Below are 72,089 nucleotides of genomic sequence, written 5' to 3' on the forward strand. Positions count from 1 at the left end.
CTTAAATAAAATAGTAAACATACTGGACAACTTGTCTTTTATTCGTAAGTAAGCAAACAAAGGCTCCTAATTTAGCTGCTGACTTATGCAGTCACATATTGTGTCATTTATCATTCTGGCTTGTACAGCCCTTTGAGACACTTGTGATTTAGGGCTATATAAATAAACATTGATTGATTGATTGATTGATATTATTTTGTCAAAATTATAGAAGACAAGTAGTAGAAAATGAAATATTAATCTACTTGTTCATTTATTGTTAATATCTGCTTCCTTTCTCTTTTAACATGTTCTATCGACACTTCTGATGTAATAATCACTTGTTTGGATGCTTTGCATTATTTTTGGATGATACCACAAATTCGGGTATCAATCCCGTACCAAGTCGTTACGGGATCATACATTGATCATATTCAAAGTGATCATGTGTCCAGGGAAGTATTTCCTAAGTTAATAAACATACAATATTTTGTGATGCTAAAACATATCGATGTAACCATAGTAGTATCGACTAGATACGCTCCTGTACTTGGTATCATTACAGTGGATGTCAGGTGTAGATCCACCAATGGCGTTTGTTTACATTCTGACGCCGGTGAGCTATTGAATCCTCCTACGGTGTGTAGTGAAGCATGTTTATCTATTCCTCGTACTGCAGGGATGATACTTGTAAGAAACATACTTTATTTGTCGCCATGGAGGCCAGGATTAGTGAGTTAGAAGTAGCTAAAACACTGCCAACTGCGGCTGGTCTTAAAGCACCTCTTCCTGAGGGCGTTTCAGTGCTTTAGCTTCAACTTTATCGTTAGTTTTTAAGCCAAAATGCGGCAACAATGACACAACGTGACGACAGGGTGGGCGGGTGACCGGTAATTTTTAGAGGCGGTATAGTACCGAATATGATTAATTAGTATTGCGGTATTATACTAATACCGGTATACCGTACAACTCTAGTCTCTACACAGTTGGGTTGTACTGATACCAATATTTTGCAAAATGTATTTCAATACTTTTCTTTATTTTAACAAAAAATCTTACGGTATATTTAACATATGCTTCTTTTTGCAATCGAAAAACAACTTTGGCCTGAAATAAAATAGTGAACATACTAGACAACTTGTCGTTTAGGCCATGTCCACACGAACACAGAGAGTTTCAAAAACGCATATTTGGGGTTAAAACCATCTTCATCCACACACGTGTAGTTTCAAAACCATCTACACAAACCCATACACCTGCTGTCATGACCCTTTTAAAAGTCTCTGGAATAGGCAAATGTTTTATGCTAATATATTGTGACGTTTTACCCTCTTTAACATTTATATTTGAACGTATTCAACATAATAGATGCCATATTTCACATTAAACAGGCAGTGGCACATAATGGCACAAATTGATCAACTCCAGCATAGCTACGTGAGCTACACCGCTAACACATTTTAACAGTTAAAAGACAGGTGGCAGAGTCTAAGACTTTATTTTAAGATGGGGGTCAGCAACCGGCGGTTTTAGAGCCACATGCGGCTCTTTTAGCGCCACCCTAGTGGTTCCCTAGACCTCTTTCAGAGATGTGTGAAAATGGAAAAAGATAGAGAAAAAAAAAAAGTTTTTAGTTTTAGAATATTTTCTCTAGGAGGACAATCATGACACAAAGCTTCCTAATTGTTAGAAATCTCACTGTTTATGTTATACATGCTTCACTGATGAGAGTATTTGGCAAGCACTGTTGTGTTGTTTTTTCAGCGATCCTTGAACTCATCGTAGTTTGTTTATATGTACAACTTTCTCCGACGCTGCCACAGAAAGACATGTTTTCTTTGTCTCATTTTGTCCATCAAACGTTTTATGCTGTGCGGGTTTATTTTATTGATTTGCTGGAGTGCTTATCAGGCATATTTGGTCAATCCATTACTGCAAGCTTATCAATGCTAACATGCTATTTAGTCTAACTGCATGTACATATTGCATTATGTCCCGTTTGTAGGTATATTTGAGCTCCTTTAATTTCCTTCACTTACGTCATATGTGTATTTAATTTATATTTGCATGTCTCATGACACATTATCTGTATGTAATATTGGCTGCATTTCTTATAGTTGTTTGTGTGCCATGTTGTTCCAGACCACAGCAGACGTTACCCAGCTTACAAATATTGTAATAAATCCATTAGAAGAAGACAGCCTTCCGTTTCCTTAAACTTGGACACACACATCTATACTTTTGGCCACTCTGAGCCAGTAATTTCCAGGAGTTATCTCACCCTCTGAGAAGCCTCCATTTTACTAATGATTTTCAATGGTGCAAAAATGTGTAGAATAAAAATTTAAATACCAAATTTCTGTCAACGAAGATTTGCGTCAGGCTGTGATAGTAGGCCAATATAGCTAATATAGACACTTACATCATGTGTTGCCATCATTATAACACTTATAAGACTTTTAATTCCTGTAGCGAAGCTTGCTTTTTCACAAAGTTGGCCTTATCTATCTAGCTGCGTCAGAGTCGCTATCATGTCCATGAGAAAGGAAATTTTTTAGGGGGGATTTTTCTTCCATAAAGTCATGAAAACACAACATCAAAACTAAACGAGTGAAGCAAGTGAGAGCGATTAAGAGGTTTTTTTATTCCACGTTTGGTGGTCATAAAAAGGCTTTAGGGAAACATATTACTGTAACAAAATTATTCGAAATTATATTTTGCATAATAGGGAACTTTAACTTTCATGCAGCTGACACAGGATCAATTTTCCAGTCTACTTTTCACCCTAAAGCCTGGATTATGCTCCTGCGTCGAGGTGCCAGCATACGCTTCAGGGGCTCGCTCCTCTTTTTCAAAACCATCCTGCGTAGCTGGACTTGCACCCCCGAGAAAAATCAAACCTCACGTCGCAACGACGCATTATGTATGCCCTAAAGGCTGCGATTTGTCGGCTATTTGACATTAATGTCTCTGTGTATACACAATCAGTGATGGGCGGTAAACAGCTACAAGTAGCGACACTACCTGGCTTAACTACCTTTCCCAGTAGCCTGGCGGTAACGTCGCTACTTTTTGAACCAGTAGCGATCTGTGTAGCTTAGTTATTTTTTAGACCCATGCAGTGAAGTAGCGTCCATAAGAGCTACAATGAGAGAACATGTAATACAAATCGATCCATCCATTACTGCTCTTCCCTCCGAGGATTCCAGGGGGGAAGGGTCTAGCTCAGAGCTGGGCAAATATTTTGACTCGGGGGGACCACATTGAGAGAAAAATAATTGTCTGGGGGGCCAATGTGTATGTGTGTATAAATTATATTTACACATTTAGCTGTAAAAATCTGTTGTACATTATGTGTGTTTGCGTCACTTTTTTTCAGGAACACAAATACCAAAAGTCACAATGTCCGATAGAATTCTAAAAACAGACCACCTCAAAAAAACTGAATGGAATTTTAGAGTTTTTTACTGAACTGAACTGAATACAACATATAAATATTGCTCCTCTTTTACGTGGGATTTACAATATTAACTATGAACAATAAAACACTGAATATTAACAACATATGAAGATTGCTCCTCTTTGTGTCAACAAGGTGAAATTGCGTCTGAAAACCTTTGACAAGTTGACCTCATGTCCGTCCCGGCCCATTTGAACGTTTAAAAGTGTAAAATACGATCCTCTGTGACGACAGACTATTTTATTTTGAAAATAAACCGGATAATTTATTTTATGTTTGTGCATGACTTCCTGTCCAACACCAGCAGATTTAAGCAACATTGCAGCCAGATGTATTTTTTATTTTGTTTTATTTTTATCGAAGAACAAACATATACACAATATACATAAACTTCAAGGCACTTTCAACATATTCTACAATTTTACACATTCATCAGGTTGAGCAAATTATGACTTTTGGTGTATTTCTGGTCTTGTCACCTTCTCCCGGGCAGAAGGGCGACACAGCAGTGCGGCTGGAACAAAAGAGACGTCGGATACGCTTGCCTGAACAAAAAGTTGCTTTATTACAAGCGAGTGTCATTATACAGGACTGCAGTACCTGGAGAAGGTCAAGTCAATTAATTATTTATCTGTCTGGGTGTGTTAATTCAGGAGAGTACAACCTGAACATGTAAAGAGATGTTCATGTGTAAGTGACAGGAAAACAACCTCAAAACGTTGTAACTTAAATGTTGACGTAAAGATAGACCAGGAGTCTCTCCTCCAGGATAGAGCTATCACTTTTGCATTCCGAAGTCTGAATTTATTGCCTCTTCTCGTGAGAGAGTTAACCCAGTTCACATGCATGTCCAACTAAGGCTCCTTAATTTATTTTGGACTCAACCATTGTCTACATAAACTTGGTGGTTTGCTTTCTCCAAGTTGAATATAAACATTCACCATATGTTGAACACACTGAGTCACTTAATTCACTTCATTTCAACAAAACATGTCAAGGAAAGAAAATAAAAGCAAAAAAAAATAGAGTATTAAAAATAATAATAAACAGTAATCATAACAATAAGATAAAATAAAAAATTCAAAAGGACAAAAAAAAGGGCTAATTTAAATCACTTTAACTTTTTTCAATAATGATATAGATAAGGGCTTTTGTACTTATAACCTTTTCCAAGATTTAATTGATCATTTGAAACAGTTGAGCCGATTACAAAATGTAGGTTTTACTTTCAGAAATCAACATTTCTTTATAACAAATTTTACTTGCAAAATAATAATGTTGACCAACATTTCTATGAATTGCAGCGAGATGTACTTGTCCGAGGGGGGGTGGAAAAAAACATATGTAGACACTCAATAATGATTGGTTTGTTTACGTTTGATGAGTCAGGATTGGCTAAAATTAGGGGGAAAAATATGACGGCAGGCCAATCAGAGGCACGATGGGGCGGGTCAAGGCGCTTTAAAACCAGAAAGCAAAATCATAGTAGAGAAAATAGTACAAGTTAGAAGGCGTGGACAGAAGGACGTTACTCTCAAAGGGCAACGAAGGAGCAACCACAACATTTTAGTGGAATTTCTAGAAGAGACAGCTTTATGTAATATAATTTAGTATGGGAAGGTATATGTATGTATGTATGTATGTGAGGGAGGAAGAAGGGAGGAAAGTCTGGTTCACACTCCAATACATTAGGTAGCAGTTATGCACCTTTAACCCCATAAAAAGAAATAATAACTTTGAACTACTTTATATTAGAAATAGCAACAGCGGAGGATGAATGTCTCATAACAAGAAGATAGAGAAAAAGAAGAAGCTTATCGTCTACGGCATCGCCACGGACTACAAAGGCGGACGCGCGCAAATTTTCAGGACTTATGCAGATCCCAAATACAGATCAGCAGGTACCAGAAGGTAAGAAAAGTTGCTTTTGCATAATATTGCGAAACAAAACGCCAGATAATATGTCTTACCTTATACACACACCATAATAATACTCGTTTGTTGAAGCACAGTACAATCCATCAAGCGGTGCGGCTTCATAGCTTACCAAAGTCATACTAAAACATGTTGATAGATAATTGTGCGCCGTGTGTAATGTTCTATATTTTCAATGGAACATATAAAATGTTGGTGTTGTTAGTTGAGTCATATTGCAGTCTACACGTATCTCTTATGTGTGACTGCCATCATATTGCAGTCTACACGTATATCTTATGTGTGACTGCCATCATATTGCAGTCTACACGTATCTCTTATGTGTGACTGCCATCATATCACAGTCTACACATATCTCTATGTGTGACTACCATCATATTGCAGTCTACACGTATCTCTTATGTGTGACTGCCATCATATTGCAGTCTACACGTATCTCTTATGTGTGAATGCCATCATATTGCAGTCTACACATATCTCTTATTTGTGACTGCCATCATTTTGCAGTCTACACGTATCTCTTATGTGTGACTGCCATCATTTTGCAGTCTACAAGTATATCTTATGTGTGACTGCCATCATATTGCAGTCTGCACGTATATCTTATGTGTGACTGCCATCATATCACAGTCTACACATATCTCTATGTGTGACTGCCATCATATTGCAGTCTACACGTATCTATTATGTGTGACTACCATCATTTTGCAGTCTACACGTATCTCTTATGTGTGACTGCCATCATATTGTAGTCTACACATATCTCTTATTTTTGACTGCCATCATATTGCAGTCTACACGTATCTCTTATGTGTGACTGCCATCATATTGCAGTCTACACATATCTCTTATGTGTCACTGCCATCATATTGCAGTCTACACGTATCTCTTATTTATGACTGCCATCATATTGCAGTCTGCATGCATCTCTTATGTGTGACTGCCATCATATTGCAGTCTACAAGTATATCTTATGTGTGACTGCCATCATATTGCAGTCTACACATATCTCTTATGTGTGACTGCCATCATATTGCAGTCTACACGTATCTCTTATTTGTGACTGCCATCATATTCCAGTCTATACGTATCTCTTATGTGTGACTTCCATCATATTGCAGTCTACACGTATATCTTATTTGTGACTGCCATCATATTGCAGTCTACACGTATTTCTTATGTGTGACAGCCATCATATTGCAGTCTACACATATCTCTTATGTGTGACTGCCATCTACTGGTAACACTTATCTTTCATATATATATATATTTCACCATGTACCAAACAAAATGGCTTCGATGTCGGTAAGCGCAACAAAAATGATTCCGTACATTAGACGCACCGGGTTATAAGGCGCATTGTCAAGTTTTGAGAAAATGAAAGGATTTTAAGTGCGCCTTATAGTCCGAAAAATACGGCATGTATGTCGGTGTTTGTTAACATTATCATTATCGTTTAACAGCCTTTTATTAAATGTGTTTCCAGTGTTCTCGCCCTCATTTTGTACAAGGTGCCGCAACTTTACAAGCTAAAAGAAATGTTGAAATGTTAAAAAGCCAGACAGAGGGCATGTTTCCAGTGTGTGTTTGTATAACCGAGCATTTTTTCTCTGCCATTTGTTTGTTGGAAAGTTGTACATTAAGTTGAGATATATATATATATATATATATATATATATATATATATATATATATATATATATATATATATATATATATATATATATATATATATATATATATATAAATCAATCAATCAATCAATCAATCAATGTTTATTTATATAGCCCTAAATCACAAGTGTCTCAAAAGGCTGTACAAGCCACGACGACATGCGCACATACGGGCAAGGGAAACTCACCCCAGTGGGACGTCAATGTGAATGACTATGAGAAACCTTGGAGAGGACCGCATATGTGGGTAACCCCCCCCCTCTAGGGGAGACCGAAAGCAATGGATGTCGAGTGGGTCTGACATAATATTGTGAAAGTCCAGTCCACAGCGGATCCAACACATCAGCGAAAGTCCAGTCCATAGTGGGGCCAGCAGGAAACCATCCCGAGCGGAGACGGGTCAGCAGCGTAGAGATGTCCCCAACCGATGCACAGGCTAGCGGTCCACCCCGGGTCCCGACTCTGGACAACCAGCACTTCATCCGTGGCCACCGGACCTGTGCAACTCCCCCTCCATAAGGGAGAGGGGAGCATAGGAGAAAAGAAAAGAAATGAAACGGCAGATCAACTGGTCTAAAAAGAGGGTCTATTTAAAGGCTAGAGTATACAAATGAGTTTTAAGATGGGACTTAAATGCTTCTACTGAGGTAGCATCTCTAACTTTTACCGGGAGGGCATTCCATAGTATTGGAGCCCGAATAGAAAACGCTCTATAGCCCGCATACTTTTTTTGGGCTCTGGGAATCACTAATAAGCCGGAGTTCTTTGAACGCAGATTTCTTGTCGGGACATATGGTACAATGCAATCGGCAAGATAGGCAGGAGCTTGACCGTGTAGTATTTTATACGTAAGTAGTAAAACCTTAAAGTCGCATCTTAAGTGCACAGGAAGCCAGTGTAAGTGAGCCAGTATAGGCGTAATATGATCAAACTTTCTTGTTTTTGTCAAAAGTCTAGCAGCCGCATTTTGTACCAACTGTAATCTTTTAATGCTAGACATAGGGAGGCCCGAAAATAATACGTTACAGTATATATATATATATATATGTAGTGTTTAAGTATCAAGCTACACATTGCCATGTAGTTTGTAGTGTAGCTTGCTACAATTCTGCAGGGATAGCTTGCCCTGTAGCTTAGCTACATTTAAAGGAGAGTAACTAGTAGCTTAGCTTACTAAATTCTCCAAGTAGCTCGCCCATCATTGGACACAATTACACTTCCCTATTCCTTGTTGCACACATGCAGGAGTTGCATGAATTCCAGGAAGTCGTGTCTTGCCAGAACACCGGCTGGAATTTGAGACCAAGCTGCAACAAACGAACCGTCGTTCCACAAAGCAAAGACGCTTCCAAGATACTAATCCTCACCACCTTGGCTGAAAAAAAAACTGAGATTCTTCAATCTACCATTATCATTGAAGGACTACAGGAAAAGGAATGTCAAAGCATGCTACAAACACACACCGAGTAGGATGACACAAGAAGCTTCAATGTAAAGTAAGGGTGATTAATATACATGTCAATAGTATTGATACCTTGTGAAGTATCATTGTATGAACAATAGTAAATGGATTAGATTAATATTAAATTTTTTATTAATGTTACAAAATCTTTTTTTTTTTATTATTTGTATTTGTTACTGTTTACAAACGCAAGCATTATGTCTCTGGATACATGACGGCTTTGAAGGCAAAACCCAAATGATTGAACTGCCGATAGCAGTTTTTGCTTTTGTTTAGATATTGTGCACGAGCCAATTTACATAAAAAAAAAAAAAGTATATATATATATATATATATATATATATATATATATATATATATATATATATATATATATATATATATATATATATATATATATAAATTGTATGTCGCATTCAATACCAGAGTTGCACATCAAGCGTTCAACCCAGACAAAGAGCATATTACAGCATTGGAGGGTACAACAGACTGACTACGCAGAAGCATAATTCAGGTTAAGGTCAACTTGGATAAGGTCCAACCTTTTCTGTGACCCTTTCTGTGCCAATGGTAAGCAGTATTGAAAATGAATGCAATGACTTTCATTTGACTTGTGTCAATTAAGGTGCCCTATATGTATGTATTTATTTATATTATATTATATATATATATATATATATATATATATATATATATATATATATATATATATATATATATATATATATATATATATATATATATATATATGCATGTATACGTATATATATATATATATATATATATATATATATATATATATATATATATATATATATATATATATATATATATATGCATGTATACGTATATATATATATATATATATATATATATATATATATATATATATATATATATATATATATATATATATATATATATATACATACATACATACATACATACATACATACATACATATATATATATATATATATATATATATATATATATATATATATATACATAGTACCTTTTTTAAAATGTATTAGTACCGCAGTACTTTTTTAGTATATATATATAAATAATACCTTTTTTAAAATGTATTAGTACCGCAGTACTTTTTTAGTACTGGTATACCATTACCCCCTAGTCCCATGTGTGATGTCTGACGGAGTGTTTTCTTGCATATTTGTACGTGCTATCATAAAGTAACCAAGCATTAGCATTAGCAAATATGCTAACACTTTTAGTAATATTAACTTACAATAGCATTCCTTTTTGTATTGTTACAATTTTGTAAAAATCGACCCACATTGAACCAAATCGTCAGCGTGGAGTTATTAAGTCTGTTTCAATTTACTTTATTTAACCAGGTAAAGACTCATTGAGATTAAAGTCTCCTTTTCAAGAGTGACCTGACACAGAGGGTGGCACAAACAAAGATCCAATAATAATTACAACAAGACAATAACTTAAATTCTCCCAAAGTTGATGTTTAGCTGATTGGAGAGCTAGCCTTCACAGCTACTGGGCCCCTGGCAATGACTTCTGTTTTGTTTGATCAGCTGTTTTACTGCCCTGTCACAGACACCGTTTGGAAACAATTAAGGTATGTAAATAAATATTTATCAATCAATCAATCAATGTTTATTTATATAGCCCTAAATCACAAGTGTCTCAAAGGGCTGCACAAGCCACGACGACATCCTCGGTTCAGATCCTACATAAGGGCAAGGAAAATCTCACAACCCAGTGGGATGTCAATTTGAATGACAATGAGAAACCTTGGAGAGGACCGCAGATGTGAGTGACCCCCCCTCTAGGGGAGACCGGATGCAATGGACGTCGAGTGGGTCGTGCATGATATTGTGAAAGTCCAGTCCATAGTGGCGCCAGCAGGAGACCATCCCAAGCGGAGACGGGTCAGCAGCGCAGAGATGTCCCCAACCGATGCACAGGCGAGCGGTCCACCCCGAGTCCCGACTCTGGACAGCCAACACTTCATCCATGGCTACCAGACCTGTGCCCCCCCTCCACAAGAGAGAGGGGGGCAGAGGAGAAAATAAAAGAAACGGCAGATCAACTGGTCTAAAAAGGGGGTCTATTTAAAGGCTAGAGTATACAAATGAGTTTTAAGATGGGACTTAGTTATAAAATATAAAATATTTTGTACCGGTATATATCTTTGGTTTATAGTCTGATGCGATTAATGTATGTACAGAAGTTACATGCTCATTGGCCTTGTGGTTAGAGTGTCCGCCCTGAGATCGGTAGGTCGTGAGTTCAAACCCCGGCCGAATCATACCAAAGACTATAAAAATAGGACCAGTTACCTCCCTGCTTGACACTCAGCATCAAGGGTTGGAATTGGGGGTTAAATCATCAAAATGATTCCCGGGCGCGGCCACCGCTGCTGCTCGCTGCTTCCCTCACCTCCCAGGGGGTGAGGGTGATGGGTCAAATGCAGAGGATAATCTCACCACACCTAGTGTGTGTGTGACAATCATTGGTACTTCAACTTTTAACTTTATAAGGCACTTGTGTCCGTGCATGATGCTTTTTCAGCCACGGGAACACTACTACCGGCAAAAAAAGTGAAGTAACCCAGGTGAGACCACCAAGACATACTGTACGACTTGAGGCTGTAATAAGTATACTCTCATTAACACTTATATCCTGACCTAGCTCTACAGCTGCCCAGCTTGAGTCCAGGATCATCTCCAGGGAACTTTGCCTCATATAGAATACCCTTGAGCCGATTTGCCACCCTCTAAAATCTCCTGGATGCCTTTGCTGGCTCATTAGGCAGCTCCACTTACTTTTTACTGGCTTGCATTTCACGGCAGTGTGAAAGTTTCAGGTGGGATATTTTTCTCACCTTCTCAGACCAGTCCTGACTGAGCGGCCCACCCCAGATCCAAATTAGGTCAATATCACCCGTACTGCTATATTTAAATGACTGACTGTATAAGCAATCAGGGTTTGGGTATGACTACAGAAGCTTGCTAAATCTTAATTTTTCATTTAATCAAGGTATTTCGGACATTTTTTTGCTTCCATTTTTTTTAGAAAGGCCCATCTTTGCAATATGTATGATGTATACACACATGTGCCTACCCAAACAACGTATGATAGACAATAATTGTCATGATCCGTGGTCCGGATCATGTTTTGTGTTTTCTGTTTGTTTTGGACTCCTTTGGTTCCTGTTTGTGCACCTCCTGAGTTTAGTCACCATGCCATGGTTACTTATGATTTTCACCTGCCTCTGTTGTTCGGTTCACGTCTGATTCCAAGTTTATGCTAAGTGTTCGCTTCATGCCTTGTATACGTAAGTTTTGTTTATTTCATGCCACAGTTTTATTAGTTCTCTATGTCCATAGTCTATGCTAAGTGTTAGCTTTTGCTCCAAGTGCAATCAGCGCGTTGTTTTTCCGTTTTTGTAGTACTTTGAATTTTGAGAAGATTAATAAATATGTTCCTATCTGCACGCCTTGTCCGGAATAGTCCGTTTGCATCCTGGGGGAAGAAACCTCGCAGTAAGCTGCAAAAACCCAGCCGTGACAATAATGAACTATTTTATTTCTAGATTATGCTGAGGGCACTTCAGACACCTCTGGTTTAGAGCTATGTTTGAGGTAAAGTGGAATGATATAAAGTGCAACAGTAACCGATGGCAAATGATTATTTTCACTGTTGGTTAAGCTACTTGGGAAATGTAGTGAGCAAACGATGCGTTCCGTTTGTCCTGGGAAATCATACATTTTAACTTCAAAGATGGCTGCTCTGAGTGTATTTGTTGGTACCTGTTCCTAATTACCGTATTTTTCAGACCATAGGGCGCACCGGATTATAAGGCGCACTGCCGGTGAGCGGGTCTAGTCAGGATTATTTTCATACAAAAGGCGCACCGGATTAATGGGCACATTTTTCTAAATTTAAAACACTTCCTTGTGGTCTACATAACATGTAATGGTGGGTCTTTGGTCAAAATGTTGCATAGATTATGTTTTACAGATCATCTTCAAGCCGCTTGCTGACAGTCACTTCAGGGTGCGCCGTTTTGTACGTGGTCTTGTTTACGTGGCTCACCTTCGGCAGCGTCTTTTCTCCGCCATCTTTGTTGTAGCGGTGTAGCGTGCAAGGACGGATGCGGAAGAAGTGTCAAAAGATGGAGCTAACTGTTTTAATGACATTCAGACTTTACTTAAATCAATAACGGAGCAGCATCTCCTCATATGTGGCTCACTAGTACAACAACAACGCCGGAAATGTGTCCCGTGGAAAAACGTCTGACCGGAACTCTCTAATAACGGAAGTTCCTTGGGTGAATAATGTAAACTCACTACACCGGTACGTTTTAGCGCTTTCATGGTGAGTTTACTGACAGATATAAGTGAGAACTTTATGCTACTTTATATTAGAAATGGCAACAGCGGAGGATGAATGTCCCATAACAAGAAGATAGAGAAAAAGAAGAAGCTTATTGACTACCGTATCGGCACGGACTACAAAGGCAGAAGCACGGACATTTTCTGGACTTATGCAGATCCCAAATACAGATCAGCAGGTACCAGAAGGTAAGAAAAGTTTATTTTGCATAATATTGCGAAACAAAGTAAAAACGTCTTTCGAAAATAAGATATTTGAAAGCAAACAACCATCCTATTTTAGAGGGGGAAAACAGTTATTTTTGTTTTCTCTGCAATGTGACCTTGTCTTGCTGAAATTGTTTATAAAAAAATGTGTTCAGGTCTTTTAATTATAATGAATAGTATTTCTCCTAATGAAGTAAAATGAGTAGAACGATCTTATTGGATCTTGAACAGGCTGTTTTCTCTCAACCTTCAACACAGCGCGAATATTCTCAAGGTTACTGCAGGTCTAATTTCCAACTGCTTCAATGTTGGTGAGGAGATGAGGAACAGCGGCCAACTGTGAGCTTGTTGGACCTGCAGACATGCGAACGGCGGAGGAGGTATCAATCCCTGGAACGAGGCCGATGACCGATTTTGAATCAGGGCCGCTTCAAAGAATGTGAATGCGGCAGCACTAACCGGGATGCTGCGGGTCAGGGACACTGGCTGAGGGATTTAGTCATTCCAGGGCTTATGTGAAGCACCATGGAGAGGAGCTATAAAAGCACAATGTCACTTTGTGACCTGCAAAGTTGGAGAGATACAAACCCGGAGCAACGTGAACTGAGTGAGTGTTTTGACACACTCAAACCCGCGCAGGGTTAGTGAACTGTGCACACCAGCACACTCGGACTTACGACAGGAGGCTGCCGGAGCCGTGTATTTTCTTGCCGACACAAACACATGTAAACCAATGCCCATGTCATGACATCGGGCATCTCTACTGTGTAATTAAAACAGTATAAAGTATATTGGACTGTAAGGCGCACTTAAAATCTTTTTTTCCTTCTCAAAACTCGACAGTGCGCCTTATAAGCCGGTGCGTCTAATGTACGAAATAATTCTGGTTTTGCTTAACAAACTCGAAGCAATTTTATTTCGTACATGGTGTAATGATAAGAGTGACCAGTAGATGGCAGTCACACATAAGAAAAACATGTAGACTGCAATATGACTCAAGTAAACAACACCAACATTTAATATGTTCCATTGAAAATATAGAACATTACACACAGTGCTCAAAATTCTATCAAAATGTTTTAGTTTGACTTTAGTAAGCTATGAAGCCACACTGCTTGATGGATTGTCAGTGCACTAAACATACAAGTATTATTATAGTGTGTGTATAAGGTAAGACATATTATCGCTTTGTTTCGCAATATTAGGCAAAAGCAACTTTTCTTACCTTCTGCTACCTGCTGATCTGTTTTAATGATCTGCATAAATCCTGAAAAATTGCGCGCGTCCGCCTTTGTAGTCTGTGGCGACACCGTAGTTGACAAGCTTCTTCCATTTCTCTATCTTCCTGTTATGTGACATTCACCCTCCGCTGTTGCCATTTCTAATATAAAGTAGTGTAAAGTTCTTACTTATATCTGTCATTAAACTCGCTATCAAAGCGCTAAAGGAACTTTAGTTATTAGAGTTCCGGTCTGACATTTTTTCACGGGACACATTTCCGACCTTGTTGTTGTTTCCGGATGAGGAGATGCTGCTCCGTTATTGATTGAAGTAAAGTCTGAATGTCATTAAAACAGTTAGCTACATCTTTTGACACTTATTCCACCCCCGTCCTTGCACGCTACACCGCTACAACAAAGATGACGGGAAGAAGACGCTGTCGAAGGTGAGCCACGTAAATAAGACCGCCCACAAAACGACGCATCCGAAAGCGACTGTCAGAAAGCGATTAAAGATGATCTGTAAAACATAATCTATGCAACATTTTGACCAAAGAACCACCATTACATGTTATGTAGACCACAAAGAACTGTTTTCAATTTAGAAAAAAATATATATATATCACTCCTTAAATGCGCCCTATAATCCGGTGTGCCTTATATATGAAAAAAGATCGAAAATAGACCATTCATTGGCAGTGCACCTTACAACCCAGCCCTATGGTCCGGAAAATACGGTAAAACACAGATTGTTAAGAAAAAAACACAAATTGTAGCAATTTTTTTCAACATTTAGTCATTTCACTTGCATTATAGCAGGGGTGCCAAACTCGTTTTCATTCAGGGCTACATTGCAGTTATGGTTGCCCTCAGAAGGCCGCTTTTCAAATCAAATCAAATCAACTTTATTTATAAAGCACATTTAAAATTTACCACAGGGGTAGCCAAAGTGCTGTACAATGGGCAGGTTAAACGATAACACAAGAGTAACGAGCAAGCACACCACAACACAAACAGAACACGATAAGAAAAATAAAACATAAAAACAGGTTCACAGCAGGTGCATTGTGGGACGCCATAGCAGGATGGAGATCAAAGAGTGTTAAAGGCCATGGAATAAAAGTATGTTTTTAAGAGCGATTTAAAAACAGGAAGAGAGGAGGCCTGTCTAACACTCAAAGGTAAGTCATTCCAGAGCTTGGGAGCAGCAGCGGCGAAAGCTCTGTCACCTCTAAGCTTCAGTCTTGTGTCAGGGACCGTCAATAGCAGCTGATCGGCTGATCTTAAGGATCGGGGGGGGGGGGGGGGGAAGTAAGGCTGAAGGAGGTCGGAGAGATTTGTTGGAGCAAAGTTGTTTAGACATTTAAAAACAAATAGTAGGAGTTTAAAATTGATTCAGTAATGCACAGGGAGCCAGTGAAGGGACACTAGTATAGGGGTGATGTGCTCACGCACGTACTACACGCTTATAACAATGAGTAATGTATATATATATATATATATATATATATATATATATATATATATATATATATATATATATATATATATATATATATATATATATATATATATATATATATTTATATTTTTTACATAAGCTGCCAAAAAAACTTTAAAAACTGGCCGCTCAGTTACCAGAGTTATACAGTAAAAGCAGTGGGTGTTTTACAGCATATAAAAAAAAGTAATAAATGGAATGGAATGGAGAGACAATACCACTGTTTTTACCGGTAAAATTCAAGCAACAGAGCTGCCAGTTAGTTGTTGTTTTTTTACTGTAAAATCTTGTTGTTTTAATTTTTTTTTGTGTTTGTTTTTTAATGTTTAACTGTCTTACTGTGAATGGGAAAAAAAAGTACCAAAGTTGATTTTACGGTAAACAACTCAGTCAACGGAATTTAACCGTAAAATCAATTGTCAATTTTACAGTCTACAATTTGATTGATAATCTATTTTGAAATCATAAGTCAAACAGATATTTAAGTACAGTATTTATCTTTATTTTAACAAAAAAATATTTTTTTAATACATGATAATATAATATTTTGATTTTGATAATATTGAATTTTATAAGATATGCAATTGAATGCAGTACATTATCTTTTTTGTGTCAAAAGGGAAAGAACAAATATATTTAGTAAGCGTTAATATGCGTTAATATTAACGCATATTAATATGCGTTAATATTAACGCATATTATTTCCAGGCTTTCGCGGGCCAAATAAAGTCATGTGGAAGGCCAGGTCTTGAGTTTGACACCTGTGCATTATAATATCGTTTTTAAATCATTAGTACAGCTGTACTTTATTAATACTGGTACACCGTGCAACCCTTTTAAAGTATACGAATGTGCTGGTGAAAAAACGGCAACATGATTTATCATACAGTGGAACCTTGAGATTTACAAACGTATTTAGTTCTTAAACATTAATCGTAAACCGAAAACTTTGCCTAGGGAAGCAGAGTTCCACATAAGAATTAACATAATGAATAATTGGTTCTGGCCTCGACAAAAGTCCCTATTTTAGTAAAAAACTGCACTTTGAAGACACACTATATATATATATATATATATATATATATATATATATATATATATATATATATATATATATATATATATATATATATATATATATATATGTAAATATGTATATATATATGTATATATGTGTATATATATGTATATATGTATATATATATATGTATGTATGTGTATATATATGTATATATGTATCTATATATATATATATATATATATATATATATATATATATATATATATATATATATATATATATATATATATATATATATATATATATATATATATATATATATATATATCGGGTGCGCTGCCAAGTGGATGGCGGTGAAAGTGGAGGCTCCGGACGGACCAATTCGGGGCAGCAGAGGCTGACTTTCGGGACGTGGAACGTCTCTACGCTGGTGGGGAAGGAGCCTGAGCTGGTGCGAGAGGTGGAGCGCTACCGGTTGGATCTGGTGGGGCTTACCTCTACGCATAGCAAGGGCTCTGAAACCACACTCCTGGACAAGGGATGGACCTTGTTCACTTCTGGAGTTGCTCAGGGTGTGAGGGCACAGGCGGGTGTGGGGATACTCACGAGTCCCCGGCTGAGTGCCTGTACGTTGGAGTTCACCCCAGTGGACAAGAGGGTCGCCTCCCTTCGCCTTAGGGTTGGAGGGGGGAAAACTCTGACTGTTGTTTGTGCATACGCACCAAACAGGAGTTCAGAGTATTCAGCCTTCTTGGATACCTTGCATGGGGTCCTGTATGGGGCGCCGGCAGGGGATTCCATAGTCTTGCTGGGGGACTTCAACGCGCACGTGGGCAATGACAGTGATACTTGGACTGGCGTGATTGGGAGGAACGGTCTCCCTGATCTGAACCTGAGTGGTGGATTGTTATTGGACTTCTGTGCTAGTCACGGACTTGCGATAACAAACACCATGTTCAAGCATAAGGATGCTCATAGGTGTACCTGGTAGCAGAGCACCCTAGGCCAAAGATCAATGATCGATTTTGTAATCGTATCAGCTGATCTGAGGCCGTATGTTTTGGACACTCGGGTGAAGAGAGGGGCTGAACTGTCAACTGATCACCATCTGGTGGTGAGTTGGGTTAGATGGCGGGGGAAACCTCTGGACAGACCTGGCAAACCCAAGCGTGTAGTGCGGGTGAACTGGGAACGTTTGGAGGACTCCTCTGTCCGGAAGGACTTCAACTCCCACCTCCGGCGGGACTTCTCTGCCATCCCTGTGGAGGTTGGGGACATTGAACAGGAATGGGCAATGTTCAAAGCCTCTATTGCTAAAGCTGCAGATGCGAGCTGTGGCCAGAAGGTCTTAGGTGCCTCAAGGGGCGGTAACCCTCGAACACCCTGGTGGACAGTGGTGGTCAGGGAAGCCGTCCGACTGAAGAAGGAGTCCTACCGGGGTATGTTATCCCAGGGGACTCCGGAGGCAGTTGCAAGGTACCGACGGGCCCGAAGGGCAGCGGCTGTGGCTGTGGACGAGGCTAAGCAGAGGGTGTGGGAGCAGTTCGGGGAATCCATGGAGAAGGACTATCGGGCGGCACCAAAGCTGTTCTGGAAGACCATACGGCACCTCAGGAGGGGGAAGCAGGGAACCATCCAAGCTGTGTACGGCAAGGATGGGACTTTGCTGACTTCAAGTGAGGAAGTCGTGGGGCGTTGGAAAGAGCACTTTGAGGAACTCCTGAACCCAAATACATCAGACACACCCTCCCTGATAGGAGCAGGGCCTGAGGATGATGGGGGATCGACGTCGATCTCTCGGAGTGAAGTCACTGAGGTAGTTAGACAACTCCACAGTGGCAAAGCTCCGGGGGTTGACGAGATCCGTCCAGAAATGCTGAAGGCTCTGGGTGTTGATGGGCTGTCTTGGTTGATACGCCTTTTCAACATTGCGTGGAAGTCTGGGACAGTGCCGAGGGAGTGGCAGACTGGGGTGGTGGTTCCCCTTTTCAAAAAGGGGGACCAGAGGGTGTGTGCTAATTACAGGGGTATCACACTACTCAGCCTCCCTGGGAAAGTTTACGCCAAGGTACTGGAAAGGAGGGTCCGGCCGATAGTCGAACCTCAGATTCAAGAGGAGCAATGTGGATTCCGTCCTGGTCGTGGAACAACTGACCAACTCTTTACGCTTGCGGGAATCCTGGAGAGGGCCTGGGAGTATGCCTATCCAGTCTACATGAGTTTTGTGGATTTGGAGAAGGCGTATGACCGCGTCCCTCGGGAGATCTTGTGGGAGGTGCTGAGGGAGTACGGAGTGAGGGGAACCCTGTTGAGGGCCATCCAATCTCTGTACAACCAAAGCGAGAGTTGTGTCCGGGTGCTTGGATGTAAGTCGGATCCGTTTCCAGTGGGGGTTGGTCTCCGCCAGGGCTGCGCTCTGTCACCTATCCTGTTTGTGATTTTCATGGACAGGATTTCTAGGCGGAGTCGTGGCCATGGCGGAGAGGGTATGCGTCTCGGGGGGCTAAAGGTTGCGTCACTGCTGTTTGCAGATGACGTGGTCCTGATGGCACCTTCGGTTCGTGACATTCAGCTCTCACTGGATCGGTTCGCAGCCGAGTGTTCAGCGGCTGGAATGAGGATCAGCATCTCCAAATCTGAGGCCATGGTTCTCAGCAGGAAACCGATGATTTGTACAGTCCGGGTAGGGGACAGGACTCTGTCCCAGGTGGAGGAGTTTAAGTATCTCGGGGTCTTGTTCACGAGTGAGGGAAAGATGGAGAAGGAAATCAGCCGGAGAATCGGAGCAGCTGGGGCAGTATTGCAGTCTCTCTGCCGCACTGTTGTGACGAAACGGGAGCTGAGCCAGAAGGCAAAGCTCTCGGTCTACCGAGCTATCTACATTCCTACTCTCACCTATGGTCATGAAGTGTGGGTAATGACCGAAAGAATAAGATTGCGGATACAAGCGGCCGAAATGAGTTTCCTCAGAAGGGTGGCTGGCATCTCCCTTAGAGATAGGGTGAGAAGTGCAGTCACCCGAGAGAGACTCGGAGTAGAGCCGCTGCTCCTTCGCTTGGAAAGGAGCCAGCTTAGGTGGTTCGGGCATCTCGTGCGGATGCCTCACGAGCGTCTCCCTAGGGAGGTCCTCGTTGCACGTCCCACTGGGAGGAGGCCCCGCGGCAGGCCAAGGACCAGATGGGGGGATTACATCTCCTCTCTGGCCTGGGAACGCTTCGGGATTCCCCAGGAGGAAGTCGCAAATGTTGCTCTGGAGAGGGAAGTCTGGGGGTCTTTGCTGGAGCTGCTGTCCCCGCGACCCGATTCCGGATAAGCGGTTGAAGATGGATGGATGGATGGATATATATATATATATATATATATATATATATATATATATATATATATATATATATATATATATATATATATATATATATATATATATATATATATATATATATATATATATATATGTATGTATGTGTATATATATGTATATATATATATATATATATATATATATATATATATATATATATATATATATATATATATATATATATATATGTATATATATATATATATATATATATATATATATATATATATATATATATATGTATGTGTAAATGTATATATATATATATATATATATAAATATTATATTTATATACATGTATATGTATATATATATATATATATATATATATATATATATATATATATATATATATTATTTATTTATATATAATATATATATATATATATATATATATATATATATATATATATATATATATATATACATATATATATATATATATATATTATATATATATATATACATACACACATATATATATATATGTATATATACACACGAATATATATATATATAATTATAGTTCCAGCATGTTGCCCCTTTACCAGTCTACAAAAACAATGATGACACACTGCTTATTTATTCACTTGTCATTATCTTTTTATGTATTGTTTCCAAAGTGATTCCAAATAGAAGACTTCTACGGTGGAAAAGCGCTGTCAAGCTCTGACTTGTCCTTGGCACTATCGCTGGCCAGGACTCCCATTAGCCAAATACAATGGTGCATTGTATTCGTTTACAGAGTAGACGTGTGACTCAGCTTCTGTCCCTCACTCAATGCGTTCCACCTGGGAATTTGTTACGCCTCTGTGCCATACCAAAACATTTACAATAAAATGGAATGTGTACCGAATTCAGTACTTTTTTTTTTTAACTGATTCACTTAAAAATAAAAAGTTTTGTATTTTGATTCCTTAGTTGCACGTGACACCATGTCTGCCTGCAGTGTTGCTCAAGCAATTGGCTGAGAAACAAGTGGTCAAGCACTCAGAGCTGACTCAGCCAGACTTTTTCCAGGTAAAATTTTCCATGCCAATAAAGCAAGAAGGCGTTTAAAAGTAAAGTAAGGTTCCACTTTTAAAAATGCACAAACTACCCATGCTATTAATTGTAGTTCTACAGTTTTAAATGGCAAATTCAACACCAAATTTAGAAATGAAAACTACAACTAAAGTTGTTTTTGTGGACAGCACAACTCAGTGTTATATGTTGATTAAAAAAAAAAAAAATGTGGTAGTAAACACAAAATGTATTTTCCGGACCATAGGGTGCACCGGATTATAAGGCGCACGGCTGATGGATGGTCTATTCTTGAAATTGTTCATATATAAGGCGCACCAGATTATAGGGCGCAATAAAGGAGTCATATTTTTTTTTTTTTTTTTCTAAATGGAACACACTTCCTTGTGGTCTACATAACATGCGCCGTTTTGTGGGCAGTCTTATTTACGTGGCCCACCTTCGGCAGCGTCTTCTCCCCGTCATCTTTGTTGTAGCAGTGTAGCCTGCACGGACAGGTGTGGAAGAAGTGTCAAAAGATGGAGCTAACTGCTTTAATGACATTCAGACTTTACTTAAATCAATAACGGAGCATCATCACCTCATCCGGAAACAACAACAATGTGTAGCGTGAAAAACCGTCCGACCGGAACTCTGTAATAACTAAAGTTCCTTGGGTAAATAATGTAAACTCACTACACCGGTATATTTTAGTGGCGAGTTTACTGACAGATATAAGTAAGAACGTTACACTACTTTATATTATAAATGGCAACGCGGAGGGTGAATGTCCCATAACGAGAAGATAGAGAAAGAGATGAAGCTTATCGACTACGGTGTCGGCACAGACTACAAGGCGGAAGCGCACAATTTTTAGGATTTATGCAGATCCAAAATGTAGATCAGCAGGTACTAGAATCTAAGAAAAGTGGCTTTTGCATAATATTGCGAAACGAAACACCAGATAAGGTCTTACCTTATACACACACCATAATAATACGTGTATGTTTAATGCGCCGACAATCCATCAAGTGGTGCGGCTTCGTAGCGTACCAAAGTCGTACTAAAACATTTTGATAGATTTTTGAGCCACTTGTGTGATGTTCTATATTTTCAATGGAACATATAAAATGGGGTTGTTTACTTGAGTCATCTTGCCATCACATTACAGTCTACACGTATCTCTTATGTTTGACTGCCATCTACTAGTCACACTTATCATTACTCCAAGTACCAAATAAAATTGATTCGAGGTCGGTAAGCAAAGTCAGAATTATTCCGTACATTAGGCGCACCGGATAAGGATTTTGAGTGCGCCCTATAGTGCGGAAAATACAGTAACTTTTATCAACACATTTGAACACACTCAAAGTACCGGAAATTGTTGCAGTTGAGTACCAGTATAGCTTCTCAAGTACCGGGATTTGGTACCATGATGATTAAAATGTGAAATGTGTCCATCTATGTACCGTTACACCAGAACAAGGTACTTCATGCTGATGAATGAAATGACCTCATAGGAGTTTTTGACATTTGTGGCAATTCCTCTCCATTTGTCACCAATGTCCAGTAAACTTTTGACTGTTTGCGCGTCGGCGCCGCACGGCTGCCATATATATCCTACTGGTGTGACTTTTACTGAGCGCAACGACACTCTCAGGACACATTCACGGCGCTCTCATCTGCATGCAGCGCTCCCCGAGAATCCATCCAGGGATAGGCATGTCGCTTTTAGGGGCGATAAAGCTCATTGTGTGCCATTTTCCCTCGTCCTTCCGCATAGTGTTTCTTCTGCCCTGCGGTGTTTTTTTTAAATCTTACAGGAACCGTAGCCTGAATAATCACGTTACGTTTTCTTTTCAGCGATCAGGGGCAAATCCGTGGAGGTGTCACCGCAACCCAGGCTGTAATTCCATTAGATCACAGGAGGGGAAGGAGCAAGGACACGGGTGAAATCCGTAGCACCAAAAAAAAACTCTCCTTTGTCGTAATCCACTTACTCCATGTGCTAAATATGTGTCGGTGCATCTCATGCAAACAATCGTCAGCTTGCCATCACAAGCGTGCACTTTTGCTGCTTATTTGTTAATGAGAGCCGCTGCTTGCCTGGCTGGCAGCCTCTCAGATTCTCGCCTACTTGCTATGCGGTAATGAAGCATATTCTAGCATGCCGAGGACAAGCTACTTAGTGGCACACCTCAGTTAGACGGATCACAATGTCAGCGCCGTGTATTTTTCTTTTTTACATCCCCTCCTTCCTCGTGGCTGCACATCCGCGGTCCTTGTTGTGTTTTGACGGATAGAGTCTTAATATTGCTGCAGCTGTCAACCGACATGCTAATTTAAGTCTACGTGCATACATTTAAAGCTCCTCCACCGTACACTGCAATGCTGCCCCCCAGTGCATTATACGGATGACATCTCGCACTGAGGTTTACAATGGCCCTTTTTTGATGTGAGATTTGTCTGTACCTTTTGCATAATGCATCACAGACTCCCGAGCACTCATTACACTTTACAAACAAGTCCACGGAGAAAGAATGCTAGGAGGACAGCGTTGCTCTCTGAGTCAGCCTGGCTCTGATTTTTTTTTTTTTTTTTTTCTATTCTGGAGTCTGAGATGTGTAGCTGGCAGCCATCCAGGAACATGCCATCCCCTCCATTCTTCAAAGTGCATTTATATTAGCGGCACTCTTGGCAGGCGGGTAGGCCTCTCCCGCGGTTTAGGCTGAAGCGCCTCCCAGACTGACTATGATTACGATGGCTATGACATAAAAACTGTTATTGGCCTTGTTTGGTGTTGGTTATTGCAAGTGTATCAAAAAATACTGCACATACATTCTCACTCTTAGGAGATGTAAGCCCATATAGGTACTAATAAATTGGTGAATGTGGTGATTTGACATTTGTCATAAATATTAAATGCCTCTGCCTGTCCTTGGTTACCTTTTCCTGCACAGCCAGAAGCGTTATCGAGTGTACGCAGCAGCTCTTTGCAGTCGTATTGACAGAAGACATCTCCTCTCATCACATTTCGCTGGTGAAAGACTCCTTTATGTTTTTGCGCTGAAAGGCGAGTCGCATCAAACTTCCGCATTTGGGATCTTTGCTTAATGAAGCAGTAAGGAATACATGTTGCAGGGTGTGATGTATGAACATCACACGCCGGGCTACATGGAGAATGAAAATTGTCAAAAAATGTGAATGTGAGTGTGACTCGTTATTTTCCGGGATTAAGGATGGGAATTGTTTGCATTTCAGCCAATACTAGTACCAAAATCGGTACTATGGAAAACATACATATTTAGTTTTTAAAAAAGGAAAATGTTGTGACATTCAGGCTAGTAATTTTAATATTTCAGTACCGTAATTGTATATTGCTGGTCTTGTCATTCTTGTCTGGACCTGAGGATGACTTGATGGTGTGAATGGACCAAAGATGGTGCCGGTGAGGAATCGTTGAACAAAAGACTTTTATTTGATCAAGTGAGTCCTTACAAATACAGGTGCTGCAGCAAATCTGGAGGAGGTGTTAGCCAATTGGAAAGCTCTCTCTCTCTGTTGGGGGGACTTGTCCTTATACCTTCCAGGCAGTCTCATACTATTTATTGTCCTGGTCTTAGCCGGCCAGTCTGGACAAAGCCCAGTTTGTTTGTGTAAATGCAGATAACATCCGTGCGTTGTCACTCTGACCAATTGAAAAAAAAAAAAAAAAATATATATATATATATATATATATATATATATATATATATATATATATATATATATATATATATATATATATATATATATATATATATATATATATATATATATAATTTTTATTTGTATTTTTTTTTATTTGTATTTTTTATCTTTTTTTAAAGGTAAATGTTGGGTCATTCAGGTTAGTAATTTAAATATTTCAGTACTATAAATAAAACACTATTGTTGTATATTGCTGGTCTTGTCTTTCTCGTCTGGACCTGAGGACGACTTTGTGGTGTGAATGGACCAAATATGGCGCCGGTGAGGAATCGTTGAACAAAAAGGCTTTTATTTGATCTAGCGAGTCCTCACAATTACAGGTGCTGCAGCAAACCCGGAGGTGGTGTTAGACTTTTCCTTATATACCTTTCAGGCAGTTTCATACTCTTTATCGTCCAAGTCTTGGAGCCGGCCAGTCTGGACAAAGCCCAGTTTGTTTGTACAAATGCAGATAACATCTGTGCATTGTCACTCTGACCAATTGAGTCGGGTGACCTCTGACCCCTGATCTCTACTCCTAGAGGTGGGGGCTCCGACCATATGTTGCTAATTTGTTTATAATTTCTCCTAAAATCCAAACCCTGTATTGCTTTAAGTTCCACAATGTATGACATCTGGACCTGGAGCTACCTAAGGGCGTCTTCCCTAATGGCATAATCCCCTAACAAATTCTGTGACCAAGCTTTAAATTCATGCTATCTTACGATCTTACAATAAAACAATGTACATACACTATACTACCTAAGTAATATGTTCTACAATAAGAAAGACAATTGTCATTTAATTGTGCAGGAAAACAAGCAACAATACAAAACGCAAAGTATATGCACAAAAACAACAACTTGCTTGTGTTATACAGTGGACCTCGATTTACAACCTTAGGGCTTGATTTACTAAGATCTAAATACCTCGGGCTTAACAGCGTGGGCAATCTATAAAATTGGATGTACTAAGGTTGTACGGTGTACCAGTACTAATGAAGTACTGCGGTACTAATTTAAAAATGATACTATAATGCTTTTGAAAAATACCGGTAATCTATTTTTTTTTATCACACACACACAGCGCGCACAAGCAGAAATCGTGAGGAGAGTAAAAATGGCAAAGGCAATTATGATAGTTAATAATGAGGGTGCGTGAAGCGCAATATGTAGACATTTGGGCTTCAAAACTATTGATCAAGGTGACGCTTTAAACACAGAAGTGCTGCTTTAAAACAAGCCTTGACAAAAGTGGCATTAAAGTATTGCCACCTTTGCTTCAAATTGAGGACAAGATTTAAATAACAATCATACAGGCCTGCACAATTAGTTTAAATGTAATGTAATTAACTAGCTCCCCTTGCTGTGCACACAGCTGTTTGGCTTGTCCATTTGTCTATAGCGGAGTCAAAACCGCCCACGTAGAACAAACCAATGCAAGTGAAATGACTGAATTTTGGAAGAAATTGCTACAATTTGTGGGTTTTTTTCCTTAACAATGTGTGTTTTACCTGCTACATGTGCCATCTGTGTTCTTTTAGCTGTATTGTTTTTAGTATTTACTATTGATTTTACTTGTCTTAAAGCCAAACGAAGAGTGACAACCATAAACCGTAAAGCATTTATTATAATGTCAATAAAGCTTTCTATTCTATTCTAACCTAACCCTAGATTATGGCAGGCTATATGTAATATAGACAATTGTAAATTGTTCTTGAAAAAGCCCGATGTGTTTTACAACCCCAAAACCAGTGAAGTTGGCACGTTATGTAAATCGTAAATAAAAACAGAATACGGTCCGTAATATCATCAAAAGGTTCAGAGAATCTGGAGAAATCACTGCAAGTAACATTGAATGCCTGTGAGCTTGGATCCCTCAGGCGGTACTGCATCAAAAAGCATCAGTGAGTAAAGGATATCACCACATGGGCTCAGGAACACTTCAGAAAACCACTGTCAGTAACTACAGTGTGTCGCTACATCTGTAAGTGCAAGTTAAAACTCTACTATGCAAAGCCAAAGCCATTCATCAACAACACCCAGAAACGCAGCTGGCTTCGCTGTGCCCAAGCTCATCTAATGGGGACAGATGCAAAGTGGAAAAGTGTTCAGTGGTCTGACGAGTCCACATTTCAAATTGTTTTTGGAAACTGTGGATATCGTGTTCTCCGGAACAAAGAGGAAAAGAACCATCTGGATTGATATAGGCGCAAAGTTCAAAAGCAAGCATCTATGATGGTACGGTGGTGTATTAGTGCCCAAGGTATGGGTAACTTACACATCTGTGAAGGCACCATTAATGCTAAAAGGTACATACAGGTTTTGGCGCAACATATGTTGTCATCCAAGCAACGTTATCATGGACGCCCCTGCTTATTTCAGCAAGACAATGCCAAGCCACGTGTTACAACAGTGAAGCTTCATAGTAAAAGAGTACGGGTACGAGACTGGCCTGCCTGTATTTTAGACCTGTCTTCCATGTGTGGCGCAATATGAAGCCTAAAATACCACAACAGTGACCCCGGACTGTTGAACAACTTAAGCTGTACATCAAGCAAGAATGGGACAGAATTCCACCTGAAAAGCTTCAGAAATTGGTCTTCTCAGTTCCCAAACGTTTACTGACTGTTTTTAAAAGGAAAGGCCATGTAACACAGTGGTAACAATGCCCCTGTGCCAACTTTTTTGCAAAGTGTTGCTGCCATTAAATTTTAAGTTAATGAATATTTGCTCAAAAAAATGTTTCTCAGTTTGAACATTAAATATCTTGTCTTTTGCAGTCTATTCAATTGAATATAAGTTGAAAATGATTTGCAAATCATTTTATTCTGCTTTTATTTACAAATTACACAACGTGCCAACTTCACTGGTTTTGGGTAATAAAGCAAAAGATACAAAAAAAGGAAAATGTGCAGCTACGGCAAAGCTTAGCAATAGACGAGCCAACAACAGAGCAAGAAACTAGTCGTTCTAAACTCAAGGAAATAAATCCCCAACGTGAATATTGCGAACAAGACTGCCAGGCAGAGTATGGCGCGAGGCAGGAATAAATAGCTCTCTGATTAGTGACCAGGAGCATGTGAGCGTCCCAACCACTAATCAGAGGCAGGTGACAAAAATCAGCACCCATGGCAACTAAGAACACAAACAAGGGTGCTGAAACAGAAATAACCAACAACTAAGGAAATACCAAACTATACCAAACATGACCCGGGCAATAGATCATGACAGTTTATGCCGGCACCAATTCCATTATGGAACTGTGTTTCCGTACCCATCCCTATAGCTGGGCCAGGCTCTACCATATCAATGTTACTAAATTAAATATTGAATGTAATTGCGTTTTTGGGCAATTATGTGTCAAATATAAATATCACTTTTATTAAGCAAATGGTTATCATGGGCCTTATATAAGATTTTCTCGAGACTATTTGAGCACTGAGTCACACTAATATGATATCCACATAACATACTGCATAATAAAGCTCTTCACGGTGTAGATGTGTTTCCCTCAGCATGGATGTTGTATCAAAAGGAATATCTTGCACCACACTTGCCGTCTTTAAAGCACAGCACACATCTAATTATAAAGTGAGTATTAATAAATGGGTTGTAATAATTTAGTGTCCTCCACATTTGGTTAATTGGTTTCAAGTGATATGCAATTCAAAACAATACCGTAGCAAAATTGCAAAGATTTAGGATTTAGGTCAAAAAGAAAAATATTTTTTTAGCAGATGTATGGGTTCCATGTGTTGGGACTTTTTTTTTTTTTTTTTTAAATTCAGTTTTATAATGCAGCAAAATCCAAGACATACATATTTAAATTTAGATTTGCAATTAAAGGCCTACTGAAATGATTTTTTTTAATTTAAACGGGAATAGCAGATCCATTCTATGTGTCATACTTGATCATTTCGCGATATTGCCATATTTTTGCTGAAAGGATTTAGTAGAGAAAATCGACGATAAAGTTCGCAACTTTTGCTCGCTGATAAAAAAAAGCCTTGCCTGTACCGGAAGTAGCGTGACGTCACAGGAGCTAGTATTCCTCACAATTCCCCATTGTTTACAATGGAGCGAGAGAGATTCGGACCGAGGAAGTGATGATTACCCCATTAATTTGAGCGAGGATGAAAGATTCGTAGATGAGGAACGTTACAGTGAAGGACTTGAGAGACAGTGATGGACATATCTTTTTTCGCTCTGACCGTAACTTAGGTGCAAGCTGGCTCATTGGATTCCACACTCTCCTTTTTTTATTGTGGATCACGGATTTGTATTTTAAACCACCTCGGATACTATATCCTCTTGAAAATGAGAGTCGAGAACGCGAAATGGACATTCAGTGCCTTTTATCTCCACGACAATACATCGGCGAAATGCTTTAGCTACGAGCTAACGTGATAGCATCATGCTTTAACTGCATATAGAAACAAAAAAATAAACCCCTGACTGGAAGGATAAATAGAAAATCAACAATAATATTAAACCGTGGACATGTAAATACACGGTTAATGCTTTCCAGGCTGGCGAAGGTTAACAATGCTGTGCTAACGACGCCATTGAAGCTAACTTAGCAACTTCACAACGGGACCTCACAGAGCTATGCTAAAAAAATTAGCTCTCCACCTACGCCAGCCAGCCCTCATCTACTCATCAACACCCGTGCTCACCTGCGTTCCAGCGATCGGCAGAAGGACGAAGGACTTCACCCGATGCGTTTGGCGGCCCGGAGACGTAGGAAGTCAAGGTGAGGTCGGCGGCTAGCGCGGCTAGCGCTCCAACAAAGTCCTCCTGGTTGTGTTGCTGTAGTCCGCTGCTAATACACCGATCCCACCTACAACGGTCTTCTTTGCAGCCTTCATTGTTCATTAAAAAAATTGCAAAAGATGTCCAGAATACTGTGGAATTATGAAATGAAAACAGAGCTTTTTGTATAGGATTCTACGGGTACCATAACTTACGTTACTCTGACTTCGTCACGCGCATACGTCATCATACGCGACGTTTCAGCCGGATATTTCCCGGGAAGTTTTAAATGTCACTTTATAAGTTAACCCGGCCGTATAGGCATGTGTTGCAATGTTAAGATTTCATCATTGATATATAAACTATCAGACTGCGTGGTCGGTAGTAATAGGTTTCAGTAGGCCTTTAAGTATATAAAACACAAATGTATATTGTGTATTATGATGAGAGTATTATATGTATTTGAATTTTTTTGTAATTTTTCTCAAAAATCGACAGTATACACTACCGTTCAAAAGTTTGGGGTCACCCAAACAATTTTGTGGAATAGCCTTCATTTCTAAGAACAAGAATAGACTGTCGAGTTTCAGATGAAAGTTCTCTTTTTCTGGCCATTTTGAGCGTTTAATTGACACCACAAATGTGATGCTCCAGAAACTCAATCTGCTCAAAGGAAGGTCAGTTTTGTAGCTTCTGTAACGAGCTAAACTGTTTTCAGATGTGTGAACATGATTGCACAAGGGTTTTCTAATCATCAATTAGCCTTCTGAGCCAATGAGCAAACACATTGTACCATTAGAATACTGGAGTGATAGTTTCTGGAAATGGGCCTCTATACATGTATGTAGATATTGCACCAAAAAACAGACATTTGCAGCTAGAATAGTCATTTACTACATTAGCAATGTATAGAGTGTATTTCTTTAAAGTTAAGACAAGTTTAAAGTTATCTTCATTGAAAAATACAGTGCTTTTCCTTAAAAAATAAAGACATTTCAAGGTGACCCCAAACTTTTGAACGGTAGTGTATATATATACACATACACATATATATATGTGCCAAGTTAAATTTGTATTATTATTTGTTTCTATCATTATTTTTTAATCTTTCCTTTCAAGGCCATGCATCAATCCATTTTCTACCGCTAGTTACTCTTGGGGTCTGTCCGCATCTACAATTTCAATTACTGGATATATATATATATATATATATATATATATATATATATATATATATATATATATATATATATATATATATATATCCGTCCATCCATCTTCTTCCACTTATCCGAGGTCGGGTCGCGGGGGCAGCAGCTTAAGCAGGGAAGCCCAGACTTCCCTCTCCCCAGCCACTTCGTCCAGCTCCTCCCGGGGGATCCCGAGGCGTTCCCAGGCCAGCCGGGAGACATAGTCTTCCCAACGTGTCCTGGGTCTTCCCCGTGGCCTCCTACCGGTCGGACGTGCCCTAACACCTCCCTAGGGAGGTGTTCGGGTGGCATCCTGACTAGATGCCCGAACCACCTCATCTGGCTCCTCTCGATGTGGAGGAGCAGCGGCTTTACTTTGAGCTCCCCCCGGATGGCAGAGCTTCTCACCCTATCTCTAAGGGAGAGCCCCGCCACCCGGCGGAGGAAACTCATTTCGGCCGCTTGTACCCGTGATCTTGTCCTTTCGGTCATAACCCAAAGCTCATGACCATAGGTGAGGATGGGAACGTAGATCGACCGGTACATTGAGAGCTTTGCCTTCCGGCTCAGCTCCTTCTTCACCACAACGGATCGATACAGCGTCCGCATTACTGAAGACGCCGCACCGATCCGCCTGTCGATCTCACAATCCACTCTTCCCTCACTCGTGAACAAGACTCCGAGGTACTTGAACTCCTCCACTTGGGGCAGGGTCTCCTCCCAACCCGGAGATGGCACTCCACCCTTTTCCGGTCGAGAACCATGAATTCGGACTTGGAGGTGCTGATTCTCATCCCAGTCGCTTCACACTCAGCTGCCAACCGATCCAGCGAGAGCTGAAGATCCTGGCCAGATGAAGCCACCAGGACCACATCATCTGCAAAAAGCAGAGACCTAATCCTGCAGCCACCAAACCAGATCCCCTCAACGCTTTGACTGCGCCTAGAAATTCTGTCCATAAAAGTTATGAACAGAATCGGTGACAAAGGGCAGCCTTGGCGGAGTCTAACCCTCACTGGAAACGTGTCCTACTTACTGCCGATATATATATATTTATATATATATATATATATATATATATATATATATATATATATATATATATATATATATATATATATATATATATATATATATATTTATATATATATATATATATATATATATATATATATATATATATATATATATATATATATATATATATATATATATATGTATATATATATATATATATATATATATATATATATATATATATATATATATATATATATATATATATATATATATATATTTTATTTTTTTTATTTTTATTTTTTTTGTTTTGTTTTTTTTAATGTATATTTATATATATATGTATATTTATATATATATATATATATATATATATATATATACAGTGTTGGGTTGGTTACTGAAAACCAGTAACTAGTTACAATTACTAGTTACTTTATTTAAAAAGTAACTCAGTTACTAACTCAGTTACTTACACCAAAAAGTAATGTGTTACTGTGAAAAGTAACTATTTAGTTACTTCTTTTTTCCCCCTTTTTTTAAGGCTCCCATTAATGCCCTTTTAGCCTTCATTTCAGTACTGTTATTGCACTGGAGAATAATACAATCTGTTGATCAACTTGACATTCATTTGCATCACTGAACTCAGAAAGCAATGTGCTCTACATACAACACACAAAGACAAAGATATGTTTCAAAGGGCCAATTTATTTCAGGCCAGAAAAAATTGACAAAACTATTTTAGATAGCTGCAACATAATGGCACTTTAACTTTAACTCTAAGTATATAGGATCTTTGATCCAAGACACAACTTACATTTAACTAAAATGTTATTTTCTTTGTGCTCGACAAAAGAAAAGTATTGAGAATGTCTCCATGTTAAAAAACTCGACTTCTGGCTTCGCCATGATGTCTTGTTAGTTGTTATGAGAGTAGCGTATGTGTGTGTGTGTGTGTGTGTGTGTGTGGCCCTTTAAGATATGACAGCATGAGAGGTGAGTGACGTCAGTGAGTGAGTGGGGGAGAGAGCTGAGGGAGCGGCGACAGTGAGTGCGTGTAGGTGCTCTAGCTTGGTGAACGGCTGCGTGCAATAAAGTCACAAAGTTGCAACAAACCGCCGGGCTCGTCATTCACCCTCAGCTGTAAAGACCCTCTTCCGGGTAAAGTGAAGGTTGTTAGACCTGAAGTACGGCTCTGGAGGAACGTCTCCCCTGCGGGGAGGCGTGCTTTCTGTGGGTGGGGGAAAGCATGCCTCTTCTATTCCACCGGAGCGCTCCAATAAAACACACTCAGATCTTCAGTTTCTAGCCGATACTACATAAAAATAACGTAAAATAACGCAGTAATGCATCATGCAGTAACGGTAACGGAGTTACTGTAAATAAAAAAATAACGCGATAGATTACTAGTTACCGCCGAAACTAACGGCGTTACAGTAACGCGTTACTTAGTAACGCGTTAGTCCCAACACTGTATGTATATATATATATATATATATATATATATATATATATATATATATATGTATATATACTGTATATTTATATATATATATATATATATATATATATATATATATATATATATATATATATATATATATATATATATATATATACTGTATATATATGTATATTTATATATATATCCAGTAATTGAAATTGTAGATGCGGACAGACCCCAAGAGTAACTAGCGGTAGAAAATGGATTGATGCATGGGCTTGAAAGGAAAGATTGAAAAATAATGATGGAAACAAATAAAAATACAAATTGAACTTGGCACTTCCCACGGGCCAGATTTTGGATGCGGCGGGCCGTATACTACGGGCCGTAGTTTGGGGACCCCTGATAGAGAACATTATACACGGCGCTTGAAAATCTGTCAAAATGTTTTAGTATGACTTTGGTAAGCTACGAAGCTCCACTGCTTGATGCATTGTCGCCGTTTTACGGCTACCATAGTCAGACGTGCTGCGCTTCAACAAACGGGTATTATTATGGTTTGTGTATCATGACCCCAAAAGGGCACCTATTAAGAGACATACTATCCGGTGTTTTGTTTTCATCTATAATGCAAAACCAACATTTCTTATCTATTGGTACATGCTGATGTGTGTTTGGGATCTGCATAAGTCCTGAACATTTACACACGTCCGCCATTTTAGTCAATAAGATACTTATTTTTCTCTATCCTCTTGTTATGAGGCATTCATCCTCCACTGTTGCCATTTGTAATACAAAGTAGCGTCAAATTCAAACTTATATCTGTCAGTATACACGCTATGGAAGTGCTAAAAACTACCGGTACAACAAAGAGTGCGGGGAGAAGACGCTGTCGAAGGTGAGCCACGTAAATAACACCGCCCACAAAATGGCGCATCCTGAAGAGACTGAAGACGATCTGTAAAACATAATATATGCAACATTTTGACCAAAGAACCACCATCACATGTTATATAGACCACAAGGAAGTGTTTTAAATGTACAAAAAAAATAATTATATTATGACACTGTGGAGGAGGGCGTGGCCTGCGGACCTGCAGCGAAGCGGGGTGTACCAGGACCGGCTTCGAGATCAGCGACAGGTGCGTAGATGGCCCACCTGGGCCTGCTTATCTAATCACCTGTCATTCTGTTAAAAGTCAGCAGAGAGGGGAGTTGGAATTGGAGCACGAGCGAGAGCAAGAGAGAGACAATTGCTGAAAAGCACCAGAAAGACATTTTTGAGAAAATAAAACAGTATTGTGAACCTGGAACTGAACTGTCATGTCGGTGATTGGTGGTCCGAGGAACCCGGTAGAAGGAAACTTCCACAGACACCTTTTATGCGCCTTATATTCCGGGAAGCCCTACGGTCGAAACAATACGGTAACTAGGGCCACAGCTATCAAATATTTTGGAGATTGAGTAATTTATCGATTAGTTTGGTCGGAAGGGCTGTAGGCGCACACTGCAGCCACGCTTCCGTCAGTCTACCCCAGGACGGCTGTGGCATTACATTTTACGGTAAATGGAAAAACACTACTACTGTTTTTTTTGGGTTTTTTTTGGGGGGGGTTACGGAAAAAGCTGGCAGCTTAGTTGCCAGAATTTTTGTGTTAAATTGACATTGGTTTTTACAACATCATATTGTTAATGGAAAAACAGTACAAGTATTTTTTTTTTAATTCTGGCAACTTAGCTGCAAGTTTTTCTACCGTAAAAACAAATGTACCGTCTTTCCATTTAAATACAACAACTGTATATTTTACAGTCAAAAACTGGCAGTTCAATCATTTTTTTTTTTTCAATTTACAGTAATGTGCTGTAAAGAACACCGTAAAATGTTTTTTAAATATTTTTTTAAATGCATCAGGGTTTTTCCCGGCTCAGCTTGAGGCAGAGGTGGTACAATCCTGACCGTGCACCAGAATTTTAACGCAAACATTTTTTAGTTTTTTTTCAATTTACAGTAGTTTGCTGTAAAGAACACCGTCAAATGTATTGCCATTTTTAATAATTTGATGGGTAGTTTGCTGTAAAATCATAAGTCAAGCAGTATTGAAGTGTATATTTTTATTCAGACAAAACATGTTTGGAAAGTATGATAATATACTGTAATATTTCTTGCAATACAAGGCGTGCAATTTCAAGCAGTACATGTATTTTTTTTTCTAAATGAAAAAAATGTATTGCATTCAGTGAGAAAATATTAAGCACTTTATTGAAAAATGGATTAACTCGCTGGAATATAAAGTAACATACATCCATAAACGTGGATGCATATGCAAAAGTACAATATATTTATCTGTACAGTAATTTATTTATTTATATCTGCACCTTATTGCTGTTTTATCCTGCACTACCATGAGCTAATGCAACAAAATGTTGTTCTTATCTGTACTGTAAAGTTCAAATCTGAATGACAATAAAAAGGAAGTCTAAGTCTAAGTCTAAGTCCAAGACATATAATTTCCAGGTGTTTGCGGGCCAGACAAAATGATGTCGCGGGCCAGACCTGGGGTTTTGAGTTTGACACCTGTGCTGTACATTTGTATCTGCTCGTTCGCCTGCCGTCTCTGCATCCTGGGGTCACGACAAAAAGGGCTATGGCAAACACTCGCTTTGATGTTTCATAGGCGTATTTTTTGCCTCAATTAATGAGTTGCGTCCATCATCCAGGACAAGTGGGAAGGTGATAGTTGAATTTTATGCACAACAAACAAAATGGATAATACACGGACACTTTACAGTGCAATATAGGTTTTATTAGTCGTGCAAGAGTGTTCCACGCGGTCACCACCAGACGGATAGCATGAGTGCCTCTGTCATTAACGTCCTCCGCTTGTTTGCCTTCGACTGCGGACAACGAGTAAACACTCCCCCACATTTCTCACGGCGGGGAGGCCCGAGCCGTAAAATGCTCAGATTGATAGAGCAACGTTCAATTCATCCCTGGAGGAGAAGGGCAAACTCCTGTGGCGCCGCCCGCATCAAGCACGCCCTTCCCGCGACTCGACAGTAGAGATAAACTTTTCCACACAACAATGCCTCTTTAGTTGGCGGGTGCCTCTTTTACAGCCGGGGCTTCCACGGCGAACAATTAACATCTCAAACGGCGTCACAAAATAACGAAATGGCCAAGTCAGCGCGGCCTTTCTCTGACACCCCGCCGCCACCGCACATCCCCCTCCCCCCTTCCGTATTGTACCTCTCCTTGCCCCAGTTGTATAAATTGCCGACATGGCGCGGAGGCAGATACAAATAAAGGTGATTTAGCCAAAAGGAGATGCTGAGGGATGGCTCTCATTAGTCCACAGTGGAGAGCAAAGTCGAGGTTTAACTGAGAAGGATTCCTGACCATTAGCGCACTGGCAGGGGTTGTATTGATAGGATTTTAATAAGACGCCCGCATTAATGCTTATCATGAGTGAGTGGCTTTATGGTAATGAGAAAAGGCAGAGGAGGAAGAGGGAGGCCTCGCATGTGTTTTCTGTCACTTGAAGCCACTGATGCTGGCAGAGCTATAAAAGTAGTGTAATTACACTAATGTGTTACGTTGTGCTGTGAGGGCACGGCAACGAAGATTTTGGAATAGTTTACTCATCAGAACCGCACTTTTTTCACTCATGGGCGAACAGAAATACAAAACCCAAAATCAATGAAGTTGGCACGTTGTGTAAATCGTAAATAAAAACAATAAAAACTGCTGAAATAAGCAGGGGCGTCCATGATAACGTTGCTTGGATGGCAACATATGTTGCTCCAAAACCTGCATGTACCTTTCAGCATTAATGGTGCCTTCACAGATGTGTAAGTTACCCATGCCTTGGGCACTAATACATCCCCATACCATCACAGATTCTGGCTTTTGAACTTTGCGCCTAGAACAGTCCGAATGGTTATTTTCCTATTTGTCCCGGAGGACACGACGTCCACAGTTTCCAAAAACAATTTGAAATGTGGACTCATCAGACCACAGAACACTTTTCCACTTTGCATCAGTCCATCTTAGATGAGCTGGGGCCCAGCGAAGCCGGCGGCGTTGCTGGGTGTTGTTGATAAATGGCTTTCGCTTTGCATAGTAGAGTTTTAACTCGCACTTACAGATGCAGCGACAAACTGTTGTTACTGACAGTGGTTTTCTGAAGTTTTTCTGTGTCATGTTCTGTGGTCTGGATCATGTTTTTGTTATTTTCTATTATTTTGGACTCTTTTAGTTCCTGGGACGGCGTGGCGAAGTGCAATCGGAGTGTTGCTGGTTACTGGGGTTCAATCCCCACCTTCTACCATGCTAATCACGTCCGTTGTGTCCTTGGGCAAGACACTTCACCCTTGCTCCTGATGGCTGCTGGTTAGCGCCTTGCATGGCAGCTCCCGCCATCAGTGTGTGAATGTGTGTGTGAATGGGTGAATGTGGAAATACTGTCTAAGCGCTTTGAGTACCTTGAAGGTAGAAAAGCGCTATACAAGTATAACCCATTTATCATTCATTTATCATTTGTGACATTCTGAGTTTGGTTTGGTTGCCATGGCAGCTTATTGTTTTCACCTGCCTCTGGTGTTCGGGACGCTCACCTGTGTCTAATCATAGGCACTATTAAGCCTGCTTTTGCCAGTCAGTCTGAATGGCGTCATTCTGTCACGGCGGGGGGGTCGCAGCTTGCTGCGAGGTTTGTTTCCCCGGGATGCAAACGGACTACTCTGGACAAGGCGTGCAGGTAAAAACATGATTTAATTCCAACTAACACTCAACGAGGTACAAAACGGAAAACAACCCGAAGGCAAGCGTGCCTATCGCACGCGGAAGCTAAGGCAAAAACTTAGGACATGAAACTATAGACATGGACCTCATGAAACTGTGGCATGAAATAACTAAGACTTACTTGGCAAGGTATGAAGTAAACAAACAGCAGGAACTATGGTATTGCATGAAACAAGCAATGACGCCAAGCCGACTGACTTGCAAAATAAGGCTTAAATAGTGCCTCTGATTAGACACAAGTGAGCGTCCCGAACACCAGAGGCAGGTGAAAACAATAAGCTGCCATGGCAACCAAACCAAACTCAGAAGTGTCACAAACAAGATCTAAAAGAGTCCAAAACTAACAGAAAATAACAAAAGCATGATCCAGACCACAGATCATGACATTCTGAGCCCATGTGGTGATATCCTTCACACACTGATGTCGCTTTTTGAAGCAGTATGGCCTAAGGGATCGAAGGTCACGGGTATTCAATGTTGGTTTTCAGCCTTGCTGATTTCTCCAGATTCTCTGAACCTTTTAATGATATTACGGACTGTAGATGGTGAAATCCCTAAATTCCTTGCAATAGCTGGTTGAGAAATGGTGTTCTTAAACAATTTGCTCAAGCATTTGTTCACAAAGTGGTGAACCTTGTGAATGACTGAGCATTTCATGGAAGCTGGTTTTATACCCAATCATGGCATCCACCTGTTCCCAATTAGCCTGTTCACCTCTGGGATATTCCAAATAAGTGTTTGATGAGCCTTCCTCAACTTTCTTCTCATTCTTTGATGTGCCTGAAAGAGTGGCAGCACATCACAGTAGCTCATTTGAATTCCTTCATAATACTTTATTTTTGGTATTATTCTCAACTTTTCTTACTTTTTTTTTTTATCACTTTGGCACAATTTTCCTTGTGGATCATTCAAGTTTGTCAAAGTGTAATGGAAAACACAAATTAGTCTATGCCTGGGCCTCTGGAGAGGGGGTCCAGACTGAGGCCAAGGAAGAAAAAAAAAACTCTTAGCCATAGCACACAAAAACATGTGTGTAAGAGGGAAACATCAAACATCAAAGAACAAAAATGAGATTGAAGACATTAAAGGCCTACTGAAACCCACTACTACCGACCACGCAGTCTGATAGTTTATATATCAATGATGAAATCTTAACATTATAACACATGCCAATACGGCCGGGTTAACTTATAAAGTGACATTTTAAATTTGCCGCTAAACTTCCGGTTCGAAACGCCTCTGAGGATGACGTATGCGCGTGACGTAGACCGGGGAACACGGGTATGCCTTCCACATTGAAGCCAATACGAAAAAGCTCTGTTTTCATTTCATAATTCCACAGTATTCTGGACATCTGTGTTCGTGAATCTGTTGCAATCATGTTCATTGCATTATGGAGAAAGAAGCTGAGCAAGCAAAGAAGAAAGTTGTCGGTGCGAAATGGACGTATTTTTCGAACGTAGTCAGCAACAACAGTACACAGCCGGCGCTTCCCGAAAGAGCAGTCAAGATGGAAGAACTCGGATAACAGAGACTCTAACCAGGAAGACTTTTGACTTCGATACACAGACGCCTGTAGAGAACTGGGACAACACAGACTCTTACCAGGATTACTTTAATTTGGATGACAAAGACGCAGACGTGCTACTGTGAGTATGCAGCTTTGGCTTCTAAACATTTGATTGCTTGACCGTATGTGCGCAACTTTTTTTTGCGTATGTACGTAACTTTTTTAAAATATATAAGCTTTATGAACCTTGGGTTAGGTGAACGGTCTTTTGGGCTGAGTGATTGTGTGTGTTGATCAGGTGTTTGAATTGTATTGGCGTGTTCTATGGAGCTAGGAGCTAGCAGAGGAGCTAGGAGCTAGCATAACAAACACGCAGGTGTTTTTATGCAGGATTAATTTGTGGCATATTAAATATAAGCCTGGTTGTGTTGTGGCTAATAGAGTATATATATGTCTTGTGTTTATTTACTGTTGTAGTCATTCCCAGCTGAATATCAGGTCACCCCCGGCTCTCACAGCATCTTCCCTATCTGAATAGCTTCAACTCCCCACTAGTCCTTCACTTGCACTTTACTCATCCACAAATCTTTCATCCTCGCTCAAATTAATGGGGAAATTGTCGCTTTCTCGGTCCGAATCTCTCTCACTTCATGCGGCCATCATTGTAAACAATAGGGAACTTTGCGTATATGTTCAACTGACTACGTCACGCTACTTCCGGTAGGTGCAAGCCTTTTTTTTATCAGATACCAAAAGTTGCAATCTTTATCGTCGTTGTTCTATACTAAATCCTTTCAGCAAAAATATGGCAATATCGCGAAATGATCAAGTATGACACATAGAATAGATCTGCTATCCCCGTTTAAATAAAAAAAAATCATTTCAGTAGGCCTTTAAAAGAGCAAAGCTGATGCAACCAGCCACTTCTACACACAGCCACAAAATTAAAAACAACAACAAAAAAAACAAACAAACATATTCACTTTGGTGGCCTCTGCGCTGTTCCACGCCATCGTCTGCTGGGGTGGGGGGGAAGTATGGCCAGAGACAGGAGCAGACCCAACAAAGCAACCAAGAGAGTCGACTTCACCAACTCTCTGCCAGTGTCCAGTCTGCATGGATGAGCGAGACGCATGGATGAGTCTAAGGAGACCGAAGTGTCTCGTTAGTGCCAAAGTGTGCCGAAGAACCCCACATTGTGAAGGTGGCCTGTCAAATCAGTTCACCATGTCATTTAAAGTGGCCTGCGAAAGGCTGGAAATGAAAAAGCCCTTGCTGGCTAAATGTCGAGTTGAGTTTATTTTGAACACCAACACTTATAATATGATACATTACATCATTTCATATCATTTGCCTTTACAGCATGTCCGAAAAGGTGTCAGAAGAAGCACAGCTTATTTAATCTTGGCTGTTAAAAACTCTCCTTGTTTATATACTGTATTTTCCGGACCATAGGGAGCACTGGATTATAAGGCGCACTGCCGACGAATGGTCTATTTTCAATCAGTTTTCACATATAAAGTGCACCGGATTATAAGGCGCATTAAAGGAGTCAAATTATTTATTTATTTTTTTCCAAATTTAAAACACTATTTTGTGGTCTACATAACATGTAATGGTGGTTCTTTGGTGAACATGTTGCATAGATTATGTTTTACAGAACAATTTCAAGTTGCTTTCTGACAGTCGCTTAAGGATGCGCCGTTTTGTGGGCGGTCTTATTTACGTGGCTCACCTTCGACAGCGTCTTCTCCCTGTCATCTTTGTTGTAGCGGTGTAGCGTGCAAGGACAGGAGTGGAAGAAGTGTCAAAATATGGAGCTAACTGTTTTAATGATTAAATCAACAACGGAGCAGCATATCCTCATCCCTGGCTCACCAGTGCAACAAGAACGCCGGAAATGTGTCCCGTGAAAAACGTCCGACCGGAACTTTCTAATAACTAAAGTTCCGTGGGTGAATTATGCAAACCCACTACACCAGAAGTTTTTAGCGCTTCCACAGCGAGATATAAGTTAGAACTTTAAACTACTTCATAGTCCCTGCTTGCTCTCTTTGTTTTGTCTTGTCTGAGCTTTTTTGAAGCCTCTTTCTTTGCTCTGTCCTCCAAATCTAAACATCAGACATAGAAATGATCAGCTGGACTCTCGGCGCAATTGACAACATCTTTTCGACGAGGAAAAGAGGTTCGGGGGAGCCTGGCTGCCCTGATGGAACCATTGCTGCGGGGTACGTGAGAGATTATTGGGATGAATGGAGAATCATGTGCCTCTCAGTCCTTTCCATCGATGATGTGGAAGACATCTACCTATTTGGAACCGTGATCGCGGGGCACCTGCTGATTGGGCTTGGCATTATTCTGGTGTATCGTCACATTCGTAAGACGAGGGCAGCCACTCAAGGAGCCCAAAGGCTGTTCGTTGCAATGGAAGGTTTGGGCCGGGCTGTGGGATCAGACTGTGGTGATTTCTGAACTGAATCGCAAGATGGATCACATCATGGAGAAGCTTGCTGAAAAGGAAAAATTTAATATGAGGGCCAGCATTGACGAATAGAACAGACAAGTCATTGTAATGTCTGCTCGCGGAAAACAAACACCCTAATCTACGATTTGACTCCTTCGAATGGCCTTGACGCTGTGAACAACAGGAACACTTTTGACCACCCTCCCTCCTCAACGACACCTGGAGACAAACTTTTGCTTGCATGCAGAACGGCCTCAGCCTATGAACATTACATTGGCACACCCAAGACAATGGGCATATACACACACACACACACCCTCCCCCACCCCACGCCTTCACCACTGCTTGATTCCCCTCAGGGTGATGGACGGCTGGCAGCGCTTCAGAGCAGCAGTCGCCCTCCAGGGCTCCAAATCCCCACCCCTCTGTTGCAAGTTGTCGTGATTAAATGTAACATGTTTATGTGTGCATGGCATGGAGGTTTTTTCCCACTCCAGACCAGGCCCCCTTAGGAGCCCAGTCTGGATTGTATTGTTTTACTCATCTTCTTCCCCAGCGTTTTACCTTTTTCTTATCTTTTACGGGGCGACTGTTTGTTTGTCTAATCTTGAACGGGTTTGTCCTGAAAACATAGTTCCGTTGTACTTGTGCAATGACAATAAAGTCCTATCCTATTCTATCCTATCCTATCCTAAGAAATGGCAACGGCAGAGGGTGAATGTCCCATAACAAGAAGATAGTGAAAAAGAAGAAGCTTATCGACTACGTTGTCGGCATGGACTACATGCGCACATTTTCAGACTTATGCAGATCTCAAATACACATCACCAGGTACCAGAAGGTAAGACAAGTTGCCTTTGCATAATATTGTGAAACAAAACGCCAGATAACATGTCTGCTAATGGGTGCCATTTTGCGGTCCTTATACACACACCATAGTAATACTTGTATCTCTGACTACGGTAGCTGAAATGGGCCGACAATCCATCACCACAGCTACTGTGTGTGACAATCATTGGTACTTTTTTTTTGTGTACATACCGGCCCCCAGACACATTTTTTTCTCTAAATTTGGCCCCTCGAGTGAAAATAATTACTCAGGCCTGGGCTAGTGATAGCGAGTCCGAGCAGATGATTTCGGTCGGATTTTACAAGCTTCACCGTGACATTCGTTACGCCAATTAATCGCAGCGATGCTTAAAACTCACATTTTTGCTTGCTAATTAAAACCTCATTACCAAACGACAGCTCTTATCTCAAAACGCTCTTATGTTGAGGTACCACTCGACTTGATTAATTGTATGGAAGAGGTACAAATAACACACGGAAAATAAGCCTGGTGTGATGATTGTTTTTTTTTTTGTTTTTTTTCCTCACACTTGCGATCCAGACGTTGGAAAGTTAGACAATTTGAGACTTTGATGAAAACAAATGACTTTTGAGCAAAAATAACTTGCTTCAGAGAACACCTTTACTGGTTCACAAAGGGTGTGTAACACTAACCGTCTGGAGAGAATTGTGCCATTTTTAGTTGTAAATTGAGTGAGGAGGAGGAGGTGATGTCAGCGACGTCTCCTGTGTGCACCGAAGTCTTCATTTCCTCCTGTTAATCAGTTGGACTCATTTTCCCCCCACTTCCATTTTTAACCTTACAGTGTCACTGCCTCCAGTCGCTCTAATTGATATATTAACAGCCAGTTAAGTAAATGAAGACAATTTAATCACCCGCCCCCAACACATTCTTTTTTTAATCTTTTTCCTCATGTGATGGAGTGATCCTTCTAATGAAGAACAAAGTTGAGAGATCAATTTACAGTATCCCTCCCCCAATCCAATCTGACAGCTCGTTAATCTCATCAGCAAAAGTCTTACCTGCGCTGCGACATTTGCAAATTTTACTCCGACATGAACTCTGTCACCAACTTCTCTCCTTTCCCGTCTCTTTTGTTGATTACAAAACATTCACGGGACATATGGCATTGAACAGATTGCCTCAATTGGTAATGTTCACAATGCGTGTGTGCAGGCACGCGCACACATAGGGCCCTATAGGTGCTTGAGCCCCTGCCCTTTTTTGCCTCGTCTTAAAAAGTGCCCTCTGCCTGTGTGTGTTTTTTTTGTTTAAACAACATTAATAAATTACTGTCAGGAATGTAAAAAAAAAAACAGCGGTACAAAAACTCCACGTTTTGTTGTAATACCGGGTTGTTTGAGCCTGCCACTTCAGCCAGAGAGAGAGAGAGAGGGTGAGTGAGTGAGTGAGTAAGTGAGAGGAGAGAGAGCCAACTGCGCCCGAGACGTGACAGTGGAGCAACTTGAACCTGTGAGTTATGGTCTAGTCGCCGTCCACTTATTCAGCATCTAATATGGGTAATATTTCAGAAAAACGCTGTATTATTCTATTATTCAATGTGTCAGCTTCTGTTTTTGCCGGACGTCGGAGCACGGCGCATCAATTGAGCACGGCACATCAAGTCCACACAGAGCAGAGCGGATCGTGCGGGACAGGAAGTAGAGTACACAATACAAAATAAAACACCGGGTTAATTTTCAAAATAAAATGCACTGTGTTTACGGCGGATCACATTTTTCTCACAGTAGAATTTTAGATATAAAGTTTATTGTGACTTTGCTATTACTGTGTGGGTTAACAAAATAATAATAATAATAATGATAATAATAACAATAATAAGAATAACGATAATGATAATAATAATTATTATTATTATTATTAATAATTATTATTAATATTATTATTAATAATAATAATAATTTCAGCATTCTGGGGATATAAGATGTAGGTTATCTGTTAGGAATATTGCCATCTGTATTTAAACTTGATTCATGTTGATTATTCCTGCAGCACAATGCCAAAACAAGAAAGGATACAGCCCTACTGGCCCCTGGTCAATATTTTTGGCCCTGTATTGCGTTTCAGTTGTTTAGTCTGAGCATTAAGTGAGAAAGACCATAAGTTACAACTTGATGGTGTTTTCATCAAGTTAAGGGAAGAATGACAGATTTTCACATTGAAGTTTTTTCCATTTGGGTATTTATTTTTGTATTTTTTTTCAAAGTTCATGTTGCACTGTTCAATGTTCAATATTAAAGTGCTTATCTTTAACAATAAATAGCCTAATAATAAACCAGTGTTTTGTTGCTTTTCATGTCTTCCAAGCCTATAATAATGTGAATTAACTCATTATGACAATAATTTGTTGACACAAAAGAAATGGCAATCACGTTTACCTACAAAGGAAACACAGCTAAGTAGTTAGCTTCCTATTAGCAAATTTATTTTACATTAATTTCCATATTATGTAAAGGACCAAAAAAAAAATTCCTGCCCTTTTCTGACTTTGAGCCCCTGCCCCTCTATAATCATGTAATCATGTGCACGTCCCTGCGTGTGTGAGTGAAAGGTGTCAAAAGGTGTGAGTGACAACAATTATAAGTGAAATGTATGAATGCCATAATTAAGGCCGCAGCCAATTAAAGAGAAGCAATGTTCACGTTACAAAATGTGTTTCTCCTAGCAAACTATGTAATTAGTTCATAACTATCCCTTTTTGTGACCCCCAGGAAGTGAAGCGCTGGCTTATATTTAGTGCAAAAAATAGCATCGTTGCTTGGATTCACATTAAATTACTTTGTTGGCTTGGTAACGGTAACTTTATCAGCCGTTAATGGGAGACCACATCGCTCTCGGAAAATTGTTGGGGCTTTAGGTTGCGAGCAACAATGCGGGTTAGTTCTGAGAGCATGGGTAGCTCCCACGCAAATGTTTGCTTACAGGGGAACTGCACTTTTTGGGGGGAATTTTGCCTATCGTCTTCAATCATTTTGAAGACGGATGTTTTTTTTAAATATTTTTTAAATGCATCAGGGTTTTTCCTGGCTCAGATTGAGGCAGAGGTGGTACAATCCTGACCCATACTTGCCAACCCTCCCGAATTTTCCGGGAGACTCCCGAATTTCAGTGCCTCTCCCGAAAATCTCCCGGGACAACCATTCTCCCGATTTCCAGCCGGACCTGAGTGAGGACAGCCTGTCGTCACGTCCGCTTTTCCTCCTTATAAACAGCGTGCCGGCCCAGTCACGTTATAACATCTACGGCTTTCGGAGCTCAGTGCGCAACTGCACACACAACAAGAAGAAGACTATTATATATGTCTCCGTTATCCATAGGTTTATCTATAACCCATAAAGTAGGCAGGCACGGAGCTATTTCTCAGCGTGTGTTTATTCCAACCGGCACGTTAATACACTGACACACAACATCCCGATTCCCATCATGCATTGCTTCAAAACTACGGCAAGTAGTAATGTCCAAAAACATAACATTGACGAAGCAGAAGAACGAAGAAGAGACAGTCATGGCGACGACGAGTAAGAAGAAGAAGTACGCTTGCAAGTTCCAAAATGATTGGAAACAAGAATTTCAGTTCATCCAGGACAGCTCGAAGGGGAAGGGGTATGCTAGGGAGAGATGGAAGATTCCAGACTCTGGTGCATTTGATGAAGGCACTTTAGTGCGTGCCACACAGCAATGCATCATCAGAGAGGGTGTTCAGCATGGTTAGAAAGATAGTGACAGAGAATAGAACGAGGATGGACAATTCAACCCTAAACTCACTCCTTTCCTGCAAATTACATTTCACAGATGCTGCCCATACCTATGCTCCTTCAAATGAGTAGAGTGTCATGTGTGTGTATATGTGTAAACAAATGAACACTGAAATTCAAGTATTTATTTGTATATATATATATATAAGAAATACTTCAATTTCAGTGAATTCTAGCTATAAATATACTCCTAACCCCTTAGCCCCGCCCCCCGGCCACCTCAACCCCCCTCCCCCTCCCCCAATCTCACAAATTTGGAGGTCTTAAGGTTGGCAAGTATGTCCTGACCATGTGCCAGAATTTTTACGCCAAAAATGTTTAGTTTTTTTACAATTTACATTAATATGCTGTAAAGAACACCGTATAACAGGGGTGGGCAATTAATTTTCACCGGGGGCCGCATAAGCAACCCGAGCACTGCTGGAGGGCCACACGACAATATTTCAATTAAATTTTGCTCAATATTATTTTTGATATACCGTAAGATAAATAATAATGATGATAATAATAATAATAATTAATAATAATAATAATAATTTAATTTAACCTAACTTAACTTTATACAAAAGCAGATTGCTTTTGATGGTCACTTTATCCTGCATTATCCAACATTTTTCCCCATCAGATTTGGACAACCATCTGTTGTTAAAAATAGTTTTTAATCATATTTATTTTATATTGTTTTTTATATTGGTTTTATATGTAACTGTTTTTTCTTTTTATTCAGTCATTGGTGGAGCTAAGGATAATATTTGAATATTGTTTGTAATATTGTTGTGCAGCACTTTGGAAACATTTTGTTGTTTAAATGTGCTATATAAATAAAGTGGATTGGATTGTCACACCTGCCAGCTTGTCCCAAAACGCATTTACCTCTGTGAACAAGTCATTACCTGTGGTTGTCTCTTTAATTGACTGCATCAGAGCTCTCATCCAAAGTTAGCAAAAAACAGTCCATGTCTCCGGGCATTATCAGCGCAACAAAGTCCAATAAGCACTCCTTAATAAACTCTCCGTCAGAAAACGCCTTACTTTTTCTGGCGCTTTTGTGAGAAATGACGAAACTTGTCCTGACGGCTGCATCTCTGGGGGTGTGAAATATGGCACAAAGTCCTTGTTGGGTTTGCAGTTTTACCATCAACGCATCAGCCTCCCTTGTGCGCGCTTCATCAGACACATTCCGGTATTTTCCCTTGTGTTTCTTCGTGTAGTGGCGATTAAAATGATATTTAAACACAGCAACCTGTGTACCACACATTAAGCACACGGCTTTACCATTAATTTATGTAAAGAAATACTTGGCAGTCCATGTCTTGTTGGAAACACGCCATTCCTCATCAACTTTTCTTTTTTTAGCGTCTCATCACTTGTCTCTATGCACCTTCACTCACAGGTTCCCCCCGGACATACGGCATAAATAACACATTTCAAAATAAAAGCAGCACAGTTGTATTGCGCGCACGACATAGATGTTTTTTAAACTTTATTTTGTAATTTGTAATTGCGCCGTTCAATTCACTCACAATCGCACACGCGCATACGTCCACACGGAAGTAATACAAATAACGCTTTACAAAACAAAAGCAGCACCGTTGTATTGCACACTCGACATAGATACTTTTTGAAATGTATTTTGTAATTTATGATTGGCCTCACGCGGGCCGGACAGGGATGCGCAAAGGGCCGGATGCGGCCCGCGGGCCGTACAATGCCCAGGTCTGCCGTATAATGTATTGTCATTTTTAATAATTTGATGGGTAGTTTGCTGTAAAATCATAAGTCAAGCAGATATTTAAGTATTACATTTTATTTAGACAAAAAAATGTTTGGAAAGTATGATAATATACTGTAATATTTGTTGCAATATCGGATACTATTAACAATTGTGGTCAAAACTTTGCATACACTTGTAAAGAACATTATTAAAGTTAAAGTTAAAGTACCCATGATTGTCACACACACACCAGGTGTGGCAAAATGATTCTCTGCATATGACCCATCACCCTTGATCACCCCCGTGGAGGTGAGGGGAGCAATGAGCAGCAGCGGTGGCCGCGCCCGGGAATAATTTTTGATGATGTCATGGCTGTCTTGAGTTTCCAATAATTTCTACAGCTCTTATTTTTGTGTGACAGAGTGAAGTTTGGTTCTTTTAAGAATTGATTAGGGGTCTACTGAAAATGTGACCAAATCTGCTGGGTCAAAAGTATACATACAACAATGTTAATATTTTGTCCCTTGGCAAGTTTCATTGCAATAAGGCGCTTTTGGTAGCCGTCCACAAGCTTCTGGTTGAATTTTCGACCACTCCTCTTGACAAAATTGGTGCAGTTCAGCTAAATGTATAATGTATATGTGACAGACTCAAGCCGTCTTGTGGGTTCCCTGGACCATCAAATGGAGACATCTCGAGCAGAGCTGACGTTTGTTTATTTTTGCAAATAAAACCTCACAGCCTCAGTCGCTTTTCAGCTCCTTTTCTTCCGCTCGCTCGTTCGTCGTTTGCCTCTGGCTCTTCTCCTCTCTCGCTCCGCGTCAGCTTCCCTTTTGCTCCTTCCAGTCTCTCTCCCGTCTCTCTCTGCTGCGCCCCTTTTCTTCCGCGAGAGGAGATTGGATGATCGTGCCCAGGTGTGCGGATCGCGCACCTGGGCACGATTGCGGCGTCGCTCCCGGCGCGCCCCTGCCGGCGCGCCCCGCCTCGACGCTCGCCCCGCCTCGACGCTCGCCGTCCACGCCTCCACGCCGCCATCTTGGGCCGGGCTCTAGCGTGCCCTGCTTTGCTGCTCGCTTGCCGGGCACGCCTCCTCGCCGCCATCTTGGGCCAGGCTCCGGCGTTCCCTGCCTCGCTGCTCGCTCGCCGGCCCCGCCTCTCCACAGTATAATAAATAAAAAGGCCATTTTAAAACCTTAATTCTATTCTGATTTAGCCATTCCTTTACCACTTTTGACGTGTGTTTGGGGTCATTGTCCTGTTGGAAACCCAACTGCACCCAAGACCCAAAGACGGGCTGATAATTTTAGGTTGTCCTGAAGAATTTGGAGGTAATCCTCCTTTTTCATTGTCCCATTTACTCTCTGTAAAACACCAGTTCCATTGGCAGCAAAACAGGCCCAGAGCATAAATACTACCACCACCATCCCTGACGGTAGGAATTGGTGTTCCTGGGATTAAAGACCTCAACTTTTCTCCTCCAAACATATTGCTGGATATTGAATCAGAATCAGAATCAGTATCAGAATCAGAATAGTTTTATTGCCATTGTTTGAGAACGGGTTCACAATCTAGGAATTTACATAGTTGGTAATAAAAAGAGCTGTTTGTGGCCAAACAGTTCAATTTTTGTTTCATCTGACCGCAGAACTTTCCTCCAGAAGGTCTTATCTTTTTCCATGTGATGTTTGCCCACAATACCCAACAATATGTTAGCTGAAGGCGGTCGTCACGCAATTTTGAACGCAGGAAAAGCCATGTGCAAAAGTATGTTTAGAGCAGAGCCAATGTTAGGTCCTCTAATCCGCCCATGAAACCCAATAAATAACCATGCAAAAAGCACCAACAACACTCCATTTACATTTCGTGACTTGAACATTAACCAAGTATTAGAGATATTGTTATTATAAGCGCTAATGCAGACAAACTATTCACAAGCTTGTGTACAATTTTGACATGATCGACTGGTAAGGTGTTTTCTTCTCTTCCTTGCTCCCTTGAAGTTTATTGTAGATTATAAATCATGCCTCTCACCTGTATAGAAGAAGTTTGAGGACGTATTTGCTCGGGCATCTGTTCACAAAGTGGTGACCCTCGCCCCATCCTTTTTTGTGAATGACTGAAGCTGCTTTTATACCCAATCATGGCACCCACCTGTTCCCAATTAGCCTGTTCACCTGTGGGATGTTCCAAAAAAGGGTTTGATGAGCATTCCTTAACTTTCTCAGTCTTTTTTGCCACTTGTGCCAGCTTTTTTGAAACATGTTGCAGGCATCAAATTCCAAATGAGCTAATATTTGCAAAAAATAACGTTTTCCAGTTCGAACGTAAAGTATCTTGTCTTTGCAGTCTATTCAATTGAATATAGGTTGAAAAGGATTTGCCAATCTTTGTATTCTGTTTTTATTTATGATTTACACAACGTGTCTACTTTACTGGTTTTGGGTTTTGTACAGTAAGTGATGTTTTATTATGTTTGTTGGCTCTCATGAAGTCTAAGTGAGTAATAAATAGTGACTCTGTTTAAAAAAAAGTGAACATTGTTGTGAGGGTTTCCCTCTTGTGGGTTCTCCTGACTGTGATACCACTTCTCAGAAGCCTGGAAGTCTGGGTTGAACAATCTTTTATTTTGTATGCACACGCCAGGACAGCACTCTGCTCCACAACTTTTCAGTATGTTCATGTCCAGCGCGCGTTTGCTCAGAACTCCCACTCCCCACCACGGTGTCTCGGCCCGGCTGCTTTTAATAAGCATGACAGGTGATTGGATGATCATTCCCAGCTGGGTAATCCAATCACCTGCCAGCTGTGCTTCGAGGCCGGTCCTTACACACCCCGCTCCGCGGCAGGCCTGCAGACCACGCCCCCCTCTACAGTTGTGATGTATTTTTAGAATAAATGTGCATTTCAACCCGACCCGCCGTACGTCTCTAAAGTATTTCTTCAAAACTCTACCAATGAAACTGGAGCCGCCAATACGATGTGTAGTGCATCTTTCAAATTACCTTAAGTCTTGAACCATAGAGAGTATTCCAATGGTTGGAATCTGCACTTTTGAGTGCTATATGGGTTAATACGGTGATCTATTCACAGCAGCTGCAAGCAGACGAGGCAAGATATAGAGTGGCCGGAGTTTGTTTACAGCAGCCAGCCTGAGACGCGAAAGTCAGGGAGTGACACAGAAGCAGATTTCTACAACAAAGTTGAGTTTTGTATTAAAGTGATATTGTATGGATTATTATTACCGTATTTTCCGGACTGTAAGGCGCACTTAAAATCATTTTTTCCCTCAAAACTCGACAGTGCGCCTTATACCCGGTGCGCTTAATGTACGGAATAATTCTGGTTTTACTTACCGACCTCAAAGCAATTTTATTTGGTACATGGTGAAATGATAAGTGTGACCAGTAGATGGCAGACAGACATAAGAGATACGTGTAGACTGCACTATGATGGCAATATGTCTTAAGTAAACAATACCAACATTTTATATGTTCCATTGAGAATATAGAACATTACACACGACACTCAAAAATCTATCAACATTTCTTAGTACGACTTTGGTAAGCTAAGAAGCCACTGCTTGATGGATTGTACTGTGCTTCAACATATGAGTATTATTATGGTGTGTGTATAAGGTAAGACCTATTATCTGCCGTTTTGTTTCACAATATTATGCAAAAGAAAGTTGTCTGTATTTGGGATCTGCATAAGTTCTGAAAAAGTGTGTGCCTCCGCCTTTGTAGTCCGTGTCGACGCAGTCGATAAGTTTCTTCTTTTTCTCTATCTTCTTGTTATGGGACATCCATCCTTCGCTGTTGCCATTTCTAATATAAAGTAGTGTAAAGTTATTACTTATATCTGTCAGTAAACTCGCATTTCTGGCCTTGTTGTTGTTTCCTGATGAGGAGATGCTGCTACGTTATTGTTTTAGGTAAAGTCTGAAAGTAATTAACCCTTGTGTGGTGTTCATATTGTTGTTACTCAGCCAGTGTTTGTGGGTCTGATTGACCCGTTGCATTTTGTGGCTTTTATTGCCTCAAAATCAAACACTTTTATGTTAAAATACTGAACAGATGTTTACCTTATCTCAAAAAACATCTGTAATGAAGTGCTTAGAGAATACATTGTCTCCAGACTTCCCCCCGACATTCGACCCATACCAGTTTGCTTATCGCCCTAACCGCTCCACAGAGGACGCCATCTCCTCTGCACTCCACCTGAGCTTAGAACATCTGGAAGGAAAGGACACACACGTGCGGATGTTGTTTCTGGACTTCAGCTCAGCATTCAACACCATCATCCCGCAGCATTTGGTGAGCAAACTGGTCTCCCTTGGATTCAGGACCTCCCTATGCAACTGGCTGCTTGATTTCCTCACAGACAGCACCAAGTTCCTGGGGGTGCAGATAAATGACAATATGACCTGGTCCCTACACACCAGAGCTCTTGTAAAAAGAGCTCAGCATCGCATGCACTTTTTGCGTGGGATGAAAAGAGCACAGCCCCCTCCCCCCATTCTCACCACATTCTACAGAGGCACTATAGAGAGCCTACTGACCAACTGCATCTCAGTCTGGACTGGAGCCTGCAGTGCCTCAGACTGGAAGTCTCTCCAGAGAGTGGTGAGGACGGCGGAAAAGATCATCAGGACTCCTCTTCCTCCTATCCAGGAGATCGCAAAAAGCCGCTGCCTGACCAGGGCTCAGAAAATCTGCAGAGACTCCTCCCACCCCCACCAAGGACTGTTTTCACTGCTGGACTCTAGAAAGAGGTTCCGCAGCCTCCGTAGCAGAACCTCCAGGTTCTGTAACAGCTTCTTCCCTCAGGCCGTAAGACTCTTGAACGCATCATAATAATCCCCTCAATTCCCCCCCAAAATTGATTAACTCGCTGGAATATAAAGACAATATAACATACATCCATAAACGTGGATGCATATGCAAAAGTGCAATATATTTATCTGTACAGTAATCTATTTATTTATATCTGCACCTTATTGCTTTTTTATCCTGCACTACCATGAGCTAATGCAACAAAATGTCATTCTTATCTGTACTGTAAAGTTCAAATTTGAAGGACAAGTCTAAGTCTAAGATCCACAAACACTGGCTGAGTAACAACAATATGAACGTTGCATGGAAATTTCTCTGCCAGTTTCTGCATCCCACAAGGATTCTTCTTTTGTGTTTCTGCACCTGCGGTTCCCACACAAGGTTGCAACATTGTTTGTCAACACTGTCTGCTCTCATTTTCTCTCACATTTGACCCTCTGATGTTCTGTGTACCTACACTCTGTGTGCGTGTGGGTGTGTGGTACACAGAACATCAATTTCCACACTTCTATTAGCCCCGGGTCCAGTGGACCCGAACATCTTATATGTAATATAAATGTGTAGGGGGGGTGTATGGTGTGTGTTCATTAAATATGTATTCTGATATATATTCTTCACAGAAAATGAGCCAAAGCCAGTGAGTCTCAATTTGAAAAATTAATGAATTGTATCATTTTTATTTTAATAAAAATCGAAAACAGGTCCCACAGACCCGAACACCACACAAGGGTTAAAACAGTTAGCTCCATCTTTTGACACTACTTCCACTCCCGCTACAACAAAGATGACGGAGAGAAGACGCTGCTGAAGGTGAGGCACGTAAATAAGACCGCCCACAAAACGGTGCATCCGGAAGCGACTGTCAGAAAACGACTTGAAGATGATCTGTAAAACATAATCCATGCAATATTTTGACCAAAGAACCACCATTACATGTTACGTAGACCACAAAGAAGTGTTTTCAATTTAGAAAATCAATAATAATAATGTGACTCCTTTAATGCGCCCTATAATCCGGTGCATATTATGGTCCGAAAAGTACGGTATATGTATCTGTGGATGTTTTTTTGTCCTTTGGCTTCATGTTTCAAAGTGTTTGTTGCATATTTGTTTGATCGTAAAAGATCGACCTCGAGACGGCCATCTGGGAAGTAAAGAGGAGAGACGTTCATTTGTTCTTAATATTTAGTCATAGTTAATGTTACAAAATATATTTTCATGTACATTCTTTTTTTCATTCCGGGGCCAGGAAAAACAAACAGATAAGCACATGTTAGGGCATACAACTCGAGACTTGCAACGAGGGGCGGAGAGGCCCGAAGCTTCCAGCCACTAGGGGCGCTACTCCGTTTTCCGTCATATTACGTGGAGTACAGTGTCGAAGGCATGGGTTGTGGAGGCTGGGGAACATGTGCTAGTGTGTGTGCCGTGTATTTGCCGTGGATGCCTGTGTGCGTTAGCCTGCATTGTGTCTCTTTTCCGCGACCTTGCTTCTCTCGCAAACGCGATAAAACAGCCAGTCAGTCCAACAAAAGTCAACAGGGAAATGGGAATGGGGCCATATGAATCCATTCCCGACTTTATTGTGACCAAAATGATCATGGTCAATATTATCATGCTATCGTTGAATGTACCTAAACACTGAAATCTTTTAACCAAGCTTTATCAAAAGAACAAATGAATAAACAACCGACACAGAATATACTTTCCTTGGCCAAAGAAACAATAAATGTTGTTGTTATTTGAGTGTTTAAATATCCTATCTTCTTCTGTTTTGATTTGTAAAGGTCGAGTGTTGTAACGATCGGGTCGCATGGGGTTGCGGAGGTCGTTCTCCCAGGATGCAGAAGGACTCCGGACACAGCGTGCAGGTAGGAAATGATTTATTGGTATAAATCATAAAGGGAAAAACAAAGGCGTGCCAATCGCACGGGAGGCAAAGCTAAGAAGGCTAGCGCGGGGGCTAGCATACAAAAACAGGAATCCAAACTAACCGTCGTTAACCGTTGCTTGTAGCAAACTAGGAAGCCAGACTGAATGTGGAAAGAAACGGGAATAAATAGCTCTCTGATTAGTGCCTGGCAGCAGGTGAGCATCCTAGACACTAATCAGAGGCAGCTGCAACCAATCAGCACCCATGGTAACTGAAACACAAACCCAGGGGTGCAGAAAACAGAACTGAGGTAGTCAAAACTAAGATGAAAATATGATCCGGGCAACGGATCATAACAAAGTGTTCCTTAATGATAAAGTGTGTGCTTGACTTTCGGTTTATGTGACATCGCGCGGGTTCACTTCCTGTTGTATGTAAACACATTTGTGTCCTGTATTCATGCTAGTATTTAAGATAGCGAGCGTTAAAAATGTTAGCTAGTGATTAGTGACACTATGGGGTGAGCTGCAAGCCAGCAATTAGCGCCATAAGCTTTCGCAGATGGCTGCTAGCTTTGCAGAAAATTATTAGACTTATTAATTGGTGAGTTTATCGTAGTGCGGTTGTCAATCCCGGTTTAACGATGATTTAAATATGAAACAATACTCATCGTCAGGAGTTTTACTGCAGGTTACCATTAACACCGGTAATTGTTACAGCCGTCTATATAAAAGTTTGTATTCTATATTTACAGTATTTTTCAGACTATAAGGCGCACTTAAAATCCTTTCATTTTCTCAAAAAACGACAGTGCGCCTTAGAACCCGGTGCACCGAGTGTACTGACCTCGAAGCCATTTTATTTGGTACATGGTGTAATGATAAGTGTGACCAGTAGATGGTAGTCACACATAAGAGATATGTGTAGACTGCAATATGACGCCAGTAAACAACACCAACACTTTACCCCTTGTGTAATGTTCATATTGTTGTTACTCAGCCAGCGTTTGTGGGTCTGATGGACCCGTTGCATTTTGTGGCTTTTAATGCCTCACAATCAAACACTTTTATGTTAAAATACTGAACAGATGTTTACCTTATCCCAATAAACATCTTGGTATCATGGACCCAACAAGCTGCGGAAGCTAGCTCTCCAGTCACCTGAATACGTGTGACGTTTTGGTGAATTTATGAAACTGAAACAGTAAAGAGTCCATAAATCAGCCGCACCGTTTCATAAGCCGCAGGGTTCAAAGCGTTGGAAAAAAATAGTGGAAAGTACGGTAATAGCATGGTGCATGTTAAAATTGCATTTTGGGACATGGGGGTAATTTCAATGATTTGTGTTGATTTTCGTTACGAGTATTTCAAGTTAAAAGCAATTCAACTTGTAAGCCGAGGTGTTACTTTATACTGCCAAAGCACTGGTAAATGTGTAATTATTCCTGTTGCTTTGCAGTCACGGTTACTTTGTCACTCACTGTCTTAGTGCCACGACCATTAATACATTTTATTGGAATCTTTATAAAGTGGGGGTTCCGCAGGCTAATCACATGATTGAGCTGACAGGTAAGGATTTGTCATAAAGGCGACGCCGATAAGGCTACTTCCTTTTGACTGCTCGATGAAGTATGGTCTAATACAGTCTTGCTCCAGGTGATTATTTTTTTTATGATTGTCTTGTTAGTCAATGCCGGTTTTTCTGACTCCTTTTTATTTCCAACGCTACATATAGTTAATCGGCTTTACGCCTCCACGCGTTAGTTGTTAGCTTCACAATGCCATTGTGTCATGCCATTTAATTAGCACGTCTGTCTTTGTTTTGCAACCGCACTACACGGAATATTGATGAGTCCGCATCGATAAGTATTTTAGAATGCTCCCTGAGCAGGAAATCAAAAGGACGTTCTATTTTTTTTTTTGTCACTTTCAAAAACTTTTACGCTCTTTACTGTAAAGCGCACTAAGAAAGTGGAACAAAAATTGAGGCAAAGCAATCAGCTGATAAATCTCTTTTTTTTTTTTTATCAGACGTGAAAACCTGATAACCGCTGCCCCCTCCTCCGCCTTCCCGTCACACACCCCCTCTCCCTTGCCCTTCACATCTGTGTGTCTGCACAGCCGAGATAAGCAAATCAATATCCTGTCACTTCTCATTTTTGCTGGCCCAATTCGGCTCTGTGCACCTTGCGCAAGGTGACAGTCTTCTGCTCGCTGTTGTCGACTGGACAGTGTCTTGTCGCCACTTTGTAGAATATCGTCTCTTAAGGTCGATACTCTATCGCGGGGATGATGAAAGTATCCCGTTGGCCTTAGGTGCTGAAACTTTTACCAGGGTTTTTCCTGCGTTCAAAATTGCGTGGCGGCCGCGTCCAGCTAATTTTGTGCCGCCCCCATGCAGAGCGATTTATATCGGCTGTGTTGATTGAGCGATTGATGTCTCTCTGCGGCAGCTACGTATTTTAACTGCAGTTGCAGCATTGCGCCACTATAGAGGCGCTATATCGACAGCAGTGCACCTGAGGCAACTACGGATGAAGAAACACATTGAATCGTGTTGTTTCCCTCTACTTGGTGCGTAACGTTGACCACCGTGACAAGTGGATTTCTGCCATACGGAGCATGAGACGGAGGGATCACTGGACTCCTATAGAACACTCCAGACTGTGCTGTGAACATTCTGTCTCTGGTAAGTGAACACAGCTAGTAGTGTTAGCTTGGTTTCCAACATTTTCTGACTAATTATAATAGATTGATTGATTGAAGAATATATTAAAAGTTTGCATAGGATCAGGTAGAGTTTCATGACGGTACAGATTAGTGTTGTCCCGGTACCGGTACCAAAATGTATTTCGGTACTTTTCTGTACTTTTCTAAATAAAGGGGACCACACAAAATGTAATTATTGGCTTTATTTTAACAAAAAATATTACAATACATTAAAAATGTGTTTATTATTGCAAGTTCCGTCCTTAAATAGAATAGCGAACATACAAGGCAACTTGTCTTTTAGTAGTAAGTAAACAAACAAAGGCTCCTAATTTAGCTGCTGACGTATGCAGTAACATATCGTGTCATTTATCATTCTGTTATTTTGTCAACATTATTAAGCACAAGTGGTAGAACATGAATTATTAATTATTTGTTCATTTACTGTTAATATCTGGTTATTTTCTGTTTCAACATGTTGTATCTACACTTCTGTTAAAATGTAATAATCACTTATTATTCTGTTTTTTGATACTTTACATTAGTTTTGGATGATACCACAAATTTGGGTATCAATCCGATACCAAGTAGTTTATAAGTTATGAGGTTATAAACATAATATACATTTTAAAAAAATGAAAGAAGATTTTGTGATGCTAAAAAATATCGATGTAATCATAGTACTATCGATTAGATACGCTCCTGTACTTGATATCATTACAGGGGATGTTAGGTGTAGATCTGTCAGTCTACCCCAAGGCAGCTGTGGCTATGAAAGTAGCTTACCACCACCAGGTGTGAATGAATGATGGGTTCTACATGTAAAGCGACTTTGGGTACTTAGAAAAGCGCTAAATAAATCCAAAGTATTATTATTATTATTAGATCCACCAATGGCTTTTGATTTATATTGTAGTGTCCCGGAAGAGTTGGTGCTGCACGGAATTCTGGGAATTTGTTCTGTAGTGTTTATGTTGTGTTGCAGTGCAAATATTCTCCCAAAATGTGTTTGTCATTGTTGCTTAGTATGGTTACACTATATGGCACATGTCTATGACAGTGTTGGCGTTGTTCATACGGCCACCCTTAGTGTGACATGTATGGCTGTTGACTAAGTACATTTTGACCTTCATTCATTTGTGTGTAGTGTGTTCAAAGTTAAGATGATCGTCTTAATGGTTAATGATTGGACATATTGAAATCCTGTCTTGACTCTGTCAACTTTCGACCATTATTAACACATTCATTATCATAGCTCCGGTGTGTAGTGAGGCATGATTAGCTATCACTCGTCCTACAGGGATGATACTTGAAATAAATGTACTTGAAATGTTTCCATGGAGACAAGGATTAGTGATTTTGAAATAGTTACGACACTGGTGACTGCAAACAGACTTTAGCCGCTAGCTAGCTAGCCATGTCTTAAAGCACCTCTTCCTGAGGGCGTTTCAGTGCTATAACTTCACCTTTATCTTTAGTTTTTAAGTCACAATTTGTCCGGTCTCCCTTTTCTGTCTATATGTAACTGCTGTGTACCTGTCCCGCCAAGAACCCACACACAGGCTGGATTGGATGATGTGGTTCTTTACTGGTAGCTGCAATGAGTGATCAGAACGCACATACACAATATGTGGTTAGCACCTCTGCTGGTTTCGATGTCATTAGCAGAGTACAGGAAGTCTGCCCAAGTACATAACATTTTCATATTTTTACAATTACATGAAATGCAATTACAGATGTAACTTAATACAATGGTTTTTAACAGTATACTTTTTTTTCCGTGTGATCGTATAGTGGTTTTAACTTGCTTTTATCTTTCAATACAACATATTATTTACTTGGTTTTTAACCAACATCATCCTTTTTTATATATTTATGAAATAGAAAATAGAAAAATACAAAATACAATACAAGACATGACACAAATAATTAAATGGACTTTTAGCACCCTCTGGTGGTGACTAGCGAAAATGACAGACCACGTTGTTCGCATTTTAAAATGGCGGACAATACAAATTTAATATGAACGTCTTGACACGTAAAACGCACATAGTGCAACAATTTGTACCTGCAATGAGTGATCAGAACGCACATACACACAATATATGGTTAGCACCTCTGCTGGTTTCGATGTCTACAGGGGGAAAATATTATCGACTTCAGTGCAAAATAGTAATACATCTGACGTGAACAAAAAAACGAAAATTCCACAACATAGCATTTCAACTGCTGTTAAATAACTGTGTATCTTACAATAAATCTCACGTTAGCTTTAGTGTAATATATAATACTTTGCAGAGCAATATCAGAAGGTGGCTTACCATTAGCAGAGTACAGGAAGTCTGCCAATAAGTTTCCGGTTTGCGGTCATATTTACAGACTTTCAGGTACCAGCAGACGGCGCAATTGGACCTCTCATTGCATAACAAAACAATATACATATTTTAGCAGGAATTTCACTCAAATAATCAAAGTATTTCTTATACCCGTTACATATACACTGTGTCTGCTTGTAAGTACGCCGTGTGTGTGTGCTGCCGAACATGCTTGTCTGCATGACACGACGTGACGTCCATGACGGGTGGGGGACCAGTACTTTTTAGAGGCGGTATAGTACCGAATATGATTCATTAGTATCGCGGTACTATACTAATACCGGTATACCGTACAACCCTAGTACAGATTGACTGGTGCAAGGTCAACTAAAAGGAGTTACCCCAAGAAAGCATTACTAGCATGTTGTGTTTATTTAAAAAAAAAAAAAGTTTCCTCCGTGTCAGAGTAATGTTTATGTTTTTTTTAGCGTTGCATATATGGCAGGCAGAATCAGCCACTACTTTAAAAGGCGATCTCGCGAGGAGGAAATTCAAGAGTCCTGGTGGAATAGAGCAGATAAATTAATGTAACAGGCAGTTAAAATTTAATAATTCATGGTGGTAACAACATGTGGACATTTTTGTCCACAGAGCACTTGAAGGCTGCTTCAAAATCATCTTCGAGTGTCTCAAGCAAAAGTGGCCCCACCACACAAGCTATGAGCCCATCATTCTCTTATGCAAGCGCTTAGGCCACAGGTGTCAAACTCAAGGCCTGGCGGTCGGTTCTGGCCCGCAAACACCTGGAAACGATATGTGTCAATAAAGTACTTAATATTTTCTCATTAAATGTAATGGATTGTTTTCATTTTGACAGAAAAAAATATATGTACTGCTGGAAATTGCATGCCTTTTAAACTTTAATAGTATCCATTATTGCAACAAATATATAACCTACAATCAAATCTTCAACTTCAAACCCTTGTTACATTAAATGAGTTTAAAGCTTCTGTGAAAGGATTGCAGTCTACATTGTCTGTATGCACATGTGTTATGTGAGCAAGTTTTAATGTTGTAAATTTGATGTTTTATGTGTTGTTTACTGTTTTTAATGTAACCTTGCTGCTGCCCTCTTGGCCAGGTCTCCCTTGGAAAAGAGATCCTTGATCTCAATGGGATTTTACCTGGTTAAATAAAGGCTAAATAAAAATATTACAGTATATTATCATACTTTCCAAACATTTTTTGTCTAAATAAAAATAAATACCTAAATATCTGTTTGACTTATGATTTGACAGCAAACTGACAAAAATGACAATATATTTTATGGTGTTCTTTACAACATGTTACTGTAAATTGAAAAAAAACTACAATCTTTTTGCGTTATAATTCTGGCGCATGGTCAGGATTGTACCACCTCTGCCTCAATTTGAGCCAGGGAAAAACCCTGATTTACTCACTATTTGCAGGTGGACCTAAGGGCCTCGGATATTTACCCTCGGAGGAGTTGTCTTGCAAGATTACTCATGCTGAATCAGATGACTTAGTTCCTGCGTGGAGGTCCCACTACAAGTGAGAGAAGGGCTTGTCACCATGCATAAAAAGATGTGGTTTCTTGTAAGCCCGCTGTCTAACACAATTTCCAACCAATGTTTTTTTTTTTTTTTTAACTCTCAGCAATCATTTGTCTGTGTCAAAGAAGTAACCTAATTGATTTTGACTGATATGTGGCACAAGAGGAATGAAGCAGCTGAAGTCAAAGCTAGGGCAGTTCTAGCTCAGTCTCTAAGGACGAGGCTGATGATTGAAGTGTTTGGAGAGCTCGTAAAGAGCTTCACGTGACTTGTTCTGTGTATGCCACCTAGCCACCGCCCATTTTAATCACACATATATTGAACGATATAACAAAAAATAATAATTGTTTAAACATAAACAACCCGTATTATGCATTCTGCATGCGTTTTACGTCTATCCAGACAGCCATAAGAAACGACAAAGTTCCACATCTACGGTATTCAGACATTGTTACGTTCCACGTAGTGGTGGTTTGTTTGTTTTGTGTTTCTTCTTCTATTGTTTGTACAGGTCACACTCATTCACTGCCTCTGCTGCCAATCAACCGGTTCCTGTTCCAGCTGTTCCTCGTTTCACCGGTTAATCAGCCAGCCAATCCCGGATGAGCCCCTAATTTATGTTACGTTCCCAGATGGGTCAGAGTCTAGGGATCGACCTCAAGAAAGGGGAACTATGATGATTTTAATTTAAAACACATACTTGTGGTCTAAAACAAGTGTATAAGATATACTTTGGTGTAAATTCCAGTTGTTTAATAATACCAACTAACATTTGTCAAAAAAAAAATTACACAAAGCGACTCGGTAAAGAATCTCGGTATTATCTTTGACTCAACTCTCTCATTTGAGTCACACGAAAAGGAGTGTTACTGTCATGTCTGTGATCTTGTTTTGTTTAAGTTATGTCCTGTTTGGTTTTTGGACCGGGAACTGTACTAGTGGGGTGGCTCAGCTGCGCCATGCACCTGTACCACGCCAAGTTCCAGTCCCTGCACCATGCCAAGTACCTGTTCCTGCACCACGCCAAGTAACAGTCCCTGCACCATGACAAGTACCAGTCCCTGCATCGCGCCAAGTACCAGTCCCTGCACCACGACAAGTACCTGTCCCTGCACCACACCGCCAAGACTCAAGCCAGGACTCAAGCCAGGACCCACCAAGCCAGGACCCACCAAGCCAAGACCCACCACGCCAAGACCCACCATGCCAAGCTTCGCCGCCTGCCGCACCACGCCAAGCTTCACCGCCTGCCGCACCACGCCAAGCTTCGCTGCCTGCCGCACCACACCAAGCTTCGCCGCCTGCCGCACCATGCCAAGTTTCGCCGCCTGCCGCACCACACCAAGCTTCACCGCCTGCCGCACCACGCCAAGCTTCGCCGCCTGCCGCACCACACCAAGCTTCACCGCCTGCTACGACAAGGACACGCGCATCCACGCCTGCCACGACGACGACGCGCCCAACTCCTTGTCGGCCACGGATGTGGCCATTCCCTGGGCGTCCGCCACGCCAAGTGCGTCCACCTCCTGTCGGCCACGGATGTGGCCGTTCCCGGGTCGCCCCCCTCGTCAGGTATAGCAGCATTTTACGCGTCGCCGCCCCCTAACTCTGCCCCGGTGGATACGGGGACACTTGGTCTGGCGACCCACCGCCCAGTCCCCCTCCCGCCCTACCATGACTCTTGATCATTGTTTTTTTGGACATCTGGTATCTGTCCTTAAGGGGGGACTCTGTCATGTCTGTGATCATGTTTTGTTTAAGTTATGTCCTGTTTGGTTTTTGGACTCTTTTTGGTTCCTGTTTTCACTCCATTGTTTTGTCACCATAGTAACCATTAGTTTCACCTGTTTCACATTTGGACTCACACACCTGTTGGTAATCATGTCACGACTATTTATGCTTGCAGTTGCCAGGCAGTCTTCCTGGCGACATTACCGCTGTTACCCTTGACACCCATGCTATCTGCTATTACCATAGCTCATGCTTCATGCCACGCCACAGTAAGTCCTTTTGTTTCATGTCCATAGCTTTTGCCCAAGTGCTAGTTTTTGCTTTCATTAGCCAAGTTTGTACCTCCGCCTTGTGCGCGCTTTTTGTTCACTCTTTTTGTTAGAATTAAATTATGTCCTTACCTTCACGCCATGTCTAATACAATTTCTTTGCATCTCGGGAAAACAAACCCCGCCATAGTCCACGTCTTGACAGAATGTCGCCAGCATAATGTTTTTCCGCGAGGAAGTTGGACAAGTTGGACGAGGGAGCGTGGGTGGTCCTGCGCGCCATGGAGGCGGAAACGCTGCGCTTTTCCTCCGTGGAGCGCAGGGACCTGGTCTGGGGTCCTGGCGGAGAATTGGTGCCATTGAGGTCCGTGTGGCCCGGCGGCGTAGGCGCGTCGCCCCAGCCGCGGAAGCGACGCCCAAGACGAGGGACGTCAGGAAAGGCTTCCACGAGTGGACAGAAGGTGCCGCTCCCGCGGGCTCTTCCCCCTCCGGGCGGAAATGGACAACAGCCAGCCTGGTAGCTCCATGAGTACGCCACAGACCTGGAGATTTTTTTTCCTAATTACTTTTGATCACCCGCCCCCAACAAAGGCCTCTAGTTCCATGATAAAAAAATACCAAGACATGTTTTTAGAAATAAGATCTTGTCAAACCAAGCCATGTACTAGTTTTCAAGCCCCGCCCACGTCACAGACCTTTTCTTTTTGTCCGCCCACACAACCTCAGGTTGGGGATAGAAATAGACTTTTTGGACAATTTAAAGGGCATGAGTCTACCCCCCTCCTGACCTCCCTCCACCCACCCCTAAAAACGGTTCCAGATCGCGGGGAGCGCGTCTGGTATCCGCTCCTTGGGGGAGGGGGGGCTAGGGCCGGGAACTGTACTAGTGGGGTGGCTCAGCTGCGCCATGCACCTGCACCATGCCAAGTTCCAGTCCCTGCACCACGCCAAGTATATGTTCCTGCACCACGCCAAGTAACAGTCCCTGCACCACGCCAAGTACCAGTCCCTGCATCACGCCGCCAAGACTCAAGCCAGGACTCAAGCCAGGACCCACCAAGCCAGGACCCACCAAGCCAAGACCCACCACGCCTTGGCGTGGTGGGTCTTGACCCAACACGCCAATCTTCGCCGCCTGCCGCACCACGCCAAGCTTCACCGCCTGCCGCACCATGCCAAGCTTCGCTGCCTGCCGCACCACGCCAAGCTTCGCCGCCTGCCGCATCACGCCAAGCTTCGCCGCCTGCTGCACCATGCCAAGTTTCGCCGCCTGCCGCACCAGACCAAGCTTCACTGCCTGCCGCACCACGCCCAAGTGCTAGTTTTTGCTTTCATTAGCCAAGTTTGTACCTCCGCCTTGTGCGCGTGTTTTGTTCACTCTTTTTGTTAGAATTAAATCATGTCCTTACCTTCACGCCATGTCCGATCCAATTACTTTGCATCTCGGGAAAACAAACCCCGCCATAGTCCACATCTTGACAGTTACTAAGACAGTAATATCGCTAAAAGTTGTTCCATTTTGTCCACCACCGACGCTGAGATCATTATTCATGCGTTCGTTATGTCTCGTCTTGAATACTGTAACATGTTATTTCCGGGTCTCCCTATGAAAAAATTACAATTGGAACAAAATGTGGCTGCTAGACTTTTGATAAGAACAAGAAAGTTTGATCATTTTTACACCTAAACTGTATATACCTTCATATACCTATATACATATAAACCTATACTGTATATACATTTACATATATATATATATATATACACTACCGTTCAAAAGTTTGGGGTCACCCAAACAATTTTGTGGAATAACCTTCATTTCTAAGAACAAGAATAGACTGTCGAGTTTCAGATGAAAGGTCTCTTTTTCTGGCCATTTTGAGCGTTTAATTGACCCCACAAATGTGATGCTCCAGAAACTCAACCTGCTCAAAGGAAGGTCAGTTTTGTAGCTTCTGTAACGAGCTAAACTGTTTTCAGATGTGTGAACATGATTGCACAAGGGTTTTCTAATCATCAATTAGCCTTCTGAGCCAATGAGCAAACACATTGTACCATTAGAACACTGGAGTGATAGTTGCTGGAAATGGGCCTCTATACACGTATGTAGATATTGCACCAAAAACCAGACCTTTGCAGCTAGAATAGCCATTTACCACATTAGCAATGTAAAAAGTGTATTTCTTTAAAGTTAAGACTAGTTTAAAGTTATCTTCATTGAAAAGTACAGTGCTTTTCCTTCAAAAATAAGGACATTTCAATGTGACCCCAAACTTTTGAACGGTAGTGTATATATATATATATATATATATATATATATATATATATATATATATATATATATATATATATATATATATATATATATATATATATATATATATATATATATATATATATATATATATCATCAATCAATTTAAGTGGACCCCGACTTAAACAAGTTGAAAAACTTATTCGGGTGTTACCATTTAGTGGTCAATTGTACGGAATATGTACTTCACTGTGCAATCTACTAATACAAGTCTCAATCAATCAATCAATCAATCAATCAATACCTATACTGGCTCACCTGCACTGGCTTCCTGTGCACTTAAGATGTGACTTTAAAGTTTTACTACTTACGTATAAAATACTAAACGGTCTAGCTCCATCCTATCTTGCTGATTGTATTGTACCATTTGGCCCAGCCAGAAATCTGTGTTCTAAGAACTCCATCTTATTAGTGATTACCAGAGTCTGCGGTACCCCACAAGGTTTCTTGTTGTTCCCATTGGGTTGAGTTTTTTTCTTGCCCTGATGTTGGATCTGAGCCGAGGATGTCGTTGTTGCTTGTGCAGCCCTTTGAGACATAAGGTCTATATAAATAAACTTTGATTGATTGAGTGATAGATTTATTGAAATTTTGCTCCACAGTCACATTTTTAACCCACTATCTGAGTATGCTAGCTAACAGTATGTTTTCGAGGCATGGCCGTAACTACCATGGAGGACACCTAGGTCATGTCATGTTTTTTTGTTTTTTTTAAAGCGCCATAAAGAAGATACGACTTACTGCAAATGCACTTTGTGTAGGACTGTGCCTGTATATCACCATGCGGTAGATCATCCTCTCACCATATATGATCTTTGGTCATGCACAGTGAAGACCCCTTTTACTATAAACATCATCCAACCCGAAATGTGCTGCCAACATAAAATTAACTTTATATTGTACTGACGTAACTAATCTTGGTTTCACCTGAATGGAACTGATTAGAAACGCTGTCAGAGAGAATACTGTTGTCATGTCAGCCAGGTTCTGTTCACAGAATGTGGCTGTGTGTAGGTCTTTGCGATCCATGGGGCGGTCCGGTTTGCATAAAGAAGAACATGTCGAATGTAAATTACTGGATGACAAGTCGCTTCATACAAAATTCTACCCCAATTCTACCACATCACGCTCTGTCACTCATAAGAATATGGTAACACATTTCCATCCTTGAATTCCGGTAGCTCTCGTGGCTCGTGGTAATACCGAGCATGAAAATATAGTAAGGTTTTTAATTTACAAAACCCAAAACCAGTGAAGTTGGCACGTTGTGTAATTTGTAAATAAGTTAAAGTTAAAGTACCAATGATTGTCACACACACACTAGGTGTGGTGACATTTGTCCTCTATTTCGACCCATCCCCTTGTTTATCCCCTGGGAGATGAGGGGAGCAGTGGGCAGCAGCTGTGCCGCGCCCGGGAATCATTTTTGGTGATTTAACCCCCAATTCCAACCCTTGATGCTGAGTGCCAAGCAGGGAGGTAATGGGTCCCATTATTATAGTCTTTGGTATGACTCGGCCGGGGTTTGAACTCACAACCTATCGATCTCAGGGCTGACACTCTAACCACTAGGCCACTGAGTAGGTAATAAATAAATAATAATAAATAAAAACTGAATACAATGATTTGCAAATCCTTTTCAACTTATATTCAATTGAATAAACTGCAAAGACAAGATATTTAATGTTTGGACTGAGAAACTTTGTTATTTTTTGCAAATATTAGCTCATATGGAATTTGATGCCTGCAACATGTTTCAAAAAAGCTGGTACAAGTGGCAAAAAAGAATGAGAAAGTTGAGGAATGCTCATCAAACACTTATTTGGAAAATCCCACAGGTGAACAGGCTAATTGGGACCAGGTGGGTGCCATGATTGGGTGTAAAAGCAGCTTCAAAATTAGTCATTCACAAACAAGGATGGGGCGAGGGTCACCACTTTGTGAACAAATGCAAGAACAACATTTCTCAACCAGCTATTGCAAGGAATTTAGGGATTTCACCAATTTGCCTAGGTCTGTTCTACTGTATATTGAGTGGTATACCTCTCCATGCGCTTGAAAATGTTGCTCTTCTCAGCTATTGGTTTGAGGTTTGTGTTTTCTGGGGGCGAAGCGCAACAGTTAATATTACGCTGTGCCAGAAAACAGTAAAACTTTCTCAATGCTTAGCCCCATTAAAATAATTCCAAATTTACTGGCCACAAACGAAGGACTACATAAATCGGTCTGAGTTATATTCACTACCAATGTAATGATGATTTAATCTCAAATTAAGACGGTGTAAAACCGTCATTTCCACAAATGATTTCCCGTTATAGTAAAGATAGACATTTTCTCACACAAAGAAGCAGGATAAACAAAGATAATGGACGGACCACTTTGGCCTGATCATTTCAACTTCCAATGCGGGAAGATAAAAAATAATTTTTCTGGGTCCACTCCGGCTTTTTTATCCCCACAAGGACAGCAGAAGGAAGATTTGTTGAAATATTCAGTGCCTACGGCAATGTCAAATTACAGCAGAGACTGATAAGATTTTCAAGGCTGAAAACAGCAATTAACCACCTTTAACAATTATTTCTTGGCAATATTTCTCGGGGCTTAAGTTTTGGGGTTTCAGAAAATTAACTGTGGAACAGAGGGGATGATATGCCACTCTGTGCGCTCTTTTATATCCCAGCCACTGGAAAATGCCAGTCATGGACTGGGCATAATGAATTAAGCCACGGACCGTCCCTTGCACATTAATAATGATTTGCACTAAATGTGTACCCTCCAGATTATTCCTTATCACCACCAAGACACACACTGATGTCCTGCATGGGGTAAATAAACAGCAGCATCCGAATGGGTAGGGCAAAGCACAAACAAGATGGCTTTGTGTCCATTTTGAAGTCGGAGACCGCCGGCTAAATGGACTTGACAACCGTGCATAATCACCTGCAGTTTTTCGCCGGGAGTGCCTTGGCCGTGCTCGGAAGCAGCCTTGTTGAGTGCTGATTCGGCGCCAAAAGCCCCATTAAACTCTAATCCTAAATTGGGTTCCGTGCCCTGACCGTTTAGGGGAAACAGTGTTGTCGCGCTTTTCCCCGCCAAAGAGGACAAACTGTAGTGACACTCATGTTTGTGATGGAAATACGATAGACGAGTTCCCTTCACAGCCGGAAAGTACACAACACTGGGTCTACTTAGTGCGCCTTTAAATGTGCCACCGTCTCAAATTACCATTCTCATTCTGTTTCCTCCGGATACCACTTGATGTGTATTAAATTGATTCAACCGTTCAAGAATCTTGAATACTGCAATTGTTCCTTTTGTGCCCATAAACCGACAGACTCAACGTCGTCGGATGCCACTTTCATTACCGTCGTGTTCCGCAGTCAAAGTTAACATAGTCCGCCAGATGTTGGGGAGGCTTCATTTGATCCTTGATTACAATTGTCTTTGTGGTCTAGACTTGATTCTGCGACACTCGCGGGAGCCCTAAACCCTCTCTGTTAGCTTTAAAGGGGTTGTTTGCAACTTGCTCAAAGTTACATTTTTCCAACTAAAAACTCAAACAAAGAACCCCGCTGGCTAGCCCAGAGCTTCTCAGTTATTTCTGTCATGGCCCCCGTGGGGTACAAACATTCTACCTTGATGCCCCTGAATCGAATGACTATTGAGAATTTCATTATGATATATATTTTCAAGTATTTCTCATATATATATATATATATATATATATATATATATATATATATATATATATATATATATATATATATATATATATATACAATATATATATATATATATATATATATATATATATATATATATATATATATATATATATATATATATATATATATATATATATACTCCTCTCTGAGCTGCCACCTTAACGTGGTAGAGGAGTTTGCGTGTCCCAATGATCCTAGGAGCTATGTTGTCCGGGGGCTTCCATGCCCCCTGGTAGGGTCTCTCAAGGCAAACTGGTCCTAGGTGAGGGATCAGACAAAGAGCAGCTCGAAGACCTCTATGAGGAACACGAACAAAGGACCCAAATTTCCCTCGCCCGGACACGGGTCACCGGGGCCCCCCTCTGGAGCCAGGCCCGGAGGTGGGGCACGATGGCGAGCGCCTGGTGGTCGGGCCTGTCCCCATGGGGCCCGGCCGGGCACAGCCCGAAGAGGCAACGTGTGCCCCCACTCCAATGGGCTCACCACCCATAGCAGGAGCCATAGAGGTCGGGTGCGATGTGAGCTGTTGTTTGCGCTTACGCACCAAACAGCAGCTCAGAGTACCCACCCTTTTTGGATTCACTCGAGGGAGTACTGGAGAGTGCTTCACCTGGTGATTCCCTCATTCTACTGGGGGACTTCATCGCTCATGTTGGCAGCGACAGTGAAACCTAGAGAGGCGTGTTTGGGAAGAATGGCCGCCCGGATCTGAACCCGAGTGGTGTTTCTTTATTGGACTTGTGTACTCGTCACAGATTGTCAAAAACAAACACCATGTTCAAACATAAGGGTGTCCAAATGTGCACTTGGCTCCAGGACACCCTAGGCCGCAGTTCCATGATCGACTTTGTAGTTGTGTCATCGGATTTGCGGTCTCATGTTTTGGACATTCGGGTGAAGAGAGGGGTGAAGAGAGGGGCGGAGCTTTCTACCGATCACCACCTGGTGGTGAGTTGGCTGCGATGGTGGGGGAGGATGACAGACGGACCTGGCAGGCCCAAACGCATTGTGATGGTTTGCTGGGAACGCCCGGCAGAGTCTCCTGTCAGAGAGAGTTTCAATTCCCACCTCCGGAAGAACTTTGAACATGTCACGAGGGAGGCGCTGGACATTGAGTCCGAGTGGACGATGTTCCGTACCTCTAGTGTCGAGGCGGCCGAATGGAGCTGTGGCTGCAAGGTGGTTGGTGCCTGTCGTGGCGGTAATCCTAGAACCCGCTGGTGGACACCAGCGGTGAGGGATGCCGTCAAGCTGAAGAAAGAGTCCTATCGGGCTCTTTTGGCTCATAGGACTCCGGAGGCAGAAGACAGGTACCGACAGGCCAAGCGGTGTGCGGCTTCAGCGGTTGCAGAGGCATAAACTCTGACATGGGAGGAGATCGGGGAAGCCATGGAAAACGACTTCCAGACAGCTTCGAAGCGATTCTGGACCACCATCCGCCGCCTCAGGAACGGGAAGCAGTGCAATGTCAACACCGTGTATGGTGGGGATGGTGTTCTGCTGACCTCGACTGCGGATGTTGTGGATCGGTGGAGGGAATATTTTGAAGACCTCCTCAATCCTACCAGCACTTCTTCCTATGAGGAAGCAGTGCATGGGGAATCTGTGGTGGGCTCTCCTATTTCGTGGGCTGAGGTTGCCGAGGTAGTTAAAAAGCTCCTCGGTGGCAAGGCCCCGGGGGTGGATGAGATACGCCCGGAGTTCCTTAAGGCTCTGGATGTTGTGGGGCTGTCTTGGTTGACAAGACTCTGCAACATCGCGTGGACATCGGGGGCGGTACCTCTGGATTGGCAGACCGGGGTGGTGGTTCTTCTCTTTAAGAAGGGGAACCATAGGGTGTGTTCCAACTATCGTGGGATCACACTCCTCAGCCTTCCCGGTAAGGTCTATTCAGGTGTACTGGAGAGGAGGCTACGCCGGATAGTCGAACCTCGGATTCAGGAGGAACAGTGTGGTTTTCGTCCTGGTCGTGGAACTTTGGACCAGCTCTATACTCCTATACTCTCGGCAGGGTCCCTGAGTGTGCATGGTAGTTTGCCCAACCAGTCTACATGTGCTTTGTGGACTTGGAGAAGGCATTTGACCGTGTACCCCGGGGGGTGCTCAGAGAGTATGGGGTACGGACTTTCTTATTGTGGCGGTCCGCTCCCTGTACGATCAGTGTCAGAGCTTGGTCCGCATTGCCGGCAGTAAGTCAGACCCGTTTCCAGTGAGGGTTGGACTCCGCCAAAGCTGCCCTTTGTCAACGATTCTGTTCATAAATTTTATGGAAATAATTTCTAGGCGCAGTGAGGGCGTTGAG

Source organism: Entelurus aequoreus, linkage group LG04, assembly GCF_033978785.1.
Source record: "Entelurus aequoreus isolate RoL-2023_Sb linkage group LG04, RoL_Eaeq_v1.1, whole genome shotgun sequence".
NCBI lineage: Eukaryota > Metazoa > Chordata > Actinopteri > Syngnathiformes > Syngnathidae > Entelurus > Entelurus aequoreus.